This window comes from Mirounga leonina, unplaced genomic scaffold (genome assembly GCF_011800145.1).
Source record: "Mirounga leonina isolate KUSES-001 unplaced genomic scaffold, KU_Mleo_1.0 Mir_413, whole genome shotgun sequence".
Classification (NCBI taxonomy): Eukaryota; Metazoa; Chordata; class Mammalia; order Carnivora; family Phocidae; genus Mirounga; species Mirounga leonina.
Genome location: NW_023270734.1, coordinates 2,154,323 through 2,223,152, shown reverse-complemented (window position 1 = coordinate 2,223,152; position 68,830 = coordinate 2,154,323). Strand labels below are relative to the sequence as shown.

The window sequence follows — 68,830 nt, the reverse complement described above, 5'->3', positions numbered from 1 at the left end:
ACGTGTGCAGAAAACTGAAGTCTAAAGGGCTGTAGCTTTTTTTCTGGGAGCCAGGTTGTCGCCCTTGTTATCTCTAATGGTAACGTGAGAGACTTCTCTCCTTCCTCTGTTGTCTTTGAGCAACAAGGGATGATCTTTATAAGTATTTTAAAAATAGAAACATGGAACCACTCCCGCTTCCACCCCGTTGAATGAGCTCATTAAAACCACACCTCATCTTCTGGGAACTAAGTATTAGCCTTACTTCCTACAGAGAGGGCTCCCAAATACAGCTGCATTTTAGGGAGCTGGTGAGATGGCTGCCCCAGCAGGGTGCTCTGGCTGTTCATGACATATAGGAGAACAGATTTCATCTGGGGCGGGGGGGGGGGGGGGGGGGTGAATTAAGAGGAAGTTTGACTTAAAAGCATTTTTGAAAGTCTAACAAAGATTGGATCTGGTGTCCTGGAAGAGGCTGGACATTGGAGAACGAGTGAACAGGCATGAAAAAGTTTGCAGACTGCTTGCCTTTTTCTTGGTCAGGACTGTTGCAACAGACTTGCAAAAAGCAATCCTGCTTTTTTAGGAGCTTGCTGGGAAAGTGAGGTTTCAGCTTGCCAAGGAGAAACCACCTGAGACAGCGCCAGTGCACAACCATAGGGGAGTTACTCAAGAAGCCATTATGATGTACATTACAAAACAGCTCTTTGGAAGCTGTTGGCAGCCAACAAGATGCCCTTTAAAGTTGAGTTGCAACCGGTTGCAGTTTACTTGAGGTTTTCTCCACCTAGAGCTTGGCATAATAGTGGGTTTGTAAACTGTAGTTTGCAAATCAGAACTCATTTACTCATGGAAACAAAATAATTAATAATGGGTAGGTCAGGGGGCAGAACATTGATCTTATGTAACCCCAAATGGGGCTCTACACTAATGAACAGAATATGAGACGCTGCTTTCCAATGTTTTTTTGTGTTCATAAAATATGATGCTTAGGGGCGCCTGGGTGGCTCAGTCTTTAATTGTCTGCGTTCAGCTAAGGTCATGATCCCAGGGTCCTGGGATCGAGCACCGCATCAGGCTCCCTGCTCTGTGGGAAGCCTGCTTCTCCCTCTCCCACTCCCCCTGCTTGTGTTCCTTCTCTCGCTATCTCTCTCTGTCAAATAAATAAATAAAATCTTAAAAAAAAATGATGCTTAGAGAATATTGGAATAAACTGGAATAAGCTGGGAGATACCTGTATGTAGCTTGGTGAAAAATGTGTTTTGCTTTCTTAAATAACAGTAAAATATGAAGTATTTGAAGTATTTTAAGATGATAATTAAATACTGAATTTGAATAAAGCTTTAAATAAGTTTCGTTTTGTTTTGTTTAGAGAGAGAGAGAGAGAGAGAGCATGCACAATGGGGGGCTTGCAGAGGGAGAATCTTAAGCAGGGGCTCAATCTCAAAACCCGTAGATCATGACCTGAGCGGAAATCAAGAGTTAGACACTAACTGACTGAGCCACCCAGGCACCCCTAAATAAGATATTTTTAAAGTTAAGAGGAACTTGAGGCTGATTTCATGAGCATAACTTTTTTCTGCAGGTGTTTGTTGTAACAATTACACATATTTACCAGTTAAGATATTTGAATAATGATCTGTCCAAACTTGTGATAATAACCTTCAGATGAGACACTGTACAGGTAGACATGTGGGTAATAAATTTAGAATCATTATTATAATCTTTAAAATTTTTTAAAGTTGAAATGCTGTTTAGAAAATCCAGTAGCTCTTTTCTTTCACGGGCACACTTAAGTTTCTTATGCTAATGTACGTGGGTTTCAATTACAATCAGACTTTTTCATATTTAAGTCTTTCAAAATGACAAAGCTTTAATTTGCAGAACATGCATGCACTGTTATAGCAGTTAGCTTGGACAACACTAAAAGGACACATTAGCCCAGAGGATGAAGTATCCAGTGGAGGAAGAGATTCAGGGCAGACTCCCCCTGCTCAGGGACCACCAGGCCTCCCTCGTGCCTCACCCCCACTGCTAATTCTCCGTGACCTTGGGCCATGCTCCTCTGGTACCTGAAACAAACCCTTTCCTCCAGCAGGGCCTGGGTCATGGCAGCTGCTGGCTGATGGACCTGCTTGGCCTCACTCAACATTTGGAGGTGGATTAGGGATGTCCCTTAGATCTGTAGAGACCACATGGTATATCATTAAATTCTGCTCTGCCCTAGCGGCACCCATCCCAGATGAGATTGCAGAGGGGACAGGCCCTAGAGCCCCTGGCCCCACCTGATTGCCTTAAGGAATAAGGGTGAGTCTCTATAATGCCCTCCTAGAACATCTGTGTGCAAGACTATGCCCTCAGCTCCTGCAGCCCTCGACACTGCAGATGCTCCCTAGGACTGTTGGCTGAGGGGTGCAGCCAAGGATGAAAGGGACAATTTCTCTGTCCTCCTCCTTCCTTTTGCCTTCGCCTCACCTTTTGTGACACTGTACTCATAAACTTTTGTCAGCACTATGCAAAGTGGGAACAGCAACTGAACAAGGGAAATGGGGCCTGAGGCAGAGATGGAATCCTCACGTGGGGGGAAGGGGAGAAAAATCCCCTGGAAGCCTTGGGAAGGGAGGGGAAGTTCCGGAATACTCTCGACTGTGGCCACTGTTTATCTAGGAGGGCTGTGTGTCAATTGGGCCTGTATGCAAATCAGAGATCTCCTGTTCTCATGTGCAGAGAGCTAAAACGTAGGTCTTTCAAAGTGCCTAAATTGCAATGCTCTGTGTGATCTCTATGATGTTTTTATTAATTACTCTGTGCTATGACTTCCTCAAATTTGAGGTCCTTGAGCCACCCTCTGAAAACAGAAACTACTCTATGCTTCTCTCTTCCACCTCCTAAATAGAAAGTCCTGCCTGGTACAGCATTTCTTAATCTTGGGCTTCCAAAATTGCCACACGGCTCAGGCTGCCCCCCAGAAACTGTGCAAGGCTCTGGCCTGGGGCCTGGGCAAGTGCTTTCTTTCTTTTTTTTTTTAAATCACCAATTTATTCTTTTTTTTTTTTTAAGATTTTATTTATTTATTTGACAGAGAGACACACAGCAGGAGAGGGAACACAAGCGGGGGAGTGGGAGAGGGAGAAGCAGGCTTCCCGCAGAGCAGGGAGTCCGATGCGGGGCTCGATCCCAGGACCCCGGGATCACAACCCGAGCCGAAGGCAGACGCTCAACGACTGAGCCACCCAGGTGCCCCTGGGCAAGTGCTTTCATTTTTCACATTTTCAGAGAAGGAGAAAGGCCCAGCAGTGGGGCTCCCCCAAATTGCCTGGAGCAGTCCCACATGAATTTGTGGAGTTTATTCATGTACAACCTCAGGTACCTCCTATCACTCCTGATTAACCTCAGCCCCCCACCCCAATACTGTGCAATCACGTGCCAGTGGTGCATGGAAAAGGGACTGCCCAGGATGGGAGGGAAGTAAGTATTGGCAAGGTATTGTTTGCTGAGGGGAGGCATTGCTGCAAAAACTTAAGTACAGTGACAGGCACTGAGTGATGCACAGAATTGCTGAATCACTGCCTTGTATGCTTGATGCTAATGTAACACTGCACGCGAGTTATACTGCAATTAAATTTTTTTCTTTAAATATGCTGGAATTGGGTGCCTCGGTGGCTCAGTCGTTAAGCATCTGCCTTCAGCTCGGGTCATGATCCTGGGGTCCTGGGATGGAGCCCGGCATTGGGCTCCCTGCTCAGCAGGAAGCCTGCTTCTCCCTCTCCCGCTCCCCCTGCTTGTGTTCCTGCTCTCTCTGTCTCTCTCTCTCTGTCAAATAAATAAATAAAATCTTTAAAAAATATATGCTGGAATTAAAAAATAAAAAATAGATAACTGCAAATGTAAATGGATAGTAGGGGGAAAAAATCACACTAGAATAGCACACCCTCCCCAAATAATGACCTTAACTCTTCTCCTTTGAGATGGTATTCTTCACACACAACATGTGGGGCAACAGGTCGCATTATTTCAGCAGCCTATAAAAGTCATGGCGTGCTTATCTTCATGTGATTTGTTTTAAGGCAAGTGAGTCAAGCACATTTTGCGGTTTGCCCTTACGGTTATGTTACAGTGCTAGAAACAATTGCCAACAGATTCCATCTTTTAATTTTTTTAATTTTTTATTTTTTAAAGACTGTATTTATTTGTTTGAGAGAGAGAGAGCAGAGCAAGAGAGAGCACAGTGGGGGGGGGGGGTTGGGCAGGTGGGACAGCGGGAGAGGGAGAAGCAGGCTCCCAGCTGAGCAGGGAGCCTGACACGGGGCTCCATCCCAGGATCATGACCTGAACCAAATGCAGACGCTTAACCCATTAAGCCACCCAGGTGCCCCCAGACTCCATCTTTTTAGTGTGTGTGTGTTGGAGGAGGGGGTTGACTCTTTCCTTTCTTAATTAAAGCCATGGATTACTGTTCATCACAACTTTTTTTCTTAGTATCAAGATGCTCTGATGGATGCATTTCATAATAACCAAGCATCACTGTACACTTGGACCATATTAAAATAACAGTGATAGCTACTATGTTTTAAGGATTTACCATGACCCAGGCACTCCCTTTAGCCAGATTACTTCACAACAGTCCTGAGGTGGGCTCTAGTGTCTCCTTTTGCGGGAGGTGGGGGAGGCGGGGGTTTACCTGTGTTTAAAGAGCTTAAGTAGTGTGTCCAAGGAAACTGGATTCTAATCCATGCCTGTCTGACCCCAAGCCCAAACAATAACTTCCTGCACCACCCCGCACGTGGGTGCCTCCCAAGGCAAAAGCAGCTCAGTGCGTGTCTGGCATTGGAGGAAAACAGGACTGACCATAGGCCAATTGTGAAATGCCCCGGATTGCTTTCCCATCCTGACCTCTCCTTTCCTCTCACCTCTGGCCCCCTTCCTCATGACGTGAGTGGATTTCAGGCATACCTCAGCCAGGTGTTTATATTTTTAATCTTTGCTCTCTCATTGGGAGTGGAGAGGTTCGAAGGAATTTCAGTAATATTCCAGGAGTCAAGATGAGGGGGAAGGCTGAGCCCCAGGAAGCCTCCAAAGTAGAACACCAGTTTTGCTTATCCTTACGGTAAACTGGCTTTAATTCCTCTTGGGGTCTGCAGGAACCCAGAGGGACTTCCTGAGCCTCTCACCCCGGTGCTGGTGGAACGTAGGCTTGTGTAGGTGCTGCTGGGGTCTAAGATGTTCTTAAGGTGGGTGAGCACTGTTCCCACTCACCCACCCACCTCTGGCACATAGTCCCCAGGCCAGCACTGTCCCCCAAAACAAGAGTCCTTTGCCCAGACCCCTACAGGCAGTAACATGATGGATGGAGCCCGTTTTTACCAGCTCACGGAGCCAGTGTTGAACTTTGCAGGATCTGTGAGAGCTGCTTGCTAAACAGTCATTATGAAAAATAAAATTGTATGGAATCACAAGTAAGTAAAATAGGTATTGAAGACGAAGGTAATAAATACTAAAATAAATACTGAAAACTTACCTCTGATTATTTTGTTGCATTTTATCATTTCCCAGGCTCCCGAGGTTACTCACGTCTATTATGTGGGTGTGTGGTGGAAATACTACACTTTGCAACTCTGCAGTCGGTGGCCTCCGATTGGTAGCTTAAAATAGGCCACGGTGGGGGTAGTCACACCACGGAAACCAGCAAATGCTACAAACCGGGGCAGGGTTTTGAGAAGGCTGGTTGTTAAATAGTTAGCAGCGCACCATGGCCTATAGATAAATTTAATGTTTTCAGGTACTTTCGACACATTTGAGGTTAGTGACTTTGTTTTTGCACCCTACCCTCGCTTTCCTAATATTCCATGATACATCTAAATACCTCATTTCCACCCAAGTAGCAAAATCTTCAATGATGTAGGCTGATGACAGGCATCCACCTGCTGTGAGTGGAGGCTTTCCTGTCCAGCTCCATCCCTATTCTAACAGCAGAGCTAGGAAGGGGAGAAGGGCATCAGTGGCCATCAGGCCCCTGGGGCACAGGGCACAGTGAACCTGGCCACCCAGCAGTGGGCAGTGGGAGGAGACACTTTCACTCCTAATCTGAACTCCCCTGCTGACCCTGGCTGGGTTTGGAATCCGGGCTCCACGTTGGCCTATAGGAATTACCTGGGGAAGTCTCATTCAGTAGATGACGGCCCTGAATTTCAGAAAACTCCAGGAGAATGTTACTGGGAAATACTGGGCAAGTAGAAAGAGCACTTTTGAGATTCAAACCTCTGCTTTGTCACTTTCTGTCCATGTGACCCAGTGCTAATCACTTAAATTCATGGAGACTTGGTTTTTGTTTTTTTTTGTTTGTTTTGTTTTTTGTTTTATGGAAAGGAAAACAAAAGCTACTTTGTTTTCATTTTACTTTTTAATGACTGACTTTTTACAATTTCAAAGGCTGATAACAACCCACAGCTTTGACATTAGGAGAAAAGTTAAATCAATTATTATGTGAACATCCTTGAGTGTGTGTTTATGCAGTTCTGGCTTCTGGGAAATAGCAGTGGACAAACTCAGTGGCCTTCAGGGAGCCTACAGCTCGGTGAGAAAGAGGCACATACAGGAGTATAGTTTGTGACAAGCGCCCTGTAGGAAACGAACAGAGTGGAGGAAGTTAGAGGGTGTGAGGGATGCTTATGGACTAGACCTTGCGTAGGACTTTTCTGAGAATGTAGCCCTCACATAAAGAGAATGATGTCTAATGCAACCTGGTACACATCCAGAGTTGCTGTGTAGGAATAGCTGTTTGTCACTTAAGTCCATGCTTCAGTTGTATTATTAGTTGACATGGATAGATTCTCAAAGTAAGCAAAGATCCTAGAGGTGATTTCATCCAACACCTTCAACTTATAAATGATGAAAATGAGGTCAAGGGAGTGACTTAGCCAGAGTCACGTTACTGGCAAATAACAGAACCATGTTCAGAGGCTAGCTTTTTTGACCCACAGATCCTGTCTCTTATCATTGTAACACACAGCTTCTTTTAGAGGAGAGTAATATAAAGAAATGTTGCTCTATGTAGTTCCCATAAATACACTGTAATCAAATATAATCACCTGCATGATCTTTTTTTTTTTCCTGATGCAAGTCTAGGGCAAAAGAAAGAACATGTTTTAGTGTTATGTGATGTCCAGACGTCTTTTTTTTTCCTCCTTTCACTTGTGTGATTTGGAAAAGCTGCTTAATCCTTCTGAGCTGTAGTTGCCTTATTTAGGAAGTGAGGATGCTTAGTAACTATGGCTATTATTCCAATGTTTGAATGGAGAAAGTAGTAAGAGAGTACAGGGGAAAAATGGCACATCCAGTGATAAAATTTCACATCTTCTAGGCATGGGGTGTAGAGTAGAATTTGGTGGTGGTTGGGTTTTTCTTTCACCTGAATAGGGTTCTGATTAGAAACAGAAACCCCGGGTCAGTGCATGGAGAAACCTGAGGAATGATGTCAGCGGGTCAAAGCCATCTTGCTGTGGTTTTTCTTCTTAAGATACCAAACCTTCCGGTGTTCTTCAGTGCTTCTTTTATTATACTTTATTTGTTGCATCATAAGCTACGTGGTTGTGGTTTCATTTTTACCATGTAAACTGGATTATCCCACTGCAAATCTCCCTGGGGTTCTTGGAAAAATATCTAAAACTGATAAGAAGCAGGACATTTTTAAAGAAAAACCCAACTAAGAAATTACTGAAAGTTTTCCATAGCTTGTAGAGGTTTTAGGAAGGTCTTAACTGTCTCTTTGGAAAGGTCAATTTAAAGGCTTATTCTATGTTTCAGGGAACTGCATGGAGTACTTATTTTTTAGAACACTGGAACAGACTGGAATAAGCCTAATTTTTTTTAAAGATTTTATTTATTTATTTATTTATTTGAGGGAGAGAGAGCACAAGTAGGGGGAGGAGCAGAGGGAGAGGTATATGAGCAGAGAGCCTGATGTGGGGCTCAATCCCAAAATCCCAGGACCATGACCTGAGTCAAAGGCTGATGCTTAACCGACTGAGCCACATGGGCGCCCCTGGAATAAGCTTAATTTTTGATGTCTTGGAGCCTTTAGCTATGAGGCTCATCAGGCAGGCTTCTCTTTTTCTAACCCAGCTGGGTGGCCGCAGACCAAGTAGAAGTGGCTTGATCTGGGGAGAAAATGCTGGCTCCATCCAGAGGGGTAGGATCATTCTGTTCCCAGATACCAGTCTTCCACTAGAGGCTGGTTTCTTCTGTCTTGCAGCCCCGGGGAAGATGTTTCTGCCCATAAGAAGACAGTCTTCCTATAGCTTGGTGGCAGTGGCATTTCCAGAGGGGTGGGCAAAGGGACCAGTGACCCAGGCCCTGAGAGGGAGCAACACCCAGAGGAAAGAAACATGGCAAAACCATCTCCCTTCCCTCTTGCCTCTTCAAAGGATCTTTTCTTTCTTCTTTATTCCTTTCCTTTTTTAAGGAAAAGAAGATATGAGTTAGTATTAAATGTGGCAAGAAGGGAAATGAGTATCTCTACACTGGTGACTATGTGTCTGAGTATGTGGGCCTGTTAGGGTCTAAAATCATAGAACTCAATATTAAAGTTGGCTCCACAATCAAAATTCACATATACGTGAATCCATAGAACTCTGTAACCTAAGTAAAAAAAAAAAAAAGTATAAGCAAATTTAACAAATATAGCTATTATTATTATCATCATCATCATTATAATTATTATTCTGAATACGGCAAAAAAGCACTAACCTCTTCTCTGGGGAGAAAAGTAACTCTAGCAATGACTAGATCACGTGACGTGTTTTTCATGGGGTAAAACAACTTCTTCAGAAAAGTGTAGACTTCCATGGGATCACACACACATGGTGATCGTCTTCGGGGGAGGTTCCCCAGTTATAGCACACCGAACAGCTTGTAAAAGAGGCGAATTCCTGAATCCCACCCCTGCATAGTCTGATTCAATAAGTGGGCAGGTAAAGCCCAGAACTCTTGTATTGTAATATCTCGTCAAATGCTTCTCAGGAAAGAGTCAGGTCCCTGGACCAACTTTAGAAAGCCTAGCCTCCCAAAAAGAGAAAAAACACTCAGGCTAGAATATACGAAGTCAAACTGCAGTCACAAAAGCTGGTGTTCACACATTTTCAAAACATTTGTTTGCAAGCCCTGGTATGTGAGGTTAAATCTAATTGACCATTCATGTTCCCAAAAGAACAGTGATCACTTAGAAAAAAAAAAAAAATCTTACAGGAAAGAGAAAAGTTGTCAATGCTACTCATTTACATAAAACATTTCAGAGGGTAGTGAAGAAGATACAGAGCTCTTTCCCTGAAGGCAACTCTGTAGCTCAGAGCTCTAGGTAATTCACCAAATAGAAGGCGTTCTTACAGCCCTGATGGAAATGTTTCCTATGATTTCAGGCTTGTCCAAAAGTCCTCTATATATTCTAAGGTGCCTGAATTACTCTCTTTGAGGATCTTGGTAGGTTTTTTTGGGGTGGTGGTGGTTATTTTTTATTTTTTTAAGATTTTATTTATTTGTTAGAGAGAGAGAGAGCACAAGCAGGGGGAGTGGCAGGCAGAGGGTGAAGCAGGTGCCTGCTTAGCAAGAGCCTCACACAGGACTTGATGCCGGGACCCTGGGATCATGACCTGAGCCGAAGGCAGACACTTGAGCAACTCAGCCACCCAGGCATCCCTGGGTTTTTTTTTTTTTTTTTTTAATATTGTTAAAATATTATATTTTTCCTTCACACAGAGGAGGAGAGAGACACACAGTGATCGACCAAACTGGGACTGTGGGTCACCCCGATCACTATTCTACCTTTACTTACAGCCTTTTTTTTTTTTTAACCTCAGGCAAATTATTTAATTTCGCTGTGCCTCAGTTTCCTCACCCATAAAATGAGACATGATAATAGCTTATTTGATCAAATCTAAGATAAACATTTTCCCCAAATTTTAAAATCTCTGAAATCAAAGTGTACTTCACAATGACGATGAGAAAGCATTGTATCCTAGATTAATTGGCAGCATTTTTGTTAGTGGCGCATAAAATAAGGGAGTGTTTTATAATGATGGTATCTTAGACTAGATGAAATATGATAATAATAGCTCTATTCTAGGGTTTTGTGGGGGGTTAACTGAGTCAAGAAACAAAATGTTTAGAACCATGACTAGCTTAATTTACTTAATAAATTAATCTATTAATATTCTAATCTGTGGATGGATTATAAATTAACTAGTGTCTCCTTGTTGAACCTTTAGATTGTCTCCAATAATATCCCTACATTATATACTGCATTTAACATAAACTTTTATGTGCCTCTCTAATCCTAGAAGTGGAATTACAAGGTCAACAAGCATGAACATATTGAGGGGATGGACTTATAATCATGGTGACTAGAAAGTCAGTCAAACCTGGGTTAGAAGAAAAAAAAGGAAAACCAAAACCAAACAAACAAAAGCCTGGGTTAGAGTTACTACTTTGTGATCTTGGTCATTTTACTTAATCTTTCTACATCTGTTTTTGCATCTATAAAAGAAGGATAATAATAACAGTCACAGGCATATTGTGAGATTTAAATAAGATGATGTGATTAGACGTAATACAGCATAGGCCCATAGTGAGTTCCAATTAAGTGTAAGCTATTTTTATTAAGACATTGAGATACTGGTAGCATTATATGGCGGCATCCTAGCTTTGGATGAGTATGACCACCAGTTCTCAACAGTGTCCCCCTGTGGCCATAATGGAAATAGCAGCAGCAGAAAATTCTGTGTAGTCAGAAATGATCAGATTCATCAGTTCTTCTGGTGGTGTTGACAGGACTGTCTATTTGGAAGGGAGAAGCCTGAGCCTAGGATTCGTGAGTGATCCAAGATAGACAGACTCAGGAAACAGTGAGTGTTGCCAATCTGAATATGAGGGCCTAAGCTATTGCTTTAAATATTGAAAGATGATCTCATAATATGAACTGATGAAGAGTTCAACATCATTTCATGGATACATCATAGGAACAGCTTATCTCTCTGCATAATATAACCATGAAAAATCACTTTGGCAATTTTATTTGGGCCATATAAATCCTGGTAAACTCTAAAACTGAATTTTAGTGAATGGTTGGGATTGGCATACTAATACCCAAGCTATTATTCATGAAAGGCCTCTGGGCTTGAACTTCTGGACAAATGGGATGCGTAGAGATTAGAAAGACAATCAGAAGTGATCATACAATGAGCACGTTGAATATATTCAACAGCTGGCTTGTCAGGTAATAGATTTACTATTTCATTAATTTTATTTCAGAGAACATCATGTCAACCTTAATTCTGTGGCTTCTACAATTTACTCCTAAAGGTTAAATAAGAGACATATGATTTTAGAATAAGCTTTTACTATCTTAAGTATATTAATATCTAGAAGTATAGAGCTATAAGTGACAGTTTTGAAAAATTACTATCAGTAGCAAAACCATAAAACCCCAAAGATATGAATGTAGATGGTCGGTTTGAATTATAATAAATTTAGAATATATAATTATGAAGGTTTATATGATTTTTAAGTTTAGTTTGACTGTATTTAGGAATTTATATAATCACTTAATTAACAAAGTGATATGGAAGTTCTAACATGTTCAAAGGTACTTCCTTTTTTTCCCCTAAATATGCATGGTACAAAATTTAAAAGGGGCAAAAATGTAGACGATGAAAAGTAATTCTCCCTGGCTCCCCTGATAATTAGGTATTCAATTTCTCTCCTTTGAAGCAAATGGTAGATCTGAAAGCATCTTACATTTTTAATTAAGAAGTGTTTTAAATCTTTAAAATAAAATTCAGAATTACAACATGTTTTTTAAATATTTAAAAATTTAAAGGAACAAAAGGTATAAATAATCCCCTTCTCACAGTTGGTTCCATCTCCAAAGTCAATCAAAGCTACCAGTTTTTTTTGTATCTTTCCACAAATAGTTTGTACACATACAAGCCAAGTGTGTGTGTGCATACTGTGTCCTACCCTTTGTTTGTTTTACTTAGCAATTTACACAATGTATCTTGAAGATAGTTTCAGATCAGAAAATAAAGATCCTCCTCATTAATTTAGGTTATTTTGTTATCTCTTGCTATAAGAAAGTAGCTCCAAGATCAAGGAAGTATATACAATACATTTATAAAAGTAGAATTGTTGAATCAAAGGTTTCATGCATTTGCAATTCTGATAAGTATTGCCAAACTATCTGAAGGACACTAAAAAGTTGTTCTTTAAGTACCTAAAAGAAACTCAGAGTTGCATTTTAATTTTCACTACAAATCCTGGTTTCATATAACAGAAAGGTAACTGTAGTCTAATCTCTGTCCAAACTATCTTAACTCCAAATTGGTAGAATATTAATAAATTCTTTAAGTTTTAAAGCATATAAAATTATAATAAAACGTCTGCTTTCTTTAAGGGAGCAAATGGAAGAAAAAAGATGATCAGATTGGTTGAAATGAGAAGCGACAAGCAAGCTTATGAATATATGTCCTTTGTCAGCACAAGTATGTTTAAAATTTTTTTGTTCATAATTCAATGATTTGTGAACCTACCGTGTTCTTACTGCTGGAGAAACAAGATGAATAAGTCACAGTCCCTAATGTCAAATTGCTCACAACCTTGAGTGTGTGTGTCTGTGTGTTTACCACTCTTGTCAGTTACACTGGTTCCCTCCTTCCCTCTTCACTGCACCATACCTTTTGGGGAACATCTGCTTTCTACTTCTTTATCCCTTTTAGCGTTTTACCGCTAGACCGAAGTCATCTACTGACTAGTCTGTTTTCCTCGGCAGAGAATGGACTCCATGAGGGCAGAAACACTTGCTATAAGAAACTCTTTGTTTTTTTATTTTTATTTTTGTTTGTTTGTTTGTTTTGAGAGAGAGAGTGCACAAGCAGGGGAAGGGGCAGAGGTAGAGGAAGAGAGTGAATCTCAAGCAGGCTCCACACTCAGCACGGAGCTGGATGTGGGGCTCGATCTCGGGACCCTGAGATCGTGACCTGAGCTGGAATCAAGAGTCCGACACTTAACCCACTGAGCTCACCCAGGCGCCCCAAGAAACTCTTGATATAAGTCTTGTATAACCTTATAGTACTGGCACATAATTTTAAGGGAATAGGTCTGAATTCTAAGTCTTTGTGTTATGATGAAACAGAAGATCCTGTGTTCCTCTTTCTGCAGTTTAGCAGACACAAGGGACAAAAGCAAGATGTTGAATGCCTTTCCTTAAGGACATGCAGAGCAGGTTCCTGGTAGAGGTCGGACTAGAATCCAGCCTCCTGACTCCCAGGTCCGTGCTCTTTTTCTCTCTTGACACTTGTGCCTGATCTTCAGTTCATATTCAGGGACTGCCCTCGTGCCAGGTGCTAGGCCAAGCCTGGAGGTGCAGAGCTATGAGATGTGCTCTTTGGACTGACTGATTAACTGAATGAATGAATGAATGAATAAAATATATATCTCTGTTTACCTGATAACTAAGTCAGTTTTTCTACGTGTATTAGTCTAAAGCAAGTGAAAGGGGTTTGTGAGTTTTCCTCGCTCACGTGAAATAAAAGGTTGGGCAAAGTCAACCACTTCATTTACTAAGAGCCATTTATCCAGAGGGGTCTCCCCTTATTAGATGATGTGATTGAACTAGAAAGCAGTGAAACGTTCAGTTAAGTCTTCTACTGAACACCCAGGCATTTAATAAAGGAGCTCAAGAAGTCTCCAGGATTAGAGCTGTACCTCTCAGATGAGAAGGCAGGAATCTCAGGCATTTGGGGATGGGGGAGAGCATAAGATCCATGGACTGCCAATCCAATTTTACTTAAAGATTATTTGAAAGGAAAAATAAAGTAATTCAGCTGTATGGTGAGAAAAGCATTATTTTTCTATTGTTCCAAATATATAAATATTTAGAGAATGCAAAATTTCCTTGATCTTAAAGATAAAAGATACAATTTCACAGAAATTGAAAAATTGCATTGGTGCATACCTTTCAAAAGTCCCAGTGTTTGCTCTCCTGAGTTTGCTTTTCTCTGCTAGTAAAATTTTCCCTGTTTGCTGAGCTGTTCTTAGCTGATGTATTTGGCTTTGAACATGAAAATCCTTCTTGGTGACTCGAACGGGAAACTAGGATCTGAAAAGAGGTAAGGTAACCATATAATTTATTGTCCAACTGGAACACTTTTGAGAGTGAAAGACAGTGTTTCTTTTTCTTTTTTTTTTTTTTTAAGATTTTATTTATGTATTTGACAGAGAGAGACACAGTGAGAGAGGGAACACAAGCAGGGGGAGTGGGAGAGGGAGAAACAGGCTTCCCGCTGAGCAGGGAGCCCGACGCGGGGCTCGATCCCAGGATCCTGGGATCATGACCTGAGCCGAAGGCAGACGCTTAACGACTGAGCCACCCAGGTTCCCCAAGACAGTGTTTCAATAATTACATGGTCACAAACAATATATATGGTCTCTGAGCCCTAAATCACACATGTTCACTTTTTATCAAAGACTAGCTTAACTTACAATAAGTATTTTAGTAGCATGTGAAATGTACACACAATATTTTGCTCCTTTCCTTTTGACTTCCCAATCTGCATAGGAATCTTTTTTCTTTTTAATGATGCAACAAATATATTTGTTTTTTAAGATGGCAATATGTTAAAAGTCCCTCATTTCTATGCACCTAAGCCTCTGATTTCCTTCCTTATAGGGAACTGTCACTGCTGACAGTTTGGAGAGTGTCCTTCCAGACATTTCCAATGCTATATTTCACAGGATCTCTCAAATGAGAGAAGGGTCTGTTGGCTTCGTGATGTGAAGTGCATTCAATCTGATTGATGACTATGGTCTGATGTCACAATAATATTGATTATAACTCTAAATATAAGGCAGGCTTATTAGTTTGCTAGTCCTGCTCTTAGCAAAATGGCACCATTGAGGTGGCTTGAAATAACAGAAATGTATTGTCCCACAGTCTTGAAGGCTAGAGATCCAAACTCAAGTGTTGGCGAGGCCATGTTCCCTCTGAAACCTGTAGGGGAATCCTTCCTTGTCTCTCCCTAGCTTCTGTGGTTTGCTGGAAATCTTTGGCATTCTTTGGCTTGCAGCCACACAACTGCAGTCTCTGCCTTGTCAACGTATGGCATCCTTTCTATGTCTCTATCTTCACATGGCCATATTCTTATAAGGATACCAGTCGCATTGGATTAGGGGCCCACGCGACTGGGGCGCCTGGGTGGCTCAGTTGGATGAGGGGCCCCCGTGACTCCAGTATGACTTCGTCTTAACTAATTACATCTGCAATAACCTTATTTCCAAATAAGGTCATATTCTGAGGTACAGGGGGCTAGGACTTGAACATATCTTTTTTGGAGGACACAATTCAGTCCTTAGCAGTCAGTAAACCTTGTAAACCAAAAAATTAAGGCTACCGTCTGTAACAAATATTCAGTGACATCCAGAAGTTTGATTTCTTTCTTCCCATGTTCGAGAGAATCTATGTGGGCAATTCTTGATAGACATAGAGAAAGCTGAATGAACTGACCTCAGCTAGTAGAACCCCCAACTCTTTGACAAAGATTTATTTGCACTAGCCTTTTCAAAAGAGAAATCATTAACAAGAAAATAATCAGATATCATGGGTATAATGTTTTATTAAATATTGAATAGATACAAAATGGTATTTACAAATATGTGTATGGTAAGAAGAATTCTAATACAATGAACACCCGTGGCCCCACCACACAGTTTAAAAAATAAAACATTACCATATCTTTGAAGTGTCCTATATGGGATTTTTTAACAGTAAAGTTAATATGTTGACACATGTTTATTGTAAAAGAATTGTATATAATTAGAATTCTATGATGTAAAAATTTGAAGTCTTTTCAAGCCAGAGGTACCCTCTAGACAAAGTAACTCACTCTTTGTAATAAAGGAAGAGAGTTTCATGGTATGTCTGTACCCTAGTTGATGTAACCTATGATTGATGTTGGAGTTATTTCCATTTTTTTTGCTTTTACAATTAATGCTGCAGTGAACCTCCTTATATATAACCTTGTACACTTGTGCATGTATATCTGTAGGGTAAATTCCTAGAAGTGGAAATGTTGGTAAAAGTCATGAATGTGTTTTTTAAACTTACATAATTTGAGTTGGTTTTTGATACATCACATTAAAATGCTTCCAAGTAAAAGAATTGTTGCACCAGTCTTCAGAAAATGAGAACAAGTCAGCACTTGAACCCAGATTTAATACTGTGGACTGTAACCTAGTTGACTATATCACATACAAAGATGATCTCAGTTTACAAAGGAGATCAGGGAAAGCTCCACGATGTGAGGCCACTTGCTGGAATTTCCTGGGGCAAGTACTTTACTATTATGATCAACAGTGAATCATTCATTTAACAAACATACCACCTACCTACATCATCTCCATATAGTCCATATTCCTGGTCCAGTCCCTTCACTAGGGAACTAGACTACATCCTCTCTCAAGAACTACTAAAGACATAGCTCAGCAATTTTCTCTTCTGTCTCCCATAATACCTATTTTCTATCTCTACTGGGATTGTTTGGATCAATGTACAAATATGTTCTTTCTTCATACCCCATCTCTCTATTCACCTTAGTGTAAGATCCCTAAAATAATTTTCTGTACCATCTGTTTTAAGTTTTCTCCTCTCATTCATACTTGAACCAATTCCAATTGCATTTTCATATCCATCTTCCATTAAAACTGCTTTTACCAAGAATATTAGTGACCTCCATATTTCTTGCAAAATCTTTCTCTATGTACTCATCACTACTGACATACTCCATATTTTAATTATATTTGTTTATTGAATGTCTCTCCCTACTAAAAGATAAGCTCCATAGGGCAGGGATTTTATCTGGATTTTTTTTTCATTTTATCTCCAGCACTTAGAACATTGCCCATAGTAATAAATCAATAATACCTGTCCAATAAATATACTTACTTGGGCTTATGCTGTACTTGAGGAAAGACAGATAGTAAGCAAAGTAAGCATAGAAACATATATATAATGTCAGATGGCAAAATATGCTATCAAGAAAGAGTAGGTAAGGAGAATGGGGAATACTATGCCACACTTGGGGGTAAAAGCATTGTTATTTTATAAAGTGATTAAAAAATGCTTCTCTAGTGAGGCAACGTTTGAACAGAGACCTGAAGGAAGTAAGGGAATAAGCCATATGGGAGGAAAACAACCAAGGAAGAGAATACAGCAAGTGCTAATGCCCTGAGGTGCAAATTTTCTTGGATTTCTGAGAAATATCAAAGAGTCTAGTATAGGAAGAGCAGAGTAGATGAGGCACAGAGTGCCAGGAAATGTGATCTAGAAGAATTGGGAGGCTCATTTATATCAGATCTTGTAAGATTTTAGCTTTTACTCTGGAGTGGGAAAGAAGTCCCTGGAGCATTTTGAAAAGAATGACATAATCACAACACTGTAGCCAGAGGGCTGAGAACAGACTATATGGAGTACAGCAGAAAGAGGCAAACCAGTTAAGAGATTAGAGCAAAAATATAGGTAAGCTGAATGCAGCAACATGTAAAAAGGATTATACACCATGACCAGTGGGATTATTGCAGGAATGCAAGATTGGTTTAATACCTGAAGATTAATTAATGTAATACACCATATTAAAAGAATGCAAGACAAAAGCATAAGATCATCTTGATAGATGCAGGAAAAAAACAAAACAGAACAAAAAAATAATCCAACACACTTTCATTGATAAAAATGCTTAACAAACAGTAAGGGAAGGGAACTTCCTCAACCTGGTAAAAGGATCTACAAAACACCCACAACTAATAACATAAACTATAAGGATGCTTTTCCACTAAGAACAGGAACAATACAGAATGTGCATTCTTACCACCTCTATTCAACATTGTACTGGAGGTTCTAGCCAGAGTTATTAGGTAAGTAAATGAAATAAAAGCTTCCAAACTGTAAAGGAAGAAGTTAAACTATCTCTTTGCAGATGGCATGAAGTTATATATAGAAAAATCTAATGCAGCTACCAAAAAACTATTAGAACTAAAACTGAGTTATCAAGGTTACTGAATACACTATTAACATACAAAAATCAATTGTGTTTCTATTGCAATGAACATTCTATCGAATGTTCTATCTACTTGCAATGAATAATCCATAAACAAAATTAAGAAAACAATTTCATTTATAGTAGCATCATAAAGAATAAAATACTTAGAAATAAATTTAATAAATATAAGATTCATACTCTGAAAACTGGAAAACATTGTTGAAAGAAATTAAAGGAGAACTAAATAAATAGAAGGGCCTTCCATGTTCATGTTTTAGATTTAATGTTGTTAAGATGACAATACTCCTGAAATTGATCTACAGATTCAACACAATTCCTATCAAAATCTCAGCTGCCTTTTGGGCAGCAACTGAGAAGCTGATCATAAATTCATATGGAAATCTAGGGACCTGATATAGCCAAAACAATCTTGGAAAAGAAGAACAAGTTTGGAAAACTCATACTTTCTGATTTTAAAACTTACTACAAAGCTACATTGATCAAGGTAGTGTGGTACCGGTGTAAGGATAGACATATAGATCAATGAAATAGAATTTAGAATCCAGAAATAAGCCCAGATATCTATGATCAACTGACTTAAACAAATATGCCAATACCATTTAATGGGCAAAGTAGAGTTTTTTAAACAAATAGTACTGGGACAATTTGAATATCCACAAGCAAAACCATGAAATTGGACGCCTACCTCATACCATATATAAAAATTTACTCAAAATTGATCAAAGACCTAAATGTAAGAACTAAAAATATTAACATCTTAGAAGCAAACGTAGGGGTAAATCTTCAAACCTCAGGTTAGGCAATGTTTCTTAGATATGACACTAAAACACAAGCAACAAAAGAAAAAAAAGAAATTAGATTTCATAAAAATTAACTTGTGTGTTTTAAAGGACACCATCAAAAAAGTGAAGTTCAACCCACAGAATAGGATCAACTGTTTGCAGATAATATATCTGATAAGGACTTATATCCAGAATATATAAAGAACTCTTAAAACAGTAGTAAAAATCCAATTAAAAATGGGCAAAGGATCCGAATAGATATTTCTTCAAATACACAAATGACCAATAATCACATGAAAAGATCTCATCATTCATCAAATGCAAATCAAAAGTGAGATACTACTCATACCCATCAGTGTGGCTATTAAAAAAAAAAACACAGAAGGAGCGCCTGGGTGGCTCAGTTGGTTAAGCGACTGCCTTCGGCTCAGGTCATGATCCTGGAGTCCCGGGATCGAGTCCCACATCGGGCTCCCTGCTCTGCAGGCAGTCTGCTTCTCCCTCTGACCCTCCCCCCTCTCATGCTGTCTCTCTCTCTCCCATTCTCTCTCTCTAGTAAATAAATAAAATCTTAAAACAAAACAAAAAACAGAAAATAACAAATATTGGCAAGAATGTGCAGAAATTGGAAACTTCTTACACTACTAGTGGGAATGAAAATGGTGCAGCTGTTTTGGAAAAGAGGCTGACATTTCCTCCAAAGATTAAACAGAGTTACCATATGGCCCAGCACTTCCGCTCATAGGTATATGCCCAAGAGAAGTGAAAGCATATGTTCACACAAAAACTGATACATGAATGTTCATAGTAGCATTATTTATAATAGCCAAAAGGTAGAAACAGCAGAAATGGATAACCATATGCAGCATATCCATTGTTAAAAATAAGACAACAGGCCCCAAACAGTTATTTGTTTAAACCCCATGTAATCAAACCAAGACTTAATTTGTTTCAACTCTCCCCGAAATGGCATCTTAAGCCAGTCAGTCAGGAATCACCGGATCAGCACTAGCTAATTAATTTGCCTGATAGGACTGGGACATCCCCTAAAGGAAAGTAACTTTGCAATAACCAACAGGCTTTTTGCTTAGTTTAACTTCCTTGTTCCTGCTCTCCTCTGCCTATAAAAGTCTTTTGTTTTTATTTTCAAGTCTTCAGGCTTTAAGAGTCCTTTCTATCTGCTAGATCGGATGTTGCCTGATTTGAATTGTTTTTTTCCTCAAATAATCTCTTAAAATTTTTAATATGCCTCAGTTTATCTTTTAGCACATATAATGGAATGTTATTTTTGGTCACAGGAAAGAATGAAGTACTGGGGCGCCTGGGTGCTCAGTCATTAAGCCTCTGCCTTCGGCTTAGGTCATGATCCCGGGGTCCTGGGATTGAGGTCCGCATCAGGGTCCCTGCTCCGCGAGGATTAAGGATTAAGAGTCAATTACAAGTAGAGCACTCACAACAGTGTCTGTTACAGAAAAAGTGTTGGCATTTATTATACTCTAGGTAGAGATTCCCAAGTCCGTGCTCCTTCCTCATGACCTTGCTCTCTGGTTCTGTTTTCAGGACTATTTTAAAGGGCAGGTGGTGGGCTCGTTCTATTGGGGAGGGGTCTTTTAGAGAACTGTGGGAGAGCGGAAAAGAAACAGGTGCAAAAGCAAAGGCACCTTTAGTCGGCAGCTTTCACCTAGTTTGACCCTCTAGGCTTCCCATTCCTTTCGCTCCAGCGCGCATGCGCGGGAGTCTGTGCCCTTTCGTCTTCCCGCTCGTGTTACTTTGACAATGGCGGCTCGCGGCGTGGGGATGTTGGCCTGTTTACCCCTATGTGCTCAGAGAAGTCAAGTCCTGCGTCCTACTCACAGGCTTCTCAGTTGCTCAGGAACTGTGGCAGCAGACGTTAAGAGAGAAGAGCAGTCCTCGAGGAACGTGGAGACAGGTGATGGCGCCGTGTTCTCGGTTTGCTCTGTATCGGCGACCCACCGCGGGCGAGGGAAAGGGAAAGAGACTGGGATCGTGGGCGAGCGCGTGGCTTGTGCCTGGAGCCTTTGGCAATAGGGTGAGGCCGTGTCCCGTCCTCCTCTAATCTCATCAGGGGAACGCAGGGCCGCTCCTTGCTCGTGGTGGTAGTGGGGTGGGTGATGTTTCTTTGAGGACGCCCGTGTGCAGAAATGAAAGTATTTAAATATTTGTGAAATTCAGGCTAAGAGAACGGCTTGCTAATATTTTATAATTTGGCAGAACAACGTTCCCAATGAAAACAGTGATGCCACACATCGGTCAGTTGCTGAATTTACAAATGTATCTGATTTTATAAGTTGTTGATGGAGGACGAGTAGTGAAGCATTAATGAATAACAATATTCGCGGCTCCCAAATGTAGTATTCTGCCTGTGGACCTTACTGGCGTTTGCTTTATTCTTTTGGCCATTTTGGTAACCAGGTAACAGATTTGCATTCACCGGAACAGGCTGCTGCCCCGTAAACGTTCTAAATTTATATGCTTCTTTGTGTATTGAGAAGCCCACTATTACTGAACCCCTCTTGTGACCCAGAAGCTGCATGTATCTTATTTACAATTTTTAAAACAACCTAGCAAAGACTGTATCATCTGTCTCCACTTAACAGGTGTACAGAGAGGCTCAAAGAACTAAGTAACTTGTGCAAGGTTACAAAGCTGAGTTCATTTAGACCTCGAATCAAATTATTAAGCAATATGTTGATTTCTGCCATTTCTTGGGGCTATAGTTTTTTTTTTTTTTTTTTTAAGATTTATTTATTTGAGAGAGCGAGAATGAGAGAGAGAGTACATGAGAGGGGGAGGGTTAGAGGGAGAAGCAGGCTCCTCGCCGAGCAGGGAGCCCGATGCGGGACTCGATCCCGGGACTCCAGGATCATGACCTGAGCCGAAGGCAGTCGCCCAACCAACTGAGCCACCCAGGCGCCCCTCTTGGGGCTATAGTTTTAAGAGATGAAATTATTTCTGGGAATATTTTTGTAGTAGGCTAATCAAGTAAAATGTTTTCCCCTAAAATAAATGGTGGGATTGCTCTTCTCATCAGACTGTATAAATAAAGGTTCATATTGACAGGGAGTGAGAATTGTTACTTAATATGACATTTCACTGACATACTGATCGGATTGTATTTGGTAGAAACTGCTTCTGTTAAAAATGCTCAAGTAACTGAAAATTTAAGTAAGGATTCTGTCAAAGAAGCTATTGTAATTTGACATCTGTATAGTGGTTTAGATTTGGGAGTTTTTTCTTAAGCTCTTTGAGAAATAAAACTGTAAAGTTGGTATGGAAGGAGTTATTACTGCAGTTTATAGGTGAGGAAAAAGGCTAGTCCAAGTGGCGAGTTGAAACTTACCCATCTATGAAGTAGCAAAGATAAGGAAAAAACCTGATTCCAAGACTATACTCTTTGTTCATACAGCTTTGTTGTTTTTCCTAGGAAATGTGCTTCATTTTGTATCATAATTGGCTAAATATTCAGGGACTTTTGGGGTGCCTAACAAGATCTTCGTCTGAATTTATTTTCCATTTTTTAAAAGAGAAGAAGGTAACTGCACTTTATACTCAGAAGCATAACATTTTATAATTGGAAGAAACTTGAGAAATTTCCAGTTGAGGTTTCCATTTAGTATGAGAACTTGTTGGAAAACATTTCTAGTAATATTTTCTAGTAACAAGGAACACAGTATTTCATAAATCAACCAAATCCATTTTTTGGTCAGGCTCTAATGGTTGGAAAATGTTTGTAATGAGCTAAGTAAGCTTAGCTTTGACATAGCTTTCATTTGGGTAGTGGAAAAGACCCCCAATTTTAAGAGTAAGAATATGCAGTGTATTATTCAGCACTCTTTGGGGTACAGGTGACAGAAGCTAACTTGAATTAGCTTAAGTAGAGGGGGGAGGATATACCAACCCATGTAACCAAACGTCAGAGAGAGCTAGATGCGTTAAGGTGGATAGATGTGGTCAATGTGGGGTATTGTTGTTTGGTTGCCCCCTTATCTCAGATTCTTCTACACAGAGGCATGGCCACAGCAGCTTCATGTTTACATGTTTGTAGCCTTCGCCAGAAGGAAGAATAAGATCATCTTTTACCTGAATTTGAAGAAAGAACTTTTGATTGATCACACCCTGCCCCCCCACCCTTTGGACCCAGAGGAGCTATCCAAAATAGTCTAATAATCTTAGCCTATCTAATGGGGTGAGGGTCAGTGTCACAGGTAGGATAACTGTATTGACTGCCCCCCTACAACTTCATATAGCGGCTTTCTACAAGCAGGATGTGTTGTAACTCGAACAAGGGGGACAGATGCTAGGCAATCAGACAACAGATTAATTCTATAAGTGGCTACTTAGCTTATAGATGTTTGATTTTGTGCCGTTTTTCCACCAGTTATAGACCCACTGTATCTCAAAAATTATTGTGAGATTCTAAATAGAGTGTGTATGTGAAGGTGCTTGGAAAACTGAAGTGCTGCACGAATGGAGGGCTCACTGTTATATTTGAAGACAGCTCACTGTTATATTTGAAGACAGCATTTGGGTTCTCATTAGTTTTTTTTCCAGGCTGTATTTACAGTAATTCTTTATTACAGTAATTCTCTGTCAGTTTCTAGACCTTTTACTACCCCTCTCCAGATGTTCTCTGTTTGTTTCTTTTCTTTTTTTTTTTTTTTAAGATTTTATTTATTTGACAGAGAGAGAGAGTGCACATGCAGGGGAAACAGGAGAGGAAGAAGCAGGTTCCCCGTTGAGCAGGGAGCCCAATACGGGACTCGATCCCAGGACCCTGAGATCATGACCTGAGCCAAAGGCAGACGCTTAACCTACTGAGCCTCCCAGGAGCCCCTCTCTGGTTCTTTAAAATCCTTTATATCCATTATGTCCAGAGTAGAACATATACTGCATATGTGGCCTTGCCAGTAAATAGTAAAGAAGTTCTGTTATCCCTTGAATTTGGATTTTTGAAAACATTTGTTTTAATAAAGTTTGGAGTTTGTTTTGTTTTTTAAAGATTTCATTTATTTATTTGACAGAGAGACACATTGAGAGAGGGAACACAAGCAGGGGGAGTGGGAGAGGGAGAAGCAGGCTTCCTGCAGAGCAGGGAGCCCGATGCGGGGCTCAATCCCAGGATCCTGGGATCATGACCTGAGCCGAAGGCAGACGCCTAACAACTGAGCCACCCAGGAGCCCCAAGTTTGGAGTTTTATATATGTTTATTCTCTCCCTATCCATATCCCAGAAATTAAGACATTTCTTTGACTAATTCTGAGCATTGATCAAATTAAACTTTGGGCCTCTTATATGCAACTACTCCTAGATTAATTTTCTTCCCCGTTATGTCATTGTATCTTCATGTTGTTTTTAATTTTAGATGCAGGACAGTATTTAGTCTTATTTTTTGTGTTAAGTTTATGCTTACCAGATTATGTCATCAATGCCATAAATTGTGTTGGTCGTAAAATATTAGCACTCACTACTTTTTACTCTGAACTTTGTGTCATTGGTAGATTTGATAAGCTTTTTGTGAGATAATAAACTACCTGAATTCTTTGTCCCCTCCTTCACAACTTTGTCTTGTCCTCATCATTTTTACCTACTGTTGTTCAAGGCCAGAACTATTAATACTTTGGATTCTACCTCTCCTATCTTCTCAAGCACATTTCTTCATCTTTTATCAGATTTCTCTGTCAATCTTAAATTCAGTCTTTCCTCCCTAGTGATCAACTGCAGGGATATACTTGCAAAAAGGTGCAAAGACATTGTATGCAGATGATACTGCAGTATTGTTGTAATAGTGAAGAAAGGAAAACCACCCAAATATTTATCAGTAGAGGATTGACTAACCTATGATGAATTAACAAGAATACTTACACAGTTGCTTAAATAATGAGGTAAACATAGAAACAGAGATATCACCAATGTATTAAGTCTTTAGAAGCATATTATAAAACAGAATGTATAGTATGATTTCAGTAATTTTTAATTATGTAAAAAATGGTTCTTTGTGGAGAAATACAAATGTGTATATTTATATATGCCTTAAAAATATCTGGGAACATAAATACCAAACTTAATAGTTGGGTGTTATTAGGGGCAGAGAACTAGGGAAGGATTTATACTTTTACTTTATAAAATTTAACAATTTGGCTTTACTTTTACAGTAAGCACTTGGACATCAGTCTAGACTCAGTGAAAACTAGAGACAAGAAAATATAGGTAGTAATTACAAAGGGAAAAGTGGGTGAGGTGGTCTAGGCAAAGCCTGGATCAAAAAAAAAAAAAAAAAGGAAAAAATTGGGAGGACTGTCAATAGACTGAGATCGAAGTGAATAATGATAGTCTCTGTCCTCAATATGGAAGACATATTTTTCCATATTGTTAAATAAATACAATACCAAGAATTACCTTCTTTCACAGATGTTGAAGTAAGGTAATAGAGAGATAGAGGAGAGTCTGTCCTGGAAAGTCAAAAGTCTTCACACACCTCTGGGAGGGTGAATGGGAGTTTTCGAGGCAGAAAATAAGAAAGCGGGCATTCCATTCAGAGACAGGAAGATTTTAAAAGTTCACAGTATGTGGTAGTATTGTGTATGGAATACCTTAAGTGAACAGTGCAAAAGGAGGAAATGGTAGAAACTGACGTTGAAGAGGAGCGGTGGGACAAAATGCCGATAACTATACATGCCCACGCTGTCACGTTTAGACTTGATCTTGAATGCAGTAGGGAAGCTACTGAAGGGCTTGAAGCAAGGAGGGCAAAAAATAAGACTTTTTAAAAAGATTAATTTATAAAGGTCACTTCGGCAGCAAAGAATTGCTTGAGAAGGAAAAGACTAGTGTGAATGAGACCAGTTTAGGCATTAGGCCTTGAAATAAGAGATGGATGTTAAAGAGTTGGCATTCAGGATGGAGATGTGGACCCCTATTTAAGAGATGTGTTTTCAGTATCTAGTACAGTAAATGCAGGAAAGGTACTCAGTACCTGTTTGATCAATTGTTGGACATGGGGACTGTGTCAGGGCCAAGAGTTCTGTGGTGTGCCATTAGAGACTGCCTTTGGGTCTGTACTAATGAACACAGTTTAGGGTTCCGCAAGCCCTTACTGGCCTTAACGCGCATTTGTCTGTCTGGTCTGCAAGGATGTATTGGAGTTTGCGGAAATTAAGATAAATTAAGTGTGTTTGTTGTTTTGTAGTTTGTAGTATTCCTTGATCCATCAGTTTTATAACCTTTTGAAAGAAGAGGAGTCTAAAAGCATCTGCCAATTTCCACATACCGATTCTATTTTCTGTACTATTTATTCTCTTTGGAATTTCTTTAGAGTATTGATATCAGACTTGGTGGTTTATAATCTCTAGAATCTACCATTCCAGACTTCTGGAAACACTTTTAAGCCACCCAACTAGAAGTTAAATATATTGGAGGAAAAATGAGTTGCTAAAACTCATTGTTTGGCTTTATACTTAGTTGTTGATCTTTCCTTTGTGGTCAATTGATTTATTAATATCTAATTCTTGACTTTCACAGCTCTTGTCTTCATTTCCTGTGATTGTAAAACCCCCAACCCCTGGAGTGTTTGTTGTTTTTTTTTTTCCCCAAAGATTTTATTTATTTGAGAGACAGAGAGAGAGAGGTAGGGAGGGCGAGCACAGAGGGAGAGTGAGAGGGAGAAGCAGACTCTCTGCTGAGCAGACAGCCCGATGCGGGACTTGATCCCAGCACCCTGGGATCATGACCTGAGCCGAAGGCAGTCGCTTAACCGACTGAGCCACCCAGGCGCCCCCTGGAGTGGTTTTTTTTGAAAAAAGAAATAATCATGTATGTCATTAGTAAAATTATCATGAACTTTTATGGGCAGCAACTCGATTTTAAATTCTTTGATTTCCCTGTGATACACAGCACGGTAGTTGGTAACTCATTGTTAATTGTTTCAGCCAGATCAAAGCCCACGACAAAGAAAAACTATAATAACTTACTTTAATACATTAAAGTTCTAAACTCATTCTCGTTACACTCAGGCTTATAATAATTTCTTTTAGGCTCTGGAATGTTACAGCTTATACAGATTTTGTATGTGCGTATTTATTTGGGGAGGTGTTAACGAGTGATTTTACATTCCTGATTTTGCTTTTATAATTTTGTGGATCTCTCTCTTTTCAGCGCTGTGCATTGAATACAGTAAATCAAAACTGGGAAAGTGGACAGCATTAATGATAATTACAAGAGAATGGTTAAATGAAAATCAAAAGTAGTATAGCTTCATTCTTACATAGGTAAAGAAGAAGATGAGATTTGGATTTATTTAGTCAGCTATAAAATCTTTATATACCTTATTGAAATATGCTTTAAATTTTATATCGGTGTGTGTGTGTGTGTGTGCCGCAAATGTTTTTGTCTCATTCACAGGCTCTGAAGACAGGACTCCCAAAAAGAAATTCTCTGAGGTGCAGAAAGAAAGACGAGAACAGGCACAGCGAACTGTTCTAATACATTGCCCAAATAAAATCAGTGAAAAAAAGTTTCTGAAATATTTATCCCAACATGGACGTATTAATAGTCATTTCTTCTATGAGAGCTTTGTAAGTATTTGAAAACAGTCTGACATTCATGCTTTTGAAAGGTAAAGGTCCCATTTGTTATTTGCAATATGGTAAAGTTAGATTCTCTTTTGATATCTTACATCTTTCTTTAAATTTCTTTAATGATTTTTTTTTTGTATGAGAATAGACATCCTTATGGCATTACTACAGAATTCTAAGTAACTTATAACTGACTGATTCCATTATTTGAATACTTTCGTCTGTTATCTTAGGGATAAAGGCTGGGGGGAGGGGATTTTTGTTTTGCCTTATGATTTTCTATTTCATCGTTTTCAGCTTCTGTTGACTAGTATCACTTTATGGTGTTCCTTTTCTTAGTCTGCTTATAATGATTAAAACCAGGGCTTGTGTTAGAAGTGTTTCATTTGTAATGAATCTTTTTTAGTATTATGATAATCGTTTGGAAATTTGAACTGAAACACTATGTAAATATGTAAAATATATCCTTCTGAGATGTCTTCTGCTTTTCCTTATGATTTTGGCATAGGGTCTTTATGCAGTTGTAGAGTTTTCTCAAAAGGAAAGTGTCACTTCACTACAGAATGTAACTCGAACTCCGAGTATGGAGACAGAGGCTGCAATTCCATTCAAGTCGCGTTTCTTCAATTTAAAGATGAAGAATCCATCAAGCCAGACTTCAGAACAGTCCTGTATACAAAGCAGTAATCATTCCCCTCCTTCAAACAAGAAGCTTTCTGAATTACTTTGTTATGCAGAAAGTGTAAGTTTTTAGGTATACTTCCCCAATTTCTAAAAATATGTGTGTGTATATATGACATTAGTTTGTATATTATAGGTTCTTATCATAAAATAGACTACAGAATATGTTGAGTGTAAAGTGAAAGTAATCCTTCCCCGATGCCCGCCCCCACACCCCCATTATACTCCTCCCAAGTAACCACCTTCTTCCAGAGTTTTCAGCCTTTGAACTGTTCAGGTTTTCTTTTTCCAGTCAACGTAATGACATATAGTTGTACCTGGCATTTTTCTGTAAATTTAAAAATATCTCCAAAAAAAAAAAATCTCATTTCTGATTTAATCTGTTTTGCTGCCCTAACATTGTTTATATTAGTTTTAGTTTTTCTACAAAGGCTTGTCAAAGGTTTAGCTAGTTTAGTAGTCCTTTCAAAGAATCAGTTCATGATTTTTATCAAAATGGTATTTTTTGGTTTGATTTTCTAACCTACATTTCCTTCTTTTCTTTTACTTATTTTTCTTGAGTTGAATGCTTAGTTCAGTTAATTTCAATATTATTTCCAAATAAGGGCATTTGAGGCTATGATTTTTATTTTAAATACTTGCACAGTTTCGAAATGTGATGCCTTTAACACCAGTTTTCTGGTGAAGATACAGGATTATTATTCTGAGGAGTTGAGGGATCTTGGGCCTTCATTACCTAAAGCATTGCTTATTTCTAGTGTTTCTTGTCTTTAACATTGCTTCTTCCTTCCCCCCAACTTCATTTAAAATGTGATAAAAAAAAAATGTCTAGCTTTGTGGTTGCTTTGATCTCTTTCTGGAGCATTTTATTTGACTATTTTCATTTTCCTAAAACAATACTTTAATTGTAAAGTAGTGATTTTAGTTCTGGCCAACTTTGATTTTGCCAATGTTATCATTCCTCAGTTCTTTTTAAAGGGATATTTTAAAAAATCTTTTTTTTTTTTTTAAGATTTTATTTATTTATTTGACAGAGAGAGAGAGTACAAGTAGGCAGAGAGGCAGGCAGAGGGAGAGGGAGAAGCAGGCTATCGGCTAATCAGGGAACCCGATGCGGGGCTCGATCCCAGGACCCTGGGATCATGACGTGAGCCGAAGGCAGCAGCTTAACCGACTGAGCCACCCAGGCGCCCCTAAAAAAATCTAACCAACTTTTATGGTTGAAGGAAAAGGGATATGTTTTTATGGTAGGTCTCCAAAGCCATCAGATCTCTGGAAGTAAAATGACAGTTATTTTATATGACCTGTACATTTTCTGTATTTTGTTGGTTTTGTTCTGGCCAGCTAGATGGATGATCAGCTGAACACTCTCCTGAAGGAGTTCCAGTTAACGGAGGAGGACATTAAGCTCCGATATCTCACCTGTTCTCTTATTGAAGACCTAGCAGCTGCATATTTTCAGGACTGTACAGTGAGACCCTTTGGCTCCTCAGTGAACAGTTTTGGGAAATTAGGATGTGATTTGGACATGTTTTTGGATCTAGATGAAATTGGAAAACTCAACACCAACAAGGTAATTATATTTCTTTAGATCACTAAAGTTAAGATATTTTAAAAGTAATATTTGGACTTAATAAAATTATAACTGTTGGTTTCTAAACTTTAATAAACATTGTGGCTAAAGAATGTGATCTATTTGACATTGATTTTTTGGAATTATAAAGTCTTTCTTTGTATTGATAAAATATACGATCATTTTTTGTAAATATTCTACACATACGCAGTAAAATGAATAATTTTTTCCAAGAGTTCTGAAGTTTTTCCCTTAGGCCAAGGTTATTTATTGTGTTATTCAAATTGTCTGTATCTTAACTAATTTTTTTATCTGTGTGATCTGGTCATTGAAATACTTTGAAATCTCATGATTTTTGGTCTTGTTAAGTTTTCCTAGGAATTCGTTTGATCTCTGTTTTATTCAAAGGCTATGTTAGCTACATGTGGGTATATAGGTATATGATTATTATGTCTTCTTACTGTTCATTTATCATTCAATTATGTCCTTTATCTCTACATACGCTTTTTCCTTAAATTCTTTTTTGTCTGTCAAGATAACCACTGGTTATTTGCTTCACGTATCTTCGTCTGTATCTTCATTTTGACCTTAAATATGCTGTTATACTTCGGGTGTCTCTCTGATGAATAGCAGATCACTGAATTTTGTGCTTTAATTCTGAGCTTTGAGTCTTTGAAGTCAATGTATTTGTTCATTATTACTGATGATTTTTGGATTCATTTCTACTATCTTATTTTTTATTTATGTTTTTTTCTGTACTTTTTCTTTGCTTTTCATTCCCTTTCCCTTACTCTTACTGGATTGCTGCTTTAAAAAAAAAGCAAAACTGAAGTCTAGTTGACATATTATTACATTAGTTTCAGGTGTGCCATATTGGAAACGTTTATATGTTATGCTGTCCTCACCACAGGTGTCTGTCTTGTAGCATCTGGCACTATACAATGTTGTTACAGTACCACTGACTGTATTCTCTCTGCTGTACCTTTTATTCCTGTGGATTGCTGCTTTATTCCTGCCTCATTCCACTTTTTCCTCTTACAGTTTGGAAATTATATATTCCATTTAGTACTTGTAAATATGCATGTCGAACTGGTAAAGTTAACCAATATCTCTGCCATCCTGCCAAACAGTATAAAGGATGCTTTAATTTAATTAAAACTTTGGAAAGGCTTCTGTGTGTTTATAAAATGTAGATTTTTATGACTCTGTCTTACGTATTTCGAACTAGTAATCCTGTCTACGTGGATGTCCTGTCTACGTGGATGTCCAGGTGGCCCTTCAGCCTGCCATTTTGAAAACAAAACTTTTTTCATTCTTTGCAAATATTCTTTGTAAGTTTTTATAAAAGTTCTTATATATGTTTCATATGTTAATTAGTGGCATTTTAGTTTTCCTGACATTTGCTATCTTAATTCTGTTTTAAGTTATTTTTTCTCTCTCCCTTTACGTATATCCTCAAACCAAAGTCACACAGTTCCTTTTAAACTCTCACAGTATCTTGCTCATGTTTCTCTCTCTCCACAGTTCTTCTGTGTTATGTTTAGTTAGTGGCTGATATATTCCTCCCACTATATCATAAGCTAGGGCAGGGCAGAAGCCGTGTCTGTTCATTGTCTTATCCCACATAGTGCCTGACATAACTTAATATGCTCAGTATATACTTACTGAATTAAAACTGGCTAAGGAATGCAAAATACATCAAAATGAAATGGATCATTCCTCTACTAAGACTAATATGTATTAAATTCCTGGCAGGGACACTTAAATTGCGCTGGGTTATTCCTAAGGTAGGTAAAAAGACTTTGCAAAACAATCAAGGTGCATAATAATGTATTGTAATGGTTAAAGCTTGTGCTCTAGAGCCAGACTGCAGAAGAGTAATTCTTTTACTTACCAGTTGTATGATCCTTGGTAATTTATTTGTCTTCTCTGTGCTGACATTTTTCTAGCCATGAGATTGGGATAGTGCTATAACACCTATCTCATGGAGCACTGGAGGGGCCAACTGAGTTAATACACATGACACTTAGGATGGTGCTTGGCATGTAATAAGTGTCAAATGTTGATCACTATCAGCAACAGTATTACTAGTTAATTATTACGCAAATAGGAAACACAGCTTTTTCTTTGAAAGTAGAGGAGTTGGAAACTTTTAGTTGGCTCTTAGATTTCTGAAATATAGAGGCGTTCCGAAAAGATATTTTAAAAGACAGTACTCCAGAGGCTCCTGGCTAGTTCAGTCGGTTAAGCGACTGACTTTGGCTCAGGTCTTAATCTCAGGGTCCTGGGATCAAGCCCTACATTGGGCTCTCTGCTCAGCAGGGAGTCTGCTTCTCCCTCTGCCCTTCCCCCCAACTCATTTTCTCTCTCTCACATAAATAAAATCTTTTAAAATAAATAAATAAAAGACAGTGCTCCAGTCTCACTAAATAATTTGACATTATTTGGTATGTAGGTTTAACTAATGAAATGTGTTAAAAATGTATACTTTGAAATATGTGCTTGTTTAAGATTGTAACAGCTTTGCTAATAGAAACATTAAAAATGAATTATAATGAAAAACAGAAGCACTTTTGTTTAAAGATTTTATTAGAGAGAACGTGTGCTCCCAGGAGTGGGAGGGGTAGTGGAGGGAGAAGGAAAAGGTGCCCCCAGAAGCACTTTTAAATTCATCAGCTTCATAAAAGAGCCTGTTTGCTTTGTGCACTTGTGAACTCTCCTTCCTCTTTCCTCTTGGTGTGTGTCTCCTTTGGCACACCACCTTGCTCTATAGTTCCGGGTGTTTGCTTTATTCGACCCGAACTGAGGGGAGTTAGGAAGAGGGTGTTAGACTCTTGTATATCTTTTGGCACTATGTAGAATATCCTTACACCACAGGCACTAAACAGATGTTTTGCTAATGAATAAGTGAAAGTTATTTACCAACTACACTTGTAAACTTGTGTAAGTTTCTTAATGTGTGAAAGATGCTTACAAGTGAAATGTACCACCTAACTTACCACAGATCATTTTAGCACAAAATTTTAAGCTAAAATCTGCCTTTGCTCTTTTCTTTAGTTTTTCTTTTTCTAAAGGGTTTAAATCTGACAGGATTTAGGTAACAGAAATAAAAATTGGTGGCTAAGTCCTATTCTGTTGTCTAAATCATTGCTGTGGACAAGGTGCTTACCCTGTGTTTTATTTTTATTAGATATTGGCATAATCCCTGAGCAGTTAGGAAGAACATGCAGGAATGTTTTAAAAATTTATCTGAAACATAGTGCCAGAGGTACAGCAAAATTAGTAAATGTTTATTGATTAGGTGTCTGAAGAATTTCTCTAAGTTTTATTTGTTAGAGAAGTGTAATTTTGGGGAGGATCTTCGTTTTGCTCACAATAGGTATGGTTTTCATAATCTGCGTCTTCCGTAATTGCAGTGTTTTATTTCCTTGCAGAGTGCATTTATGTAAGTAGAATTACCTCATGTGGTTCTGGATCTCTTGTTTCTTACATTGGCCGGTTTAGGCCAGGTTATGCCTTGGTGATAAACAGCTCCCAAATCTCAGTGATTTAGCACATCTCCCTCTATCTCTTGCCAGAGGCTGTGTGGCCAAAGCAGGTCGGCAGGGGGCACTCAAGCTCCCAGGCTGACGAACTTTCACCACGCGCGCCTGTGCTTCTACCGCTGAAGGCAGTGGAAAGGCACAGTAGAGAACTGACCGCTGGTTCTTAAAGCTCTGCCTGGAAGTGGCTTGTGAAGCCTCTGTTCATATTTCATTGGTGAAAGCAGGTCATCACGTGATTGCACTTAACTCGGACAGGAACCTGATAATCCTACTAAATACCAGAAAGGTGATGCAGAATATTTGGTGAATAGCTTCAATAACTGGCACATTCCCACTTATAGTTCACAGTTTCTCCAATTTCTTGGCCCTGATTCCTTTACTCAGATCTATTTTTCCCTGGTGTCATTTTCACTTGTTACTTCAGTGATTTTATTTTTCTCTCATTTATAGTATTTAATTAAAAAATCTCATTATCCCCTTTCTTCTGTGTATTCCTAACCCTTCCCATGCATCTGAGTTCAGCATGGCTCCTCTACCGTCTGGTCTGATACCACTCTCCCAGTTGCTCTTCTTTTGCCATCCTGAGATTGTTTGACCCCAGATCTGTCTCTTTCTCCTGGTACTGTTTAATCCTGACAGAAGATGTTTCTCTTTCTTTGGTTTTCTGTTGAGGAGCTCTATGCTGTATTTGTTGGTTACTCTTGTTTGGGTTCCTGCTTCCCATGTAAATTGGTATGTGCTTTAATTTTAAAATCAAATAGACTAGGGAACCAAAAGTTATAAAGATGTTTTAACAAAGAGGCTAAGCTAGATTTTTGAAGTTTTAATGTTTTTAAAGGAAATCCTTTAAATACAAAAATCTGTCTGGATTACAGAATAAGTAGAGAAAACAACATATTTATTTGTGGAGATTGTTTGTATACATGTCATCTATATAAAGTTTTCTTTTTTTAAAGATTTTATTTATTTATTTGACAGAGAGAGACACAGCGAGAGAGGGAACACAAGCAGGGGGAGTGGGAGAGGGAGAAACAGGCTTCTCACTGAGCAGAGAGCCCGATGTAGGGCTTGATCCCAGGACCCTGGGACCATGACCTGAGCTGAAGGCAGACGCTTAACGACTGAGCCACCCAGGCGCCCCATAAAGTTTTCTTTTATGATTATATAGTAATAGTTACAAAAATGTGTAATGTAAATATCTTTGATGGTCCCACCACCTCCAGAGGTAACTACTGTGAATTGTTTAATGCGTTTTGTTCTGGACTTTTTCCTTTACATGTAGAAATTCTTTTTTATAACAAAAACCCCTTAATCTTTACAGATTATAATTTGATCTTTTTTTTTTTCTCCAGTTAATATTGTCATGGCAATTCAGTCTACTGCATCCTTTTCAGTGGCTGCAGAGCACCGAATGAATGTACCGTAATTTACTTAACCAGTCCTTTATTTGTTAGACAGGGTGGTGTATTTTCCCCCCTTCTTTATTGTCAACTGTATTAGTTAATACTCTTTGGTTGTTCACAGAACCAACTCAAACTAGCTTCATTGAACCCAGAGCCAGGAATGTGGATGAGTCTTAGGAAAGAACTAGACGTAGGAAGTGTACGTATCAAGAGCCCATGAAGTATTCGGTTTCTTTCCACTTAGTTGCTTTATTTTTCTTTCTCCCCTTCATTCCACTTTCTGCACCCCCACTGATTTTCTTTACATTTTTGTCCTTGTGATGTAGAATGTGCCTGCTCCAAAGCTTCTGAGATACATATTTCAGCCACATGGTTGACTCTGAACCTCAGTTCCAATTCCCAGAAGAGATCTCTGGATGAATATATGGTACAGTCGTCTAGTGCTTACGTCAGCTGCCATGCCTGGTCCACTCAGCTGGGAGTAAGGGGGTGGATTTCTATGATAAACATTGTTAGGGCCTAGGAATGGGTTCTGGAAAATGCGGTGGTTGCGGGTAGGTAGCCTTATTAAGCTAACTAGAATTCCCAAAGGGTGTATACCACACAAATAATGCTACAGTGAGTGAACAGCTTTGTAAATCGGCTCATCAATGCAAGTGTTTTTTTTAGGATAATTTCCTAGAATTTTAGTAGCTGGTCCAAGTATACATTTACAGTTTCAGTAGATACTGAAGTTGTCTACCAAATATGTCCTAGTTTACACTCCCACTGACAGTATATACATGTTTCCCTGCACCCATCGATAGTGATCCTGGCAGCCTTTTTGTCTTTGGCAGACTGATAAATGAAAAGTCCCAATGTTGTTTTAATTTCTTCTTTAGTTTCTAGAAAACAAGAGCATCTTCTATTGTATTTCTTAGCCATTTTTATTTCTTTTGTTATTTCTTATTCAAGTTTTTTTTGCCTGTTTTTAGAATTGGGTGAGTTTTTCTCCTTTTCATTTGTATAAACGCTTCATAAATTTGGGAAATTAGTCATTTATGTGACATATGTATTATTGTTTTACTTTTGTCTTTTATCTAGTAGTGAATATATGCTTTACCTTGAGATGGTTTCAATCATATTTCTCTTTTGTGTATTCTGGAATTTTGTGTCATGCTTAGAAAATCCTTCACTACTTGTAAAAACATTGTCTTCTAGTACTTTACTGATAAAACTCTTTGTGTGTAAATCTTTGATTTATGTTGAATTTACTTTGGTTTCAGAGCTAAAGTCAGGATCTAGTTTATTTTTTTCAATGACCACTTGACTCATTTGTTAAATAGTAATTTTACCCTGGTGATTTTGGGAGTCCATTATATTAAATTCCTATATATAGTTAAAGTCTGATTATACTCTGTTTTCTTCTATTGATTTGCCGTTTGATTTGATTTGTACATGTACTTCCCTATTCTAACTACTGTGGGCTTATAACGTCTATTAAAATGTAATGGCTAACTAGGAAAAGGCAGATGTATGGTCACTGAATTTATAGAGTCAGTGGTTCTACATGTAATACTTGTGATATATAATACATAGTGGCGTATAAGTTAATTATAAAAAGCTAGTGATTTTTTAGTTTAGTACTTTGGAGAAACAAAAGACAACTGGAGATTTTTTAAGTCTGTTGTTGGCTGTGATTTCATGAAGAACTTTTTGAGTGTGTGTTCCTTGTTTTTTGGTTTTTGTTGTGCCAAAATGACTTAGAGCGTCCTTCTAGAAAGTTTAAGAAATTCCTTCTTATAAAAAGCTCCCATTTACAAATGTTTTTATTACTCAGACCTCAGGAAATTTTCTGATGGAATTTCAAGTGAAAAATGTTCCTTCAGAAAGAATTGCAACTCAGAAGATCCTGTCTGTGATAGGAGAATGCCTTGACCACTTTGGCCCTGGTTGTGTGGGTGTACAAAAAATCTTAAATGCTCGGTGTCCTCTTGTGAGGTTCTCACACCAAGCCTCTGGATTTCAGTGTGATTTGACTACTAATAATAGGTATGATCTCTTAATTTTATCATCTTAAATGTGAATATTATAAGGTATTAACATAGTTTTTCTTGTACAGAAACAGTGGCTTTGGACTCTTATACATGCTTTAATAATAATAACTTTTAAAAATTTTGAACACTTAGATTTAAAAATTGGAAATATTTTCTCATACGTATCTTTTGATTTTTTTGGTCTTCATGAATAAAATGTTAGGATATTGTGTTTAAAGTGTTACCATACCTAAATAACATCATCTTCTGAGGAGAACTGTTTCATCATTCTTAACTTATGTAGCCTGATAACAACATGAAAGCACTGTAGTAGAACTTCTGTATGTAGTCTTCCAAGTATATTTAGAAAATAAAGTAGCACCTTGAGTTTGACCTCTGAATCGTCTCCAGATAGCGTCAACTTTGGGTCCTAAACCTGTATGATGTTTGCTTAGGTCAGAAAGTGGTGTACGCAGCTTCAGACTGCATAGTTTTTCCCTTTAGCATATTTTCATTTTATTATCCTAGCAACCTGCTTCCTTAAAAAAAAAAAAAATGGGGTGTGAATGACAGGTTCTTTTATACTTTGATTCCTTTTCTTGTGTTCTCAGGTGGGGAAACTTCTCAGTTGAGTTTATTTCATAACTCTAGTATTCTCATTGCATGCATTAGATTTCACTATATTATTTCTTAGATTAATAATCATTACTCAAAACAGATTTAGAAAATACATTCCAGAGCAGTTTTGCTTCAACTCGTGTTCACTAACAAGTCAGTGCTGAGTGCTTTGGGATTTCTCTCAAGTAGTTCAGAGTAAAAATAAATAAAAATACATAATATACTTCCTATCGTTATTACATTTTTCTTATAGTATGTAAAATAGAACAAAATGACATCTTTGTAGTAGTAGTATATTTATTGTCTTGTTGGGACAGGTTTTTAAAAATTTGTCTCACTGTCTGTCCTTCAGGTTTTTATAAACTCCTGCATTGTTTCTTTATATAAAATATCTTGCACTATTTGATATTTATTTTCAGCTTAATTTAGATTCATTTATATAAAACATTTAATCACCTTGAATTTCTAATTTGCCATTTCTTCTGTTCTCTTTAAACTCAGGAAGTAAATGCCATGATGAAACTTTATAGTTTGAAGTTGATACTGTTAATGGTTTTGTGCCCTCTGTCAGATCTTTGGGAAATTACAAGACATGTTTTGATCAGTAGGAGCTTAATTTTAAAATATTTCTGATTAATAATTTTTTGCATTATAAAATTATAACTAGAAAACTTACTGAAAATAGGTTCTGAAGTTTGATTTCTTTAAAAGGTATTTTATCTTCATGGGTTTTGGTTTTTATAAATGTTAGACTTATGTAATTTTGGCTGAATTTTAAGATATAGATACTCTCTTGATAAAATAAGTAGAATATTTTCCTTGCTTGCCAAAGGACTAGATAACTAAGGTGTGAACGTGAGGTGTAGAGCCTCTCATTTACAAATGTGTCAGTGTCTTTATCGATAGTTACTGAAGAGCACATATATATTGTGTTTCCCTTATTAAGTCATGTTTAGGAACTTTGATTTAAAAAATCTAAGTTTTACAACTACATAATAACTGTCAACATTTAAAAGAATGTTTTAATGTTAATGAATGTATTTGATATTCAACCATTCACATTAAATATTATATTGCAAATACATAATGCTTTTGATTATCTGATCATGGTGTTCTGAATATGCTTAGACATAGTAAGATATTTATGTATGTTCCCAGGTATGTATTTTACTCTACTCTGGAGCCATAATTTGGGGGTTTGAAAATTCTTTTTTTTTTTTTTTTTCTTTTGAAGGATTGCCTTGAAAAGTTCTGAACTCCTTTATATATATGGTACTCTGGACTCAAGAGTGAGAGCCTTGGTGTTCAGTATTCGATGCTGGGCTCGAGCACATTCGTTAACGAGTAGTATTCCTGGCTCTTGGATTACAAATTTCTCTCTTACAATGATGGTAATCTTTTTTCTCCAGAGGAGATCACCCCCTATTCTTCCAACACTTGACTACCTAAAAACTCTAGCAGGTAAGACTGGAAGCAGTCTATTTTCTCTTTCTGACATTTTAAATGAATATAATTACCATGTATTGTCAAAGACATGTGTGTTTGTTTATTAGTCATAAAATTTGTCTTCTGTATTTTTTTAAAGTTTTGTGAATCTAAAATTTAAGTGTTTTTTATTTTTTTTAATGCCCACTAGGGGTCATGAGAGCAGATGATTTGCAATGCTGAGGCCTTTAGAGTTCTGTCCTATTTGTGTCAGTTGGCAAGGTTGTTTACAGCTATCATGAGACATTTGGAGCCTCTCTCTTAGTTGACCGAGCCTGGAATGACCTTGGGGAAAGAAAAAACATCCCAGATAGAGCTCTTTTGAGTGGATCACAGGTTCAGTGATGGCTTTCCAAATCTGAATTTATTTCCAGATTTTTTTTTTAAAGATGCTGAAAACTGTTTTATAATGCTTTAAAGATCCTAAATGTGTTTTTTAGTTAAAAGTTTACAAGCAATCTTAGGTGAATTATTTTAAAATCAGTATATTATTTAATTAATGTCATAAATGAATTGACATTTTGGTAGACTGCTGTAGGAGATACTAAAGTATTAACAGTTCTAAATTCTAAAAAGAAGGTAAATAAGGGATACGCTCAAAATGTAGACACTGTATCTTCTATCCATCCTGTGTACTGCTGCCAAATAATACTTCTAAAGTAGATCTCTGAATCTTCCCAGTTTAAAATAACCTTAAAGGGGATTTTATGCCCTATGGAATAAATCTCCGCTTACTTAGCTTGGTATTGAAGATCTTTTTTTTTTTTTTTTTTAAGATTTTATTTATTTATTTGACAGAGAGAGACACAGCGAGAGAGAGAGCACAAGCAGGGGGAGTGGGAGAGGGAGAAGCAGGCTTCCCGCCGAGCAGGGAGCCCGATGCGGGGCTCGATCCCAGGACCCTGGGACCATGACCTGAGCCAAAGGCAGACGCTTAACCACTGAGCCACCCAGGCGCCCCGGTATTGAAGATCTTCACTTATGTAGCCATACCTGACTTCCCATCCTTTTCTCATGCGTTCCCACATTGCGCTCAGTACCGTGATACCCCTCATCACATTCCGTCTTAGCTCTTTTGTTCACACTATTGGTTTTTCTGCCTGGACTGTGACTTCTCTCAATTCTCTCTTCTGTGCCACCTTCTCTCATTATCCAAATTAGAAGTAATCCCTTCCTGTGAACACTGTTAAGTACTAGTATAGCTTGAAACTAAGCTTTAAAAAAGCTCTGTGTGATAGGATAATGGAGAGTAGGAAGTTTTCAGAAGGTAGGGTAGTGGTCATGTATCTCGGTTGCAGTGAAGGGGCAACATCCATGGCTGTGCTCATTCATTGTTTGGTGTCATTCATTCACTGAATATTTATTGGTTGCTCATTCTACATTGGGTGTTATTTTTGGTGCAGTGAGGAGATATGGATGATATTCTTAGGTAACTCACATTCTGGTAGAGGCCTAAGACAGACCCACATACAGACAGACAGAAAATGTGGGTATTTCCTCACAATAAACAACCTGTAAATAGCATTTCCTGTTCAACCTTTGCTGTGTGTGCTGGTGCTTAAGACTGCCCTCACAGAGACCGTTTTGGGGAAAAATCATGAACTTTTGGAGTTTAGAAGCTAAGGAAAGCAGAAGCTATAAAAAGGAGGAAGAATGAAGACAAGTTGATGTTGGCGGCAAACTATTCCTGACATCTTGTTGCTGTTTTCCAGTCTCACGCACACTGCCACTCCTGCCAGATTTGGGCCCTTGACATTCCCTTCTTGGGAGCATCTATACTACTTTCTCTCCTTACCTCCATTTGTTTCCCACCAGTCTATTTGTAACTAGCGATTGTCAAAATTTCATATCTCATTATATTATTCTCTATTGAAATCCTTCAGTAACCTCCTAGAATCTTTTTAAAATAATTTCTGCTAATTATTTTATTTTATTTTATTTTATTTTTTTTTAAGATTTTATTTATTCACTTGACAGAGAGAGAGACAGCGAGAGCAGGAACACAAGCAGGGGGAGTGGGAGAGGGAGAAGCAGGCTTCCTGCCGAGCAGGGAGCCCGATGTGGGACTCGATCCCAGGACCCTGGGATCATGATCTGAGCTGAAGGCAGACGCTTAACGACTGAGCCACCCAGGCACCCCCCTCTGCTAATTATTTTAGAAAAAGAATGTGATTGATGGACAAACTTAAAATGACATGTTGAGTTTTTATTTCAAATCTATTTTTTAAAACAATTTAACTTTATTCACATCTGATGGCATCAAAACAGACACAACTAGTTTTGGAATTCTTTAATTTTATATTTTAAAATACCAAATTGGTTGTTTACGATATTTTTTCATTAGCTTAAGAGAAATTTTCAGGTTGTTTTTTGCAGTTACTTCGCTACACATAGCACATTGTGGGTGTGAATTGCCAATAAATGAAAAAGCAAATTTGATAGCATTATCTTTGATTTTTGAAGTTCTGACAATACCTTGAATTTCTTATAAAAGAATTTTTCATAAATGAATTTATATTAAGGATGTGGTGAAGATTATTTTAAGAATTTATCAAAATATTTTTTTTCTGTTCATTTAGGTATTTTTCAAATTCCATGTTTTTTATACTTCTGATTTTAACCAGTGGTTCCACATTGGTATATATTCAACAGGATCTGACTAAGAATAAAAACAGTGTTAAACTTGGAAACAGTAAAACCATCTTGGGTGCTCTATGGTTGATTGGCTGAGTTAAGTCTTGCGTACAATCATTTTGTTCTTCTAAGTTGTACCTCTCCCTTGATATTCAGATAGAGGCTCTCAATTTGTCTTTTTTAAAAAAGAAAAATATTTACTCGCTTGCTTGCTTGCTTGCTTATTAATAGAAGGTGGCATGGATTTCTGGAACACCTTCTAGCACTTCTAGGGCTTTATAAACCTGGTTGGAACCTAGAATAAATCCAAACATTATAGAGTTGTATTTAGGGTCTCTTTGATCTTCCTTTTCCTCGTCTTCGCTTACATTCACTTCTGTGTGCAAATCTGGAGGCTCAGCATTTTGCTGATCCTCAAATATTTTGTTCTTGTTTACATCTTGGTCTTTGCCTGAAATTGCCTTCTTCTCACTACCTCCTCTTCTCCCATGGAGGGAAGCTCTTCAGGGTTATGCCAGGGAAGAGAAGACAAACCCAGTCCAAGATCCCATTTGTTAGGTCATTCCTGGCTGGCTCCCTCCTGCCTTCCTCCTGGGAGGTGGCACTCTGTTGGCCTCCACGCACCTGGTACACACGTGTGTTGGAATGGCTGTCACGTTGCCGACTTGTTTTCCCTGCCTGTGTTGGCCAAGCCTTTCTAGGGCAGGCGGCCTTTGACTCATTTCTGCATCTTCTGTTCCTGGCATAGTATTGGGTCCATAGGAGAAGTTCAGTAAATAGATTTCAGAGGATTGGCTGAACGTTTTACAGTTGAAAGCCTTTTGTACTGAGCATGATGGCAACTTTCGTAATTTGGTTACTCTTGAATTTCTGTTTCTTTATGTTTTCTTATAATCTCTGCTCCTTTCCCCACTGTGTCTCTTATTGTGTGTTCTCTCCTGTTTTGGCTTTGCCACCTTTGTTACATTTACTTCTGCGCTTGGTGCTTTCTGTGGCATTTTCCTTTCATAAACAGTTGTTTGATTACAGCTTTTTGTTTAGGATCCCTGTGCTTCCTTCCTGTGATGAATTAAAGGTTTGAGGAAGAAATGACTGGGTGTAGTATCTTTGGCAGTGTTGATGCATAAACCCCAGAATGGAAGAGAATTTTAATTGTGACACAGTAACAATTTATTGGGTGCTAACTCAGTGCCAGGCATGGGCTAGAAAGTCTTATACACCATTTCATTCAGTCCTCCCAGCAAATCTTATGAGGCACATTTACTGTTTTTATTTTATAGGTGAGAAAACGTTGAGAGGTTTTCCAAATTTCTTAAGGTAACTGAAATATAATACACCTAGAAGTACATGTGTGTATATGTATATTTTCACAAACGGAACACACCCATGGAAACACCACCCTGACTGAATGAATACCGCAGAAGCACTAGCTGTCTTCCCTTCGGGTCCCTCCACGCCCTTCCCACCCCCCCTTTCAACAGCATGGATTCATTTTACCTGTTTATGTCTCATACAGTGTGTATTGTTTTGCGTCTGGTTTCTTCCCTCTCAACATTATGTTTAGAAGATTCATTCCTACTGTTCGTGTATTTGTGGACCACTCATTTTCATTGTGGCACAGTACTATTTTCCATGAACATACCAAAAAAGATTTTTACTTCTACTTTTGATGGGCATGTAAATGATTTGTAGTTTGGGACCATTACACGTAATAGCTAATATCATTCTAGCATATTTCTTTTGGTGAGCACAGGCACTCCTATCTGTCAAGTATAAACTAGGAATAGAATTTCTGAGTCTTGGGATTTGGGTATATTCAGCTTCAGTAGACACTGCCAAACAGTTTTCCAAAGTGTAAACTCCCACAGGCATTATGGACAAGTTCTAATTGCTCTATATCTTTGCCAACACGTGGTATTATCAATTTTTTTTATGGTAGCTGTTCTAAATGTATGGGTAGTGGCATCATGGCATGTTCTGGTTTTCTTTTCCCTAATGACTAATGAAGTTGAGCACTTTTTCATATCTGCATCAGTCATTTGGGTAATTCTTGTGATGTTTCTTTAAGTCTTTTGCCTATTTTTCTCTTGGCCTGTCTTTTTCAGATTCATTTGTAGGAATTTCTATATTCCACATGAGTCCTTTGTCACATGTTATGGATTTATGTGTATATCTTTATATCTCAAATAAATACATACTGTGGTTCCCTTTTCACTCTCTTAATGGTGTTTGGTGAAAAGAACTGATTTTTAAAGTTCAGTTCTATCAAAGTACAGAGGCACATAGTAGGTAAAGAGTAAAATATTCTACAAACTTGGTAACGGTAACTCACACTCTGAGCCTGTGCCTTCTGTTCCTTTTGCCTTGCTCTGTAGGCAACCACTTCTAACTCTTTTAGCTGATCTGTTTGCCGTTATAAAATATATTTTCAGAATAAATTGTCTTAATTTCTGTATTTATCTGGGGAGTGTAATAGGCATATACAACATTATATTTTATGTATAGAGCGTGATGATTCAGTATTTGTATATGTTGCAAAATGATGACCATGTTTCTTGATTTTTAGTTTTAGACATTATGTATGACTTCCCTTTATGGAAGAAGAGGAGTTACCTTTTATCCTCACCATACATATATCTCTTACACCCCTCATATTCTGAATATGGCTATGGCTTAATTTTGCTACGTGCTCTTTATACTGTTATGACTGTATAAATCCTATTCCTTTCTAATCCATGGAGTAAACTAAAATTAATTTCCTTTCCTGCCCAACTTTTTCTACTCTTTGGAGTTTATAGTTTTTAATACTACTTATTTTCTTGCTTGCTTAGTTTTTTATGTACTTAATGTTACTTGAATCTCCAGCTTGCTACTAGTTGTCTAAATCTTTTGTCAAAACAGTCAGTCACCAAATACTCTATTAATTAATTCTTATTATGTAGCCTCTGTTTTTCTAAATATTTTTTTTTCATTTTATTTAATTTTTCATTTTAAGTTTATTGTCATGTTAGAGGCCTTCTTCAGGTATCTGATAGTCTTTGATTTTCTGGTCATGTTTGAGTTAGGAACTAAAAAGTTCATTTGAATCTCTGAGCTTAGGTGGGGTTTGTTGACTGTGAGCTTTATTGTAGGGTAATGTAGCTGGACTGTTTTATTGGTGGGCACTTTTTATGTCACTATCTCTAGGTCATTCTTCTTGAGCTATTCAGATTCCCCAGTAATGACTCTTTTAATATTTTTCTGGAAGTAAAGACCCCGTTACTAGCATGCTGTCGCTTTGACATTTACTATGCTTTTGTTCACTTACTGTTGCTTTTAGAACAATTTTCCTACCCTCAGCTGTGTCTCCTATCTTCTGTGTAGCTATACTTTCTTTTACCCTCTCCAAAGTAAGCCTAAGGTTTCTGTCAGGGAAAAAGAGATCTGGGGGAATCTAACTGCTTCTTCAACCATCAGGCTTCCAGTCTTGGTGCTTCCAGTTAGACCTGGTGCTTGCAGTTCCTGAGTTGTTGGGAGCTCTGCCCTGTAGATGGGTTTATTCTTGGCTTTCTTTACTGCTAGTTTAGGAGTCAGTCTTTTCAGATCTCCTGAATCTTAGCTACTTGTCCATCTGTTCTTCAACTGAAAAATTTTTGTTGTTCTTATTTCTTCTGTTCTCCATCTTTAAGATTTTATGTCATTTTACTGTCATTTCATTGGTGGTTTGGGAGGGGGTGAAGGTAGGTGGTTGTGTTCATTTCATCATCTTTACCCCATAGCATGTGCTCTTAATCAGTATATAGGCTCCGTCCTGGAGAGGCTGAAGTGTTATTGGAGCATATGGCATGGTGGGAGAAGCAGGTAGAACTTTACCCTGTTGATGAGCGTAAGTGATTAATAGGGAACAATCTGTATTATAGATGTGTATATGTGGAGAATATTATCTGAGTCACATTCTGGAGTTGAGTGAGCTATGAGGCAATAAATAAAGCTCCTTTGAAACGTGGATATAACCATAACACTTACATTTTTCACAAGGTTAGATCCAAGTACTTGAGAGGCAGTTGCTTGGATGTGCATTTCAGAAAGCATTCTGGCTGGGGTGGGTTAGAAGGAAACAAAATGGCGATGTGTCTAAGTGTATAGCACCCCCCCCCTCGTATTAAACAGTCTGCATTAATTAGTACAGCAGAGATCTGTAATCTCAGTTGGCTTTTCTGTTTGCTTCTCCCATTTAATTACTATTGATCCATGGCATACTGGATAGTTATAATAGAAGCTGAATATAGTTATATGATTTTTAGCTATTCAAGTTTTGTTCCAGTAAGCTCCTCTTATAAAAATGGGACATCATAAAAGATTTGTTATCAAAGAAAAAAATAGTAAGCCTTCATATGAACTTTATTCCTGTTATGCCCCTTACATATGTGCCTATCAACTTCAAGTGACTTACTAGACATATATGTAGCTGGCACAGTGTAGATTTTGTTCTTTTGACCAGAAAGATTAACCTAAATAATTATACAGCCCATAGACATGATTATCTGTACTGCAGCCCCTGAGTAATCTATTAAGAATGCCAATAGTGATCTCTGTGACTAATTATGAATTACTCTAGCGTGGCTATCAGTTCCCTGGAAAAATGTGGGTAAGTTATCAATCTGGCTGTGTCTGTGAGAACATTACTCAGTGAATTTCATTTGTCGTGTGTACTCTGCTGAAAAAGAGTAATGGATGTACCAATCATGAGGCTCTGAGGTTTCCAAAGGAAGCAAGGAAATCAAATTTAGTAAATATATAACCTTACTTTTTCATAGTTTCTAAGTTCACTTAAGGTGAAGGTGAAGGAATGTGTTCTCAAGCTCCAGTATGAGTTAATTAAGGTGCTTACCTGGCTCTCTTCCTCGCGACTGAGAGTTTGTGTTTACTTACAAATTTTTGTCATGGTTTCATAACAATACTTTTAAGAAAAGAGTGCCGCAGGTTTAAACTGATAGCAATAGGGTTCATATGTCTGAATAGGTTGAGAATCATTTTTCTATTGCAGCACTATCCAGTAGAACTTTCTATGATGATAGAAGTGTTCTATATCCATATTATACATAGTAGGGTAGGCACTGGTCACTTGTGGCTGTTAGGCACTTGAAGTATGATTAGTGTGGTCGAGGAACTGAATTTTTTATTTTAATAGCCCCATGTGGTGGTGGTTATTATATTGGACGGTGTGGATGTTGTCTGGGTGTTATAGTAGACAAATGGGGGAGAGAAGATAGGAGGGGAAGGACTTGACAGCCAAGCTGCTAGGTTTGAATGCCTTAGGGATTTTGAAGAAACAAAGATGGCCCTATCTTAAATCAGAGGATACTTTTTTTTTTCCTTCAAGTTTTAATACTTCTGTAACAACTTTTAGTCAAGAGCAGCAGTCACAGAGACAGCCTCAGGTTTTCATTATTCTGCAGTTCTAGAAATATTTTAACGTGGATCTCAAATTTCTATGGTAGTAATGCTTTAATTGGAAATAAGTTCCTGAAAAAAGACACAGCAGCTAAAAGAACATCAATATATGTGACTGGCACTGTGTCACAAGAAATATAACTGTTGACAATTTGAAAGAGTAACACGTGTCTGGGTCTCCTAAAAAATAGATCTAAGTGTGGAGTGCCTCAGTGGCTCAGTCGGTTAAGCGTCTCACTTCAGCTCAGGTCATGATCTCAGGGTCCTGAGATTGAGCAGTGTCAGGCTCCATGGTCAGAAATCAAGGTTGTCCCTCTTCCCTTCCCCTTACTCCTGCACACGCTGTCTCACGCTCTTTCTCTCTCCCTCTCTCAAATTAAATAAGATCTTAAAAAAAAAAAAAATAGATCTAAGTGTAACTGGGTATAAGTTCTTCGGGGTACTAGAAGTTATATAATAGAGGACATAAAATTTGCTATTAAAATTAATATGTGGGGTGCCTGGGTGGCTCAGTTGCTTAAGCATCCGACTCTTGGTTTCCACTCAGGTCATGATCTCAGGGTCCTGGGATTGAGCCCCACATCAGGCTGTACTCAACACAGAGTCCGCTTCCCCTCTCCCTCTGCCTCTCACCATGCGCATGTTCTTTCTCTCCCTCTCTAAGTAAATCTTTTAAAAAATACATAAAATTAATATGTTAGGATCTGGAGTAATTTTTGAGAAATTATATTAGTAACCCAGATCTTAACAAAAAATACAAAAACCACAAAAAAAGGGAGACAAAAATTTGAAGGACCCTTATTTATCTCTTTCTGATTTCTGTATTTAATCCCCCTGCTGGGGATTGTAACATTCAAAATGTAATTGATCATTCGGATTACTGGTTATGTGCCTGCTGTATGCTAGACACTTGTGGCTAGACTGATGTGGAGAGGGGGAGTAGTGAATGGGACATTTGTAATCCCAGGCTGGGGTAGGGGAGTGGGCAGCATGCATACACAATCACAAGGAAGTCAGATAAGTGCTCATGGAGTGTGAAATAACTAACGGAGGATGGCCAACTTGGAGTTAGGAAATGCTTTCAGATGAATTGGCTGTTAATTTGATTTTCGAGGAGTGAGAATTTGTCTGCTTATTGTACAGTGGAAGGTAGATTAGCATGGGTTTTCATGCTGGCTGTGTATTTATCGTGAGGGGAATGATTCCTTCTGAAGATACAAATACTATTAGAAAAGGTGAATGCTTAAGTCCAGGGTGCCGTTTACTTTGTGGTAGTGAATTCTAGTTGCTAGAGTACTGCATTTTAGAAATTACCAGAAATTCTTCAAAACTCTTAGAGCATTCAGTTTGTGTCGTGGATGGCTTGTTGCAAATATATGCATGACAGGGTGATAAGGATGGAAATGGAGAGGAAATTAAGTATTTTGATCAAGGATACTGCCAAGATTTGAATTGGTGAAAGATGGGAACCATCTACATTTTCATTTATAACTGAAAAACTGATGACTTCAAAAGATTAAGAATTGTTGGGTTTTTGATAGATGATTTTAGTATGCTAAAAAAAATGTAACGCTAATTTTGCTCTACTGTAATTAGTCTCAAATCTTTTTGGTAAGGAGTTTTAAATCCTATTAACTGTAAATATCTATAACACTGACTAATAATAGGACACATTAGTCTGTAACTTTGATTTAGTTAATTATAGATTCCTTTTCTGAAGTAGGCAATATCTTTGAAATGTGAAATATTTTCCATTTCTGTTTTTTGAAGATGCAGAAGATAAATGTATAATAGAAGGCCACAACTGTACATTTATTCGTGACTTGAATAGAATTAAACCTTCAGGAAACACAGAAACACTAGGTAGGTGTTTTTTTTTTTCCCTTTGTTCGTTTGTTTTTAATTGAAACAGGCCTTCCTCTTATTTTCCTTGTTTTATTTTCTTGCAGAATCACTACTGAAAGAATTTTTTGAATATTTTGGCAATTTCGCTTTCAATAAAAATTCCATAAATATTCGACAGGTAAATAATATTTGATGACAAAGTATCTAGTCTTCTGCTATATTAGTATTTAGTTTTCAGAGCATTTTTAACATGTTAGTGTATTTCAACTCCACAGTAATAGATACTAATAAGGAAATTGATGCCTAGAGGAGCTGCATATCAGATCATTCATCTAGTTATTTGGAAGAGCAGAAGACAACTCTTTCAGCATCTAATACAGCATCCTTCAAAATGTGGACTCTTCTGAAAATTTTTCTGGAAAACATAATTTTATATACAGTTCTTGTTAAACTGCTTTTGTGTTCATGGAAGAAGTAGGATACACAGCCCTATAGATTTTAGTAATTCTCTCAATTTGAGCTCTAAATTTGTTTAGGCAAATGAATTTATGATTTTGGTTCATATGAGTAGCTGGAATAATAGACATTAAAAAAAAAAAAAAGCAAATCCAGAGCAGAATTCTAGGCAAAATTTGTGACCAAGTGGGGGATACTTGAGATAGCTCTCTGTTTGGGTCTATTCTGCTTAGCATTTGGGTACTTGGTTACAACCGTTGTAAGATTGGCTACATAAAACACGTAATCAGATACTCTTTTTTGTTGTTTTATTCAACTCTTCCTTTTTTCATCCTTGCCTCTTAATCCTGTTCATGGAGATTTTGTTTAACAACAACAACAACAAAGTGTGGGGAAGGGAGAAGGAGGGGACACAGAGCCCTGGGATGCAAGCTAATATGGCATTAGATTCCATATGAGAAGAAGGTCACTGATCACATGAAGTTCTTTATCCTTTCTGTCCTCTTAGCCTAGACGTCAGAGTTGCTGGACAGGCAGGACCCTTGCTGGGCAGGGCATGACAGAAGTTAGGGAATAAAGAGGTGCTGCTCATACTGGCGAATCTTGGACATTTGTTTTGTTAATATTTTAGTAATACATGTGATATGGTCATATAAATCACAACTTTAGCTTTTCTTTTTATTTCTATGAGACGTGGTCTTACCTGTCAGGGCCTTATGTAAGTTGGATCTTTAGGAATGTAATAGGAAACTTTCAGTGTTTTAAAATGAATAATGAATAATCCTTTGTTCCTTCTCTTCCTTTCTGACTTTATTCTTGGGAAACATTAATTACTGTATTTAATTTAAGGATTCTAATTTTGTGTGCTTCTATTATGTTTTTAGCAAGTCTCAAAAATAAGTGTGTCTTCATTTTATTTTCTGCTATTTTTCGTTTTTTTTCCCTTCCTTGCTTTATCTTCTTAGGTCAAAGTTGATACTTTAAAAATACTTCTGTTGATTGACTTAGCCTAGATACCTCTCATCTGAGCATCATCATCCGTAGCTCATAAACCTAATTTATTTTTCTCTAAAGAATAATCACAGAACTACAGTGGTAAAAAAATCAGCCAGAAGTACACACACACACACACACACACACACATAAGTACATAATATGCATACATACCCAATTCTCTTAGGAAAGCAGTTCTTTACTCTGTAAATGCTGGGATTTGCCCTGTTTTTGACATTTCGTTAAACTATATCATTCCTATAGCTGAGCCTTTCATATATTTATACATTTTTTCTTCCTTACAATCATCTATAGGGAAGGGAACAGAACAAACCAGAGTCTTCTCCATTGCACATTCAGAATCCTTTTGAAACGTCTCTCAACATCAGCAAAAACGTAAATCAAAGCCAACTACAAAAATTTGTAGATCTGGCCCGAGAAAGTGCCTGGATTTTAAGTCAGGAAGATAAAGACCGCCCTTCCCCATCAAGTAATCAGCCCTGGGGGCTGGCAACGCTGCTGCAGCCTTCAGTGCTAAGCAGTGTGTCTCTTGCCAAGAAGAAAAGGAAGAAGCCTGCAAGTGAGCGAATTAAAAATTTGCTGGAATCCATAAAAAGTAGCAGTCCAGAAAATGACACACACACCAATGGGAAGAGAACAGTTAGTACTCAGGCTTAGTGGCTATTCCTTTGCTTGAAGAACTGGTTTTCCCTGAGAACATTGCTCTTTCGACTGCCTGGAAGAACTGGTCTGAAACTCTCACAGGTACCCACTGGCATGGGGTATCTGTTTTCATGATCTTCTCACTGGGCCTCTTTCTGGTCTGAAGTTCTGGGATGTGTTCAGTGTGATAAGCCTCAGATCCACTGCCACAAGGAATAGGTGACAGAGGATTGGAATGTACTTTAAATAAACTATACAAAGCAAGTGGTAAAAATCAGTTTTAGAGTCAAGCCATTATTGATATCTACATGAGGCCCTGGGTGGAAATTGTTTAAAGGAACTTCTGGGTATGTACACACGTAGTCAGTGAATACAATAAACCTTCAGAATTTGCTAGTACTCTTAGTATGTATTTTTTGTATTCTTCAAGCAAAGTACTCTTATTCACATATAAATTAAAACAGGTTTTCCTGTTTTATTTCATATATAAATTAAAACAGATTTGCAAAAACGTTAATGTTTTTAAAAGATAGGAATGCAGACACTTCATTCACCACATTCTAGTATTCTAAGCCAGATATATAAAAATATTGGTACATTGTATTCTAGAATGCTAGGTACTTTTTCTGCTTTCAAAAATAAAACCCTGCTTCTACTATATGATATTCCCAGTATTCTTTTTCTTATCTTTTGAAACCTCCTTTCTTCCTGTTCAAAATAGATACATATTGAAATATAATTTCCATACATTCCCTGTGGAGTAACTTTTGTTTTAGAAGCCAAGAAAATAGTGCTTGAAAACAGGGGACTTGAGCCAGACTGGTTTCCTAGTAAATTACTCAGCCTCTCAGGGCCCCTGTTGTTTTCTCTGTAAAAGGGGGGCAATAATAGTGCCTACTTCACAGATTTTTGTGAAGATTACATGGGGTACATCGGAAAGTGCTAGGTCAGGAGTCTGGCGCGTTATATGTGTTACTTTTATTTTTTATCTTTTGTGGTATATAAGTTATTCTTGCTACTCAGAATTCAGATTTACAGTTTATAGTGGTTTTCAAAATAGCTTCCCATCTAAATTTTAGGTCAGAAACTAATGAGCTCTGCTTGGGATATTTTGGGGGACTCACTAATAGAATTGTTACGAAGCAGCAGAGTTCTACGCTCATGTGGCCCTGCTGTTTTGATTTCACATCTGAAACCAACATACAAGTATCCGTATTCTTTCATACATATATGGCGTTCTTTTATACAAACAAGTAGCAGTGTTCTTCTAGACAGTTCTTTTATTATTTATTTATTTATTTTTAAAAAAGATTTTATTTATTTGACAGAGAGAGACACAGCGAGAGAGGGAACACAAGCAGGGGGAGTAGGAGAGGGAGAAGCAGGCTTCCCGCAGAGCAGGGCGCCTTATGCGGGGCTCGATACCAATCAGGACCTGAGCCGAAGGCAGATGCTCAAAGACTGAGCCACCCAGGTGCCCCTAAATGAGGTGATTTTTTGTTCCAGATATTTGATTGGAGGGTTTCTTTTTTAGGTTGATGTTAAGTCAAAAATGATCATTTAGGCATATGAAATATGTGTTGGCATTTTCTTTTTTTTTTTTTTTTTGTAATCTATAGAACAACTTGGACCCTGTAGGTTTGTGTTACTTTTCAGGCTGAGGTTTAATTATGTGATGGATTTTAATCTACAAAGATATTTTAATCTAAAATTTTTAGTTCTAGTCAAATGAACATAGACTACAAACAAATGTACTCTTTTCTCGTAACTTCTTTTTCACTTCCCAAATTTTTAAAATGTGGTTTTTATTACATATTAGAGATAATCTACACTTAACTTGTCATTGCCACTTCTTACTTAAAACTGATTTTAAGGTCGGGAAATAGGTCGGGAAAAAGTTTTGTTCAAGGTGTTTCTTTCCTAGCTGTTTGTTAACTAAGCTTCCATTGAGTAGCCTTTATCTACAATGAGTTTTGCTCAGTGTGTGAAAGAATTTGGATGTAAGCCTACCCAGATCAGATCGATTTCACTTCTACATCGTTCCGGATTTTATGGCCCACCAGTATAATTCCTGGAGTTACTACCAATCCTTAGGAAATTAGAGAATTGGCGAGAGGCATTCTAGGAAAAAATCTATAATCTTACTTCATTCACAAATCTCTAGGGATCATAGAGAAGAGAAAATACAGTTGAAGTAGGACTTCCTGCTTTCATTTACTACGTGCCTCTTCCTTTTGCTCACGGGCTGTGCTCAGGTGAGAACAGAATTAGAATTGTTTCAAGTTACGTCATGTTCCTAGAAATTTCTTGGCCTTTAAAGTACAGCTCTATTCAGTTACTTACAGCTTGCTGGTACCACAGTAGGGAAAAGCTACATTTGCATGTGTCATTTAAGCCAACCCAGGGAACATCCGCAGCAAAGCCAGCAGGAAAAGCAACCTAGCAGTCACAGCTTGTCCACGTAGCAACTCTGCACTTGCCAGAGTTTGGCATTCGGTTGGTGAGTAGCTGTCCTCGGGTCTCCATTCAGTCCCTTCAGGAAATCTTGTAGGAGTGCAACATTCAAAACACCATAGAAATGAATAAACCATTTTTGCCTGAGATGATCGGAGAAAGCTTCATTGATGAATAGCGTAGGTAGACCTTGAAAGGATAGGTAGACGGAGAGAGGGGCATAGGGCTTATTCTGGAAAAAAGAGGACAGCCTGAGGAAGAGTCAGTAAGAGGGAAGTGTATTTGGAGAACTGGCAGTTTGGGTGGGTTGGGATATAGTTTTTACCATGATACTCAACAAGAGTTAAGGTTGAGTGAGATCATGAAGGACTGTCAATGGCAATTTAAGGAAGTTGAGTGTATTTTCAGTGGTAAGCTATTGAAGGTTTTTGTGTAAAAATAATAAAAACTAAGGCAGTGCTTTTAGACAGTCTGTTCATACCAGATAGTTTTAGATCACTGCTCCTTTTTTGCAAATTTGAGTTCCATGGATCTCATCATTAAGGGTAGATAAAATTTGGCTGTTAAATTTTCCATAAAGGTCCAGAAGCTGACCCCCATATACCTCAGAGGAGTCTTTCTTCTTAATATTTAATAAGGAAGTAAGGTTTAAGTAGTTTTTAAAGTTATCATTCAGGAAATACCAGGTCATGACACACAATTTCATGTAAAGCCTTATTAATGAGAAATTCTTTGCAATATATACTTGGAATGAAAGCATAACCTGAAATCACTTTCACCTCAGGATGAAGTTGGAAAATTTATTTTAAATACTTGAAAGGCTTATTTTGGTTTCATGCAGAGTTCAGTTACTTGTGGATATATATTCCAAAGAATATAAACATTACAATGTTCCTCTGGAATTCCCATGGAGCAACTCCCAGAATATGTCTATTTTAGATAGAATCTTTAATCTGTAATATGTATAATACAGGATTTATAAAATCACCACAAGTTATTTAAAAATACACTGTTATATGTTATCTGTGGTATGTGTATCCCACCCACCTTTAAGAACTCAGTGGAGTTAAAGCTAGATTAAAGGCATTATTCACTTTTTCTGTCTACTCTTAGATAAATGCACTTAAACTTATCTTGCCCCTTTGGTAAAGTTTCGAAGCTGTTAACGTGTAGTGCTAAAACATTTTAAAAGTGGGTATTGGAAAGATTCAACTTGATTAGTAAATGTTACACTTTGAAGCCAGTATAGCGTGGCAAAATACCTAATTTGGAATAGGCCAAGGCAAAATTAACAAAAAAATACAGGTTATAAATTGAAAACTTACTGTGATGGATGCTGTCAAATAAAATGGCTTCAAATTAACAAAAAGATTACAGATCAGGTCTGTATTATGTTCTGGGTTACCAGAATTCTTTAACTTATTAAATTGTTAGGTACAATGAAAGTCTTACATTTTTTAAGCTTTTCCTGTTACAAAATTACTGGTATTTGGCTTAGATTAGTGCAGCTTAATGATTAGGGTTTTAATTAATCTTTGCTGAGTTTACACATGGACTTGGAGCGTGGTGTAAAATAGCATTTGACATGTTCTGTGTCCCAAAGTTTAACAGTAAAAGGTGGATTATGAAGCTGACTGATGTCATGAGATGGAATCTGAAACTTAAAGACTCTTTTTTGTTTTTTGTTTTTTTTATTCCATCTAAGATGTGTTTTGTAATTCTATAAATACACATAACAATGTAAAACTCACACAAGCTTCACCTAAATTAGGAGAGGTAATCAAGACATGAACTAAGCTAATGGCAACAGAAATAGAAAAAGATTAAACCAAACAAAGGGGGGAAAACAAGAGTCTTAAAGGATGCCAGCGTTTGAGCCAAGCTTCAACTTGCTATTCTTCGTTAACAATTAATTTTGGTGATTTAGAAGGGCTGTTTGTTAATGATTTATGTGATAATGTTCCTTCACATCCCCTTCTTTCCCATTCTCTAATAGACCCAACAGTAAATATCTTTGGAGTTTCCCTGCTTGATTGCTTGGCATTACTGATTATAAAATTCAGTTATCAATATTGACTGGATTCCTTTAACTTTATGTAATTGAGTTTTTTAAAAAGAGAACCATAATACCTTTTGCATATTTTTATATTTTACTCATTCACCTTTTTTTTTTTTTAAGATTATTTGAGAGAGAGAGCACACTAGTGGCCAGATGCGTGACTTGATCCTGGGACCCTGGGATCATGACCTGAGCCGAAGGCAGACGCTTAACCGGCTGAGCCACCCAGACACACCATCATTTACCTTTTTTTTTTTTTTAAAGAAGTAACTACACTTAGAATAAGGGTGAGCAGTAGCACTTCATTTATCTTTTGTTAACCAGTAAGATGGGTTCAAATAAACAGTTTTCAGATAACACTGATTTCTATAGCTTCATCATCACTTCTGGGCATGACTGTCAAATCATTGTCTCAGCCCCACCTGCTAGTACTTGGTCTTGATTGTGCACTGGACTTTGCCTTGTCGCTCCTCACCTCCAATTCAGCCTGCGTTAAGTTAAAATTATCATCTTCCTTAAAATTGACTAACCTCATAATTTGCCTATTTCTGTGGTTAGTGCTATTATTCTCTGCCACCACAGCTCAAATGCTGGGATCCTTTTAGAGTCTGTTTTTTCCCCTTTATTTGGTTAATCTTTTTCTCTTTCTGTTGCCATTAGCTTAGTTCATGTCTTGATTACCTCTCCTAATTTAATGCAATAGTCTATTAGCTTGTTTTTTAAACTAATGATTTCCTTTAGCTACCCATTTAAACTGTTAATTTTCAAATGAGTAGGATTTAAGAGAGTACATGTTACGGTAAGTGAATATGAAATTATGTGTATGTGTTTGTTGTGGTTCTGAGGATACCTTGGAATTTATAAGATTTTTTTTTTTTTAAGATTTTACTTATTTATTTGAGAGAGAGAGAATGAAAGAGAGAGAACACCTGAGAGGGGATAGGGTCAGAGGATGAAGCAGACTCCCTGCCGAGCAGGAAGCCTGATGCGGGACTTAATCCAGGGACTCCAGGATCATGACCTGAGCCGAAGGCAGTCGCTTAACCAACTGAGCCACCCAGGCGCCCAGGATACCTTGGAATTGTACAGAGCTTTAAGGTCATTCTGAATATCCATGAAAATTTTTGTACAGGTGTACAAAAAAGATACCGATTAAAGGTTTTAATTCGTTAGGATTTTTCTGTAACATCCAAAAGGTATTCTGTTCATAAGCTCCACTGATTTCTTAAAGTTTTCAGGCTTTTCTGATAATGATACTCAATCCCCAAATACTGGTTCAATAGAGTCATTCATTCAGTAACCATGTTTACTATGTACCAGACACCATAAATCAAGACACATTGCTTACTAAGAGATATGAGAGGTTTGAATTACTGGAAAAAAGTGGTTTTTGTTCTTTACTAGAAAGGCTTAGTATAAGGGTAGCAGTTTTACTCATATTTATTCTATGAGGATTTTTAAATGTGAAAATCATCAGAAGTATATCTCGAATAATCATACAAGAATAGCTAGGAGAAATTTTTTAATTTGGTAAATAACTATTACAATGTAAGATGTTAAGTAAGTGAAACAGAATGCTACTGGTTTGCGATAGACAAGTCAATGAAATAGCCCAGAAACAGAATTCAGTAACCTAAGCGCAGCATTTCAAATCAGTAGAAACATGGATTATTCAGTAATTTGTGTTGGGACAGCTGATAGCTATGGAAAAAAAAATAATTTGGTCCCATTCTCACTCTTATAAGTTCCAGATGAGTTAGACTTTAAATATAGAGGCGGAAAAAGTGAAATCAGAAAGTACTAAAAGAAACCGTGGATGAACATTATAAATGTGAAGTAGGGAAGTATGTCTTTTTAAGTATGACATACACTGATAAAAGAATATATTGATAAATTTGACCACTTTAAAACAGAAAGCTATGCCACAAAACAACCATAAACAAAATGAAGAATTCTGGCAACTAATGAGAAAGGGCTAATTTTTCCAATACATAATAAGGTCTACAAATCTCTAAGTAATAGGCAAAAGCAAAGACAAAGATCACAGAACCAACTAAAATGCACATGTAAATAGTAAAGATGATCAAGAGTACCAAAATAAGTCTATAAAACTTTATTATGGAAAATTTTGAACAAAAACTGAAAAGTACAATGAATTTGCATGAATCTATCACTTATTTCAACACTTATGGCAAATTGTGTTTAATTTATAACCCTGTTACTTGCCCTGTTTGTATTAAGCAAATTTCAATCATTCTATTTCATCTGTAAATATGTATCTCCAAAAGATACTTGTTCTGATATCATCACATCCAATTAGTGTTCAAGTTGTCTGACAGATCTTACAGTTGTTTTTTTCCCAAGGACGATTGTTTGAGTCAGGATCCAATTACTGTCCACATACTGTGATTGGTCTGGTTCTGAAGTCTCTTTAACCTTTAGGTTTCTGTTTCATCTCTCTCCTTACTTGCAATTTATTGAAGATAATGGTTTGTCTTAAGAAGTTTCCCACATTATGGATTGTGTGGATATGTCAGCACATATAATTATGTACTGTGGAGTTGTTCAGCATTAACTTAATGACCTAAAAATAATTTTTGTCAGTTTTAGAAAACTTTCAACCATATTTTATTCTGTATTTTCTATCATTTTCCCCATCTTCATTCTGGATATTTCTTTCTGAAACTGTGTTAAAGTTTACTATTTTTTTTCTTAAGCTATATCTAATTTTTTAAACCCATTCACTGAATTATCATCTTTAGTAGGTTTTTTTTTTCCAGTTCTAGAATATCTACTTGGTACTTGGAAAATTTTTTTCTAATTTTCTGAGAAAATTCTCAGTCTTGTCTGATTTTCTTGTATTAAGCAGTCACTTTAAAGTCTGTGTGTGATAATTGGATATCTGCTGCGCTGTGGTTCTGTTTTTCATGATGTTGATTTCTCTCCTAGTACACCTACTTGTTATTTTGTGTGTTGACATTGAATGTATGTGAGAGAGAGGAGAGATTATTTCCGGGAGATTGGTGTCTTCCTTCAGAATTGATTTAGTTTTGCTTTCAGAAGGCAGGTAGGGGTACTTAGGATCTTGAATCACCTTAAATCAAGAAAGGGCTTGAGATTTTGAAGTTGGATTCAGTTCCTGATTCTAGTTACTCTTTACTCTCAGAGTGTGTCCCCATCCAAAGCCAGAAGCCTTTACCAGAGTCCTTTCTCCTTGATAAGCCCTGAACTTTTTGTCCCCTTTCCTGTGAGTCTTTTGAAAGCCCTGCTCAGCTTGCCTCATCAGCAGATGTCCCTATGAGAATAGTAGCCCCAGATGCTGGGCTTACCTGTGTACGTTTACTTTTCCACTGTCCTGTAATTTTTCACTGGCTTGTTGGCATTTGGATGCTTTCAAGTAATTGCCCTCGGTTTTACCCACCCTTTTTAGTGTTCAGAGTTGGTGTTTATTACCTAGTGTGCCATTACATTGAATTCTTTGTGATTCCAGCTTCCCATCCCCATATGTGTGTGTGTGTATATATATATATGTGTATATATATATTTATTAAATATATATATATTTAACCTTATAGAAATGATATATACTCTTCATTTCATTTCATTTGCTTCCTTGTAAGGAGCTTCCAAATGCTGTCTCACTTACCAACATGTGTTGATTTGGTCTTTGGGTAACAGTGTGACACCTGTCTGCAGTGAATGCCTAAATTCACTAGTAAGGAAACAGGGCACTGCAAATATTCTTTCGTGCTGTGTTTCAGAAATTGCTTTTATTTCTGGACTGTGATTTCCTCATACAGGATTTTGTACATGCCAGTTCAAAGTTTAAATTTATGCCATGTGTGAATGCGTGCAAAATGCCCAAATAAGAATGGGGAAAATATCTTCTTTTTCCAACCGTCTTGAGACACCTCAAAAAACTATGAAATAGTTTTTCTTCCAATTTTCCAAAATATTTCTCTGGGTTGAGACCAAGAATGAGGTATTTTTGGCCAAAATGCTTCTTAAAATTTTTATGATTTTATAAGAAGAAATTTTCTTTTGAACTTCAAGCATATGTTATTATCATGATATTTTATTCGTGAACACAAACATTTCAGTGCATTTTTACATCAGTGAAATAATTTAGGTGTTCTATATTATTATGAGTCAGTTATTTCTCTGATGTTTGGCCGTTTCATATTTGTTGTTTTTCAGCTATCTCATCAGCCTGGGTTTGTGTAGTAACAGAACTATTAAAAATAGCCATCATTATTTTGAGTTGGTTTTCAACTTGTGTTTATGATTTGCTGCGTATATTCTAACATTACTTACTGTATTACCAAAGACTTTCATACAGGTCTTTAAATATTTAATAAAACCATTTTGAAAACTGAAATTATTTGATGTTTTTATCTTGATTGCTCTGCACAAAGACCGTACTTCAAACTTCCCCTTGGTGCTTCAGGATGAAAGTCGGGTTAGCAATATTTGAATTTAAATGTGGTTTAAAATGTTTCTTAATTCTGAAGTCCTTTGTAGTTTTTATTTTCCAAGCAATATTAGCTGTATTTGATCTTCTAGATGAAGAAAGATTTGACTATGATTAAATATGTGCAGTGCCATCCTGGAGTAAATTTTATTCATAGATTAATAAAATCTGTCCAGCGTGATTTAGGAGAAGATATTTTAGGCCATTAAGTTTGGTTACATAAGCTACAGTCTGTTTTAAATTCTGTGCAACTAAAATCTGTTTTGCTTTAAAAAAAAAAAAAAGTTCATTATGCCGGGTAATGTGGAGTATTTGTTTTCCAAAACCATCAAAAGCATGCTCAGTCACTCATTTAGGAAAATTTGGAAGTACTAGTTTTAGCCTTTCAACTTAATGACAGTTACTATCATTGTCTAATTTTCTTCTCTATACTTAAAAGCCTTAAGAACATGCTAATAATTGATTTGACTACATGCTTTTTTTAGTGCCCCTGTGGTTCAAATGCTGTTCTTTTCTCAGACAGGAAGTAAACTATAAAGGAATCTAGCACCTTAGTCAGCATATATTTGGTAATCAGTAAATTACTTTCTCCCCCCAACCCCCACCACACACACATTTTAGCCCTGGTTTTAAATGTGTTAAGATACAAAAATACCAAGAAGAATTTAAGAGCTCAGCTTCCATTTAAATCTTTAAACTTCTTTTTCTAAAAGAAAAATTCAAAATTAATACATGATGTTGTAGGCAGAATTCTGCTGTGGCTCCCAAGATTCCCACCCCCTGGAGAATACACCCTGTATCGCCCTGTGCCCTTGAGTGTGATCAGACCCGTGAATAGGATGGACTAGTCACTCTCTTGGTTGGGTTGCATTAAATGCCAAAGGTGATGGTTGCATCATGCCTGTGATTATGTTATATGATCTAAGATCCTTTAGCCGACTGGAGAGAGGTTCCTGCTGGCTTTGAAGAAGTAAGCTGCTATGTTGTGGAGGGCCACATGGCTGGGGCCTAAAAATGACTTCTGAGAGCTGAAAGCTATCCCTGCCAACAACCAGCAAGAAATCAGGAACCTCAGTTCCAGACAAGAAGAGACTGTGAGATAATGAATGAATAAACTTTTAAGAGGATCCCCAAGCCTCAGGTGAGACCACATCCTGGACAACGTCTTGACTTTATTGAGCCTTCTGAGACCCTGAGCAGAAGACCGGTTAAATCAGTCTCTGACTGCTGAGCCACAGAAACTGTGAGAAAATAAATACATTGTTTTAAACTGCTAAATTGGTGGTCATTTGTTATACAGTAACAGAAAATTAATATATTTGGAAAAATCTCTGTCTTTTGTGGGTATGTGGGTGTGTGTGTGTGTGTGTGAAAGTTTAATCATTATCTTACATTGTAAGTACCTGTGTTCAGGACCAGCAGTGAAAGGATGAAGACTGGGTGGACTCACCAGTAAACAAAGGTTATTAGATGTGGTAGGCCAAATAATGGCCCCGTGTCTACATTCTAATCTCCAGAAACTGATTATGTTCCTTTACATGGTAAAGGGACTTTGCTGATGTGGTTAAATTAAAGGTCTTGAAATGGGAAGATTACTCTGAATTATCTGGTTGGACCTAATATAATCACAAGGTTGGTCCAATATAATCACTTACTAAAGGGAGACAGAAGGGCCAGATGGAGGGAAGAAGATGTGATGATGCAATCAGAGGTATTTAAAGATGATACACTGCTGGCTTTGAGGATGGTGGAAGGGGGGGCCATGAGCCAAGGTGTGTACGTAGCCTCTAGAAGCTGGAAAAGACAAGGAAACATTTTCTTCTAGATCTCCACAAGGAATGCAGCCCTGCTGCCACCCTTGTTTTAGACTTCTGACCTCCACAATTGTGCTGTTTTAAGCCAGTAAGTTTGCAGTAATTTGTTCGGCAATAGGAAAATAATACACAAGGTATCTGAGAAACACTTCTTAGTGGGAGAAACCAAAACTGATTTATAGAACATACCCCCACCCAGGAGGAAGAACACCTCAGAGAAACTTTCCCTAACAGGCCTGTAGAAAGAAGGGTATGTATGCATCCATGAAAGAACAAAATGATACATATACATATAAACACTCAAAAAAAAGTCTTAAAAATTGAAATATAATAGAATTTTAAAACTCAATGTAAGGGTTGGTACGTAGAGTTAAGGAAATTGCTCAGAAAGATTAAAAAAAAAAAAAAAAAAAAAAACAAGAAAGAAAAGGTAAAATTAAAGGAGCAAAAGCTGTAGGTCCAAAACCTGAAGACTAGAACGTCCATTGAAAGGGAAAAAAAGGGGAAAAAAATCATTAGGAAAATTTGCCAAAGTTGAAGGACATGAGTTTTCAGGTTAAAGGTGTTTACAAAATGGATAAACCCATCTCATCCTAAAGCACATTATCATAAACTTTGATGGAAGCAATTAGAAAATCCTACAGGCCTCCTGAGAGATGGAGGGAGTGAAGAAAAGGAAAGATCAGTACAAAAAACAATGTATACCTACAAAGGAATATTATCAGGAATAAGAATAGCTTTGATCTTTTTAACAGCAAAAAGGGAAACAAGGTAATAGCCAATGCCTTCCAAGTTCTGATGGAAAAGGAATTCTAACCCGAAATTCTGTGCCTACCCAAGCTGTCACATACATACTGTTGAGGTAATTTTATGGAAGTGTCCTTTCTCACAGTACTCCTGAAGGATGTCTTCCATAACATAAGGGAGCAAACCAAGAAAGAGGAAGACAGGATTCAGAAAAAGAACAAAAACAGGAGAAAATTGAAGAGAATACCTAGAATGATTGTTGGGGGACATCCAAGAAATGCCCCAAAGCACAATCCTTAGAACTCTTTTCTGTCAACAAGTATTCAAGGTGAAATTTTCAATCTTTTTTTTTTATTTGAGGAACAATTTCCATATAAAACACTGCACACATCTTAAGTGTAAAGTTTCATAAGTTTTGATATAGACATGAACCCATCACCAAAATCAAGATACTGGATATATTTATCATTTCCAAAAGTTCCATGTTGCATCCTTGCAATCCCTTCCTCCTGTGTCTCCCCCCCACCCAACCAGCACCTTTGTTCCATTCCCGACCTGGTCTCCAGGCAACCATTTCCTGCTTTCTATCACTGTAGATATTTGCAAGTAGAAGATATATAAATGGGAAATTACAGTATGTACTCATCATCTTTTAATCTGCACATTTTTTTTTGAGATTCATCCATATTTTTACATTTATTACCTGTTCAGTTTTTTAATTTTTTTTCATAAACTTTTTTTTATTGTTAGTCACCATACAATAAACACATCATTAGTTTTTGATGTGGTGATCCATGATTCATTGTTTTCATATAACACCCCAGTGCTCCATGCAGTACATACCCTCCTTGATACCCATCACCGGGCTCACCCATCTCCCCACCTCCCTCCCCTCTAAAACCCTCAGATTGTTTCCCAGAATCCATAGTCTCTCATGGTTCCTCTCCCCCTCTGATATCCGCCCCTTCATTTTTCCCTTCCTTCTCCTAATGTCCTCCATGCTATTCCTTATGTTCCACATATGAGTGAAACCATACGATAATTGCCTTTCTCTGCTTGACTTATTTCACTTAGCATAATCTCCTCTAGTCCCATCCATGTTGATACAGATGGTAGGTATTCATCCTTTCTGATGGCTGAGTAATATTCCATTGTATATCTGGACCACATCTTCTTTATCCATTCATCTATTGAAGGGCATCTCAGCTCTTTCCACAGTTTGGCTATTGTAGATATTGCTGCTGTGAACGTTGGGGTGCATATGGCCCTTCTTTTCACTACATCTATATCTTTGGGGTAAATACCCAGTAGTGCAATTGCTGGGTCATAGGGTAGCTCTATTTTTAACTTTTTGAGGAATCTCCACACTGTTCTCCAAAGTGGCTGTACCAGCTTGCATTCCCAACAGTGTAAGAGGGTTCCCCCTTTTTTAAAATTACTGAATAGTATTCCATGTTATGAACTATTTGGGTCATTTCCAGTTTGGGACTATTATAAATAAAGCTGCTATGAACATTCCATGTACAAATCTTTATTTGAATGTATGCTTTCTTTTCTCTTGGGCAAATACCTAAGAGTAGAGTTGCTGGGTCATATGGTCAATGTCTATTTGGCTTAGTAAAAAACTGACAAATTATTTTCCAAATCAGTTGTATATTCCTTTCTCATATATGTGTTGGCTCCACTTCTTCCTCATCCACACCAACATTTAATATAGTCAGGCTTTCTAATGTTAGCCACTCTAATGGTGTTTTGGTCATCTGGTACTGGTAGGATGGACCCCCAGCTAAAGTTTGGTTTGGATTTCACAATTGATGGTGTCACACACAGACAGAACAAGGAGGTAGGAAAAGGATTATCACATAATAAGACTTTCTGAGGAGACCCGGGCAGGCTTCCTAAGCTGCTTTAAAATTAGCTTGAGAGGGTAAGAAAAGGAGAGTGGCTTGGGGTTTTAGTGCATGTTAAGGGGTGGGGTTGGGGTGAAGGTTTCTCTAGATGGGCTGTGGTTGTGTCGTGTAAACTTCCTGCTGGCACTAATTCTGGGAACACCTGTCTTGTTTGGGTTTTTGTCTTTAAATTCACTTTCCCAGTTGTAGGGAAGAGGAAAAGATGGGCTTGAAAGCTCTTAGCAATCAAACATCAAAATTGGAGTCAGGTATTTTATTACAAATTATCATGCAATGATATTTTGGTGCTAGTTTGTATTTTCCTAGTAACTAATGATGTTTAACATGAGCTTACATGCCATATTTATAGTTAAAAAAAATTGGTGAGGCATTTGAATCTAAAATACAATTAGATTCTATGCTTGAAGTTGCACCCCTGGTGAAGTTCCTTTAATACAACCTCTTTATTTTCTTCTTTTTAAACAGTTTTTTCTTTACAACTCATTTTATTCCCCCCTTCAGCTTTATTGAGATATATTTGACAAATAGAAATTGTATATATTTAAGGTGTGCAATTTGATGTTTTGATAAGCATATACGTTGCAAAATAATCACCACAATCAAGCTAATTAACATATCCATCCCCTCACATAGTTACTATTTCCTGCCTCCCTCCCTCCCTTCCTTCTTTTCTTCTTTCCTTCCTTCTGTCCTTTCTTCCTTTCAATTCTTCCTTCCTTTTTTGTGGTGAGGATATTTAAGATCTACTCTTTCAGCAGATTTCAAGTATACTGTTCAGTATTAATTATAGTCCCTTTGAAGATATATCTTCAAAACTTATTGGTCTTGCATAACCAAAACTTTGCACCCCTTGAACATCTCCCCATTTTCACCTCCCTCCAGCTCTTGAGAACCACCATTCTACTCTCTGCTTCTATGAGTTGGACTATATTAGATTTCACATATACATGAGATCATGCAGTATTTATCTTTCTATCTGGCTTATTTCACTTAGTGTAGTGTCCTCCACATTTATCCATGCTATCACAAATAACAGGGTTTCCTTTTTTTAAGGTTGAATCATATTCTTGTGTGTCTGTATGTGTGTATGTGTGTAATTGTAACTTTCCTTATCCATTCATCCATGGATGAACATTTAGGTTGTTTCTGTATTGAGGCTATTGTGAATAGTGCTTCAATGAATGAGAGCGCAGATATCTCTTTGAGATACTGATTTCATTTTCTTTGAATATATATCCAGAAGTGGGATTGCTGGATCATATGGTAATTCTATTTAATTTTTTGAGGACTCTCCATACTGTTTTACATAAGGCTGTATGAGTTTATATTCCCATCAGTGTACAGGGGATCCTCTTTCTCTACATCATCTCCAACACTTATTATGTTTTGTTTTTGTTAACAGCTATTCTAACAGGTGTGAGATATCTCACTGTGGTTTTGACTTGCATTTCTCTGATGATTAGTGATGTTGAGCACCTTTTGATATACCTATTGACTATTTGTATGTCTTCTTTTGAGAAATGCCTATTCAAGTCCTTTGCCCAATTTTAATTTTGCTATTGAATTATGAGTTCTTATAAAATTTTGACATTAACTCCTTATTGGATATATGGTTGGCATATACTGTCTCCCATTCCGTAGGTTGCCTTTCACTTTGTTGATTATTTCCTGTTCTGTATAGAAGATATTTAGTTTGATGTAATCCCACTTGTCTCTTTTTGCTTTTGTTTCCTTTGCTTTTGGTGTCATATCCAAAAAACCATTGCCAGACCAATGTCAGGAAGCTTTTTGCCTATGTTTTATTCTCGTTTTTTGGCTTCAGTTCTTACATTTAAATCTTTAATCCATTTTGATTTGATTTCTTGTGTATGGTGTGATATAAGGAACCACTTCCATCCTTCTGCTTGTGGATATCCAGTTTTCCCAGCACTGTTTATTGAAGTAACTATTCTTTCCCCATTGTGTGTTTTTGGCACACTTACTGAAGATCAGTTGACCATATGTGTGGATTACAAATGATCATTAATGATATTTTGGTGCTAGTTTGTATTATCCTTGTAACTAAGAATTGATTTCTGGGCTCTCTATTCTGTTCCATTGGTCTGTTTTCTTGTTTTCATGCCAGTGCAATACTGTCTTGGTCACTGTAGCTTTGTAATATATTTTGAAATCCGGAACTGTGTCCCCCCTCTTTGTTTTGTTGTTGTTGTTGCTGTTATTGTTTTGTTTTGTTTTCCTCCAAGATTGCTTTGGCTATCCAAGGTCTTTTGTGGCTTCATATGAATTTTAGGATTTTTTTTTTCTATTTCTGTAAAGAGTGGCATTGGCATTTTGGTAGGAATGCATTGAGTCTTTAGATCACTTTGAGTACTATGGACATTTTAATAATATTCTTTCAATCCAAGAACATAGGATGTCTTTCCATTTACCTGTGTCTTCTTTAATTTTCTTCATCAGTGTTTTTAATTTTCAGTGTACAAGTCTCTCACCTCTAAGTTTATTTCTAAGTATTTTATTCTTTTTGTTGCTATTGTAATGAGATTTTCTTAATTTTCTTTTCAGACAATTCATTGTTTGTATATAGAAATATGACTGATTTTGGTATGCTGATTTTGTAGTCCACAACTTTACTGATTGCTTTATTCATTCTAACAGTTTTTGTTGTTATTTTTTAAAAAGATTTTATTTATTTTTAGAGGGAGAGAGAGCAAGCAAGAGTGGGGGGAGGGGCAGAGGGAGAGAGAGAATCTCAGGCAGACTCCGCACTGAGTGCGGAGCCAAAGCAGGGCTCAATCTAACTCACCTGAGATCGTGACCTGAGCTGAAACCTGGAGTCAGATGCTTAACTGACTGATCCACCCAGGTGCTCCTGTTATTGTTATCGTTGTCTTTAGGGTTTCCTACATCTATGATTGTGTCATCTGCAAACATAATTTTACTTCTTTTTAGATTCAGATAACTTTTCTTTCTTTTTCTTGTCTAATTGGTCTGGCTAGGACTTTCAGTGCTATGAAGTAGTAAGAGGAGGTATCTTTTCCTTGTACCAACTCTTAGAGGAAGAGCTTTCAGTTTTTACACATTGATTATATTCACTGTGGGATTTTCATATACGGCTTTATCATGTTCAGGTAAATTCCTTATATACCTATTTTGTTGAGAGTTTTTATCATGAATAGATGTTGAATTTTGTCAAATACTTTGTCTATTGAGATGATCGTATAGCCTTTTTCTTTCATTCTATTAATGTGGTATATCTCATTGATTGATTGCATACTTTGAACCAATCTTGAATCCCAGGCATAAATCCCATTTGGTCATCACATTTGGTCCTTTTAATGTACTACCGAATTTCGTTTCCTAGTATTTTATTAAGGATTTTTGCATCTGTGTTCATCAGGGATATTGGCCTCTAGTTTTCTTGTGATTTTTTTGTTTGACTTTAGTGTCAGGTTGACGCTGGCCTTATAAAATGAACTGGGTGTTCTCTCTTTCTATATTTTGGAAGAACTGAAGAAGGATTGGTATTAATTCTTCTTTGAATATCTGGTAGAATTCACATGTGAAACCATCTGGTCCTAGGCTTTTTTTTTCGGGGTGGTTATTTGATTACTGATTCAATTTCCTTATTTGTTATTGGTCTTCTCAGGCTTTCTTATTTCTTCTTGGTTCTTGGTTCATTTTTGATAGGTCGTATGTGTCTAGGAATATATCCATTTCTTCTAGAATATCTAATTGTTGGCATATAATTGTTTATAATAGTCTTTTATGATCGTTTTTTCCCGAGGCATCTATTATAATGTCTCCTCTTTTCTGATTTTTTTTGCATCTTCTCTCTTTTTTTACCTACATGGCTAAAAGATCACTGAGTTTATTTTTTCAAAAAACAGTCTTATTTCTGTTATTTTTTTCTATTGTTTTTCCATTCTCTTTTATTTCTGTTCTAATGTTTATGATTTCCTTCCTTCTTCTAATTTTGGGCTTAGTTGTTCTTTTTCTAGTTCCTTGAGGTGTAGGGTTAGATTATTTATTCAAGATATTTCTTTTTTAATGTAGGCATTTATTGTTATATAACTTCCTCTTAATACTGCATTTGAGGCACACCCCATATTTTGGTATGTTGTGCTTTAATTTGCATCAATCTTGAGATATATTTAAAATGCCTTTTTGATTTCCTCTTTGACCTAATGGTTGTTTGACAGTATGTTGTTTAGTGTCCACACATTTTAAAATTTTCCTATTTTCTTAATTTCTAGTTTTATTAAATTGTGGTCAGAAAATATACTTGGAATGATGTTGATGTTCTTAAATTTGTTAAAACTTGTTTTGTGACCTAACGTGTGATCTGTCCTGGAGAATGTTCTTTGTGCACTTGAGAAGTCTGTGTGTTCTGCTGGTTTGGGGTAGAAGGTTCTATATATGTCTCTTAGGTCTATTTGGTCTATAATGTTATTCAAATAAACTGTTTAATAATTAATTTTCTGTAGGGATGTCCTCTTCATTATTGAAAGTAGGTGATTGTAGTTGCCTACTGTTACTGTGTGGCTGTTCTTTTCTCCCTTTGGATCTGTCAATATTGGC

At 37.5% G+C, this 68,830-nt stretch overlaps 1 protein-coding gene across 1 annotated transcript; it reads left to right on the top strand.

Moving 5' to 3' along the window:
• The first annotated feature begins 20,531 nt into the window (after positions 1-20,531).
• Positions 20,532-51,196, top strand: MTPAP (mitochondrial poly(A) polymerase). Its single transcript, XM_034987204.1, has 9 exons — positions 20,532-20,792; positions 27,281-27,453; positions 27,962-28,195; positions 29,483-29,707; positions 36,475-36,686; positions 38,523-38,749; positions 48,611-48,703; positions 48,790-48,863; positions 50,450-51,196. Exons 1-9 carry the CDS (start codon positions 20,639-20,641, stop codon positions 50,810-50,812), a joined length of 1,755 nt encoding a protein of 584 aa, XP_034843095.1. The 5' UTR covers positions 20,532-20,638; the 3' UTR covers positions 50,813-51,196.
• Positions 51,197-68,830: the final 17,634 nt, after the last annotated feature.

Coding starts and splice junctions, on each gene's coding strand:
- MTPAP (XM_034987204.1), top strand. CDS start 20,639: ATGGCGGCTCGCGGCGTGGGGATGTTGGCCTGTTTACCCCTATGTGCT. Junction 27,454..27,961: donor ATTTCTTCTATGAGAGCTTT/GTAAGTATTTGA, acceptor ATTTTGGCATAG/GGTCTTTATGCAGTTGTAGA. Junction 48,864..50,449: donor ATTCCATAAATATTCGACAG/GTAAATAATATT, acceptor AATCATCTATAG/GGAAGGGAACAGAACAAACC.